The sequence below is a fragment of the Brachypodium distachyon genome, chromosome 1, assembly GCF_000005505.3.
Source record: "Brachypodium distachyon strain Bd21 chromosome 1, Brachypodium_distachyon_v3.0, whole genome shotgun sequence".
NCBI classification, from domain to species: Eukaryota; Viridiplantae; Streptophyta; class Magnoliopsida; order Poales; family Poaceae; genus Brachypodium; species Brachypodium distachyon.
Genome location: NC_016131.3, coordinates 61,240,145 through 61,307,350, shown reverse-complemented (window position 1 = coordinate 61,307,350; position 67,206 = coordinate 61,240,145). Strand labels below are relative to the sequence as shown.

At 44.7% G+C, this 67,206-nt stretch overlaps 8 protein-coding genes and 2 long non-coding RNA genes across 17 annotated transcripts in view; 4 read left to right on the top strand and 6 right to left on the bottom strand.

Annotated features, from left to right (window-relative positions):
• Nucleotides 1-3,726, bottom strand: part of LOC100837298 (sugar transporter ERD6-like 16) — a 5,361-nt gene extending 1,635 nt beyond the window's left edge. The window contains exons 1-13 of the mRNA XM_003557783.4: nt 2,935-3,726; nt 2,033-2,095; nt 1,816-1,905; nt 1,676-1,735; nt 1,531-1,596; nt 1,350-1,415; nt 1,182-1,257; nt 1,032-1,096; nt 640-732; nt 482-562; nt 272-356; nt 149-192; nt 13-75 (exon numbers count right to left, since the gene is read on the bottom strand). Of these exons, the coding sequence (XP_003557831.1) occupies nt 13-75; nt 149-192; nt 272-356; nt 482-562; nt 640-732; nt 1,032-1,096; nt 1,182-1,257; nt 1,350-1,415; nt 1,531-1,596; nt 1,676-1,735; nt 1,816-1,905; nt 2,033-2,095; nt 2,935-3,180 (1,098 nt within the window). The 5' untranslated portion in view covers nt 3,181-3,726. The remainder of the gene's footprint in view (nt 1-12; nt 76-148; nt 193-271; nt 357-481; nt 563-639; nt 733-1,031; nt 1,097-1,181; nt 1,258-1,349; nt 1,416-1,530; nt 1,597-1,675; nt 1,736-1,815; nt 1,906-2,032; nt 2,096-2,934) is intronic.
• A 2,589-nt stretch (nt 3,727-6,315) lies between these two features.
• Nucleotides 6,316-9,256, bottom strand: LOC100845359 (pentatricopeptide repeat-containing protein At5g18950). Of its 2 annotated transcripts, none has more exons than XM_010230290.3 (2): nt 7,154-9,256; nt 6,316-6,804 (listed from the first exon to the last, which is right to left on the bottom strand). In XM_010230290.3, the coding sequence occupies exon 1, from the start codon at nt 9,172-9,174 to the stop codon at nt 7,531-7,533; it is 1,644 nt and encodes a 547-aa protein (XP_010228592.1). In that variant the 5' UTR covers nt 9,175-9,256; the 3' UTR covers nt 6,316-6,804; nt 7,154-7,530. The 2 variants fall into 2 exon arrangements, with proteins under 2 accessions (XP_010228592.1, XP_003561611.1); XM_003561563.4 differs by lacking the exon at nt 6,316-6,804 and adding an exon at nt 6,860-7,065.
• Nucleotides 9,257-9,365: 109 nt separating this feature from the next.
• On the top strand, nt 9,366-13,431 carry LOC100829528 (serine/arginine-rich SC35-like splicing factor SCL28). 2 transcript variants are annotated; one of them, XR_729926.3, is made up of 7 exons: nt 9,366-9,681; nt 10,223-10,300; nt 10,913-11,077; nt 11,177-11,244; nt 11,321-11,360; nt 12,352-12,645; nt 12,862-13,003. XR_729926.3 is itself a non-coding variant. In XM_003557847.4 (7 exons), the coding sequence occupies exons 1-6, from the start codon at nt 9,473-9,475 to the stop codon at nt 13,034-13,036; spliced, it is 735 nt and encodes a 244-aa protein (XP_003557895.1). In that variant the 5' UTR covers nt 9,367-9,472; the 3' UTR covers nt 13,037-13,050; nt 13,128-13,431. The 2 variants fall into 2 exon arrangements, 1 of the variants encoding a protein (XP_003557895.1); XM_003557847.4 differs by lacking the exon at nt 12,352-12,645 and adding an exon at nt 13,128-13,431 and having other exon boundaries at nt 9,367-9,681; nt 12,862-13,050.
• Nucleotides 13,432-18,181: 4,750 nt separating this feature from the next.
• On the top strand, nt 18,182-24,951 carry LOC100845121 (probable protein S-acyltransferase 17). Its single transcript, XM_003557811.4, has 10 exons — nt 18,182-18,487; nt 18,573-18,666; nt 20,025-20,119; nt 20,195-20,362; nt 21,405-21,477; nt 21,555-21,607; nt 23,185-23,276; nt 23,648-23,700; nt 23,783-23,908; nt 24,329-24,951. The coding sequence occupies exons 1-10, from the start codon at nt 18,339-18,341 to the stop codon at nt 24,602-24,604; spliced, it is 1,179 nt and encodes a 392-aa protein (XP_003557859.1). The 5' UTR covers nt 18,182-18,338; the 3' UTR covers nt 24,605-24,951.
• Nucleotides 24,952-26,408: 1,457 nt separating this feature from the next.
• On the bottom strand, nt 26,409-28,250 carry LOC112269892. The gene is made up of 2 exons (XR_002962124.1): nt 27,838-28,250; nt 26,409-26,784 (listed from the first exon to the last, which is right to left on the bottom strand). It is a non-coding gene; the product is annotated as an uncharacterized LOC112269892 (long non-coding RNA).
• A 2,589-nt stretch (nt 28,251-30,839) lies between these two features.
• LOC100844743 (nodulation protein H) lies at nt 30,840-33,784 on the bottom strand. 2 transcript variants are annotated; one of them, XM_014896520.2, is made up of 7 exons: nt 33,367-33,784; nt 32,702-32,863; nt 32,368-32,609; nt 32,025-32,283; nt 31,590-31,769; nt 31,295-31,450; nt 30,840-31,189 (listed from the first exon to the last, which is right to left on the bottom strand). In XM_014896520.2, exons 2-7 carry the CDS (start codon nt 32,717-32,719, stop codon nt 31,013-31,015), a joined length of 1,032 nt encoding a protein of 343 aa, XP_014752006.1. In that variant the 5' UTR covers nt 32,720-32,863; nt 33,367-33,784; the 3' UTR covers nt 30,840-31,012. The 2 variants fall into 2 exon arrangements, with proteins under 2 accessions (XP_014752006.1, XP_014752005.1); XM_014896519.2 differs by having other exon boundaries at nt 32,702-32,815.
• Nucleotides 33,785-35,171: 1,387 nt separating this feature from the next.
• On the bottom strand, nt 35,172-39,315 carry LOC112269904. 3 transcript variants are annotated; one of them, XR_002962146.1, is made up of 3 exons: nt 39,166-39,315; nt 36,350-36,512; nt 35,172-36,152 (listed from the first exon to the last, which is right to left on the bottom strand). It is a non-coding gene; the product is annotated as an uncharacterized LOC112269904 (long non-coding RNA). The 3 variants fall into 3 exon arrangements; XR_002962148.1 differs by having other exon boundaries at nt 35,172-35,955; XR_002962147.1 differs by having other exon boundaries at nt 35,172-35,386.
• A 5,584-nt stretch (nt 39,316-44,899) lies between these two features.
• Nucleotides 44,900-47,058, top strand: LOC100844144 (probable serine/threonine-protein kinase PBL15). The gene is made up of 4 exons (XM_010230286.3): nt 44,900-45,611; nt 45,703-45,838; nt 45,921-46,057; nt 46,153-47,058. The coding sequence occupies exons 1-4, from the start codon at nt 45,159-45,161 to the stop codon at nt 46,768-46,770; spliced, it is 1,344 nt and encodes a 447-aa protein (XP_010228588.1). The 5' UTR covers nt 44,900-45,158; the 3' UTR covers nt 46,771-47,058.
• A 1,306-nt stretch (nt 47,059-48,364) lies between these two features.
• On the bottom strand, nt 48,365-55,824 carry LOC100840551 (stomatal closure-related actin-binding protein 1). Of its 3 annotated transcripts, none has more exons than XM_014897889.2 (13): nt 55,351-55,824; nt 53,888-54,193; nt 53,606-53,734; nt 53,269-53,361; nt 51,862-52,002; nt 51,236-51,304; nt 51,067-51,150; nt 50,451-50,631; nt 49,930-50,046; nt 49,785-49,846; nt 49,285-49,419; nt 48,857-49,006; nt 48,365-48,757 (listed from the first exon to the last, which is right to left on the bottom strand). In XM_014897889.2, the coding sequence occupies exons 2-13, from the start codon at nt 54,173-54,175 to the stop codon at nt 48,719-48,721; spliced, it is 1,488 nt and encodes a 495-aa protein (XP_014753375.1). In that variant the 5' UTR covers nt 54,176-54,193; nt 55,351-55,824; the 3' UTR covers nt 48,365-48,718. The 3 variants fall into 3 exon arrangements, with proteins under 3 accessions (XP_014753375.1, XP_003557842.1, XP_024313436.1); XM_003557794.4 differs by having other exon boundaries at nt 49,785-49,843; nt 55,351-55,815; XM_024457668.1 differs by lacking the exon at nt 55,351-55,824 and adding an exon at nt 54,645-54,797.
• Nucleotides 55,825-65,310: 9,486 nt separating this feature from the next.
• Nucleotides 65,311-66,781, top strand: LOC112270033. The gene is made up of 7 exons (XM_024457669.1): nt 65,311-65,631; nt 65,745-65,813; nt 65,903-65,985; nt 66,118-66,170; nt 66,267-66,388; nt 66,495-66,527; nt 66,629-66,781. The coding sequence occupies exons 1-7, from the start codon at nt 65,311-65,313 to the stop codon at nt 66,686-66,688; spliced, it is 741 nt and encodes a 246-aa protein (XP_024313437.1). The 3' UTR covers nt 66,689-66,781.
• The last annotated feature ends 425 nt before the right edge of the window (nt 66,782-67,206 follow it).

Genomic DNA, 67,206 nt, shown 5'->3' with positions numbered 1-67,206 from the left:
TAGCATTTATACCATTAGAAGAACCCTTCTTCCACTCCGATCCATGAGGATGGCGCCAAACAATGTAATGGGAATCTGAAATGGTCACGGTTATAAACAGAATCTTCTATAGTTAGAATTTACTAACCAAATGCAGCCTATCAAAAACCTGAATAATGCCAATCAAGATGGTTCCAAGTTTTCCAGAAAATCCTGAAATTGACATAAAATCAGCACATCTCATACAGAACTTTTAGAAAAGGATAACACAATGATCACGATATTTGCGTACCCGCAGAAGTAAAGATATAGCTCGCATAGAATCCTACACCATTTATCCCTCCCAGTTGCTGGAAGATCATCAAGCCAACGCCCACCTGTGCATTAAGATCCATAAATGATATGTTTGGTTAACCTTTACGATTTTTGTTTGACGCATTCTGAATTCAGTGGGCAAAAAATAATGACATTTTGGCATGAAGTAGTCAAATTGATTTCTTACAATGACAGCATATATATTTTTGCTCAGAAACAATTCTTGAACCCTGGCCTTTGGGAAGCTCTGCACTGATTCAATATGCTCCTGAATAAACAGATCATATTTTAGTACAGTCTGGCGTTGTATCCTAATGTATGTATGCTATTACGACAGTAACTAACTTTTATCTCAATGGCCTCTTCAGATATGTCAGCTTTCTCTCCACGAAGCTTCTGCAATGAGGTGTGAAATTCTTTCTCCCTTCCAACATTAGCCTGTAACAAGACACAGAGTGAGATCAGTAAAGAAGACCGCATCATGAAGTGACTAAAGTAAAATTTTCATATCAGCTAACGAGTATGACTATGACTATTTACTTTGTGTTTTATTTTAATCCTCATCGTCTATGCTTAATTTTGCTATAAAAGGAGGTTGTATGGTAACTTGTAAATGCCACTAATCTTTGCATTATTTTTAAAGCACTAAAAACCATCAAGCAAATGGATCATTTTCTCCTCCCGATAAATTCAAAAAACCCATGTTGCACAGAATACCAAATTCAAAAATTCCTTACCAGCCATCTCGGTGATTCTGGAATGAAGAAGAGACCTGCTAAGAGGAGAACACATGGCAATATACCTGCACGACAAAATTTTAATTATTTGCCTCCAATGTAAATGTGAAGAATAACCATGTTAATCACATGGATGTGAAGACAAATTACCAACTAATACCAAATTGCGCCATGCAACCAGCGCCCCTGTTATGTAAGTAGCTGAACTCCCAGAACAGATCAACAACTGCACATGCAGAAAAACATGTTGTAGAAGCTTATTAAAACTTAACAAAGTTAAGCGAGCTTTATGGGGATTTCTTCCTCTAGTTTACAAACCTGGTTTGAAGTTGCAAGGCCTCCTCTGAGATTCTTTGGTGCTATCTCAGCTATGAACACAGGCACCTGCCAACATCCAGCGCGACATGAGCACACCAGAACAAGAAGTTGACCAAGGGTGGGGAGATGTGAGACAGGATCACAGGAGTCGACAAAATATTTTGAACTAAGTGGTACATACCACATAAGAAAGAACTCCAGTGCTATAGCCCAGCAAGGTTCTTCCAAAGTAGAGCATAGTAGCACCCTTCACATCAGAAAATCAAGGTAAGACAGGGGAGGAAATGCATAATACTACAGGTGTCTTTACAAAATAATTAACAAACCTTAGCAAAATATATAGACAGCCAACCAAAAATGCAAATAGTAGCTGATATCCGCATGGTCTTTGACAAATGAAACAAGACATGATTAGAATATGAATGTGAAGTAAAAATGAAAAAATTATATAATGGAGTCAATCTACCATTTTACGTCCAACAAAGTCCGCTAAACGCCCACTAGTAACAGCACCAATCATTGCCCCAATCGTCAATACAGATCCAAAGATAGCGAACTGTAGGGTTTAAGTGGATTAGCACATATCACAGTTACAGAGAAGATTAGGGCCGAAAAAACAGTACTGCACAATTCAATTTTGAAATTTATGTCGCTTCAAAAGAAAGCTTATTCATGTTGCAAACCTCAGAGATGGACAGTCCGACTTCATCCACTATTCCTGACTGAGTTGGTGCAGAATAACCAACCTGCAAATAAGATGGCATATCTTTCACAAAAATTGTAGATAAATATACCACATGGCAGAATAATCAGTCTTGGAAAGGGAATCTTGTAATGTAGCTAAAAACAAATGTTGAGATACATCCACATCCAATGTGATGAGATGTGATGAACTATCCATATCACCATCCTTCCTGTTTTGTAAATCAATCCTCCCAGTTTTAGAAAGAAGAATAATCTTGAACACAAAACATACGACAGTTTTGCAATTTTTAATACTTGTACATGTCTAAACTAAACCAAATGATGACAAGAAAAGGCAGGATTGTTGGTGCCTACTGAAGCCATATACTACTACAAAATAGTGAAAAGTGCATGAGACATATTATTCCAAAAATAACAAAATAATACATACAAAAGTTATGTAAACATGCAATATTTCAGTTCCAAATTCGCCCCTGGTCGCCCCTTGATTCTGAATACCAGAATACAGAAATGAACTTGAATTTTTCCATGTTTAGGTAGCTTCATGTGTACCACATTCATGAATTTCGTGGAATTCTTTTAGCAGGACATTATGATCTTTTGTGGAATTTTGCAAATGGGAACGTCGACCATGCACGGCAGGAAATTCCTCACATGCATATTCATCTCTAGCTCAACGGTCATCACCTTTCAGGCACATTTGCCTCCTTTTCTTTGGAAACCTTTAGTTGACCAAAAGTAGCGCATCGTGAGCCAAACATACCATAGGCGCCGCTCGTGCGCGTCCAGTTGAGTACACTCTCGTCATTCATCTCAGCGCAACGCCTAGCCACACAATACAACAGAGAGGAGAGGAAGGGTTAATTTGGCGGCGGCTTACACAGGTTCCGAACTCGAAGGAGCCGCACACGGCCACCGCGGTGCTGAGCAGAACCATCCAGATGGACCCTTCCGGGCCGCCTCCGCACGAATCCACCTTCTCGTCCACCTGGATCTTGGCATCCTCCACCGCCGCCGCATCATCCTTGTGATCCCGGAGTAGGAGCGGCGCCGTCACCTCGCCGCCGCCGCCCCCGGCACCCACCACCCCGCTTTCCACATCATCCGCAGGCCTCACTATCCCCATCCTAACCTCTACGACCGACGCGGACAAACGGCCGGAAGAAGAGCAATGGCCGAGATTGGTCGGGGTGGAAGAGGAGTGTTCTTCGGGTCGGGGAGGCGATGCCAAGTTTTTCTCGGGTATTTATACACGCGCCGCTCCGAGATTACCCATGTGGGGAAGCGGTCGCGGAAGCGGTTGGATGCAGTCAGTGCCCGCCAGAGCAGCGCTAGCTAGCGATCCGAGAAAAAAAGAAAGAAATGCTCCTCCGAGCTCGAGCCTTGCATTTTGCGTGGGCGATTCGCCTCTGAGTGGGACGAGTATTTTAAAATTCTGGAGATTGGAAAGAGGCGACGCCCGCCCGATCCGTGGATGCGATCTGCACGAATTAAGGAAAGAATCTGAGTTGGTAATTTGCTGGTTAATGGGTGAGGTGGCCACAGGCGTCTGATCTGACAGCAAATGCGGCATGGGTAGCGAGATCGAATCGATAAACATGCTGACTCATGTTGATAATCGACTCGCTATTTATAGCAACATATGAATCCGGAATCCAGAAAGTTTACAGTCGATCGAATTTAGCAGTTGATGTGCATTTAGATATTTCTTCGTGCCGCTTTGGGATGAGCTTATTACCGGCCTTCGGTCAGGTTAACGGTCAGATAGGTGTGCCATTGGATTATGGTTTTTTGTTTCAGTACTAGACTTATTTTATGATCTATATATGCTGTAAAAGAATATTCATAAAGTTAAAAAAATTTGGTTATCCATGTAGTAAAATAGACAAGGATGTCATAGAAGCTAGATTGTGATGATCCATCACAATGCCAAAGAGGATTTAAAACATGAAGAGATGTCCAACGCGACATAAAGAAATGATCGGTTTCTGGTTGGGAGGAAGAGAAATTGTGAAGGTATTATGCATGATGGCAATCCCATTGTAATTTTCATGAACCATGGAGGCACAAAAGAAGGTGGGTTTGTAGGAATCACTTGGGCATCTGCAAAGATCCATTTTTATTTGAAAATTGATGATGTGAAGGGTGGGAGGAGAGAGAAGAAGTCTTCGAGTTCTCCGTTCGGTATTAAGTGTGACATCTTTGCATGTATCTACACGGTAAAATGCGTCTAGATACATGTGTATCTAGATAAAGTTGTGACACGTAATACCAGGCGGAGGGAGCAGTGGTTTAAGAGTGACTTAAGAATCGACCACTTTATCAATGTACACCAATAAATCTAATTCTAGCAAATTATGTACAGTTAGCTTACAACATGGTACATGTGTTATTTCATCGTTGATTCTAAGACACATGAAGAGTCAATATTGAATCTACCATTGGGATACCCCTTATTTCCGTGCTTCTCATTTGAAGTGCATTTAGTATAAAAATGGAGAAATGTTTGTGGTAAACGCCGTCAACAAGTGTGTGTTTGTCGTGTTTGTGAACATAGTCTTGAGAGTGGTCCTGCTTGCTTTGGTAGGATGGGCCAACGGGCAAAGGGGTGCAGAGGTAGCCGGTCTTCGGAGTCTGGGCTACAAGAACTAAGGGTGACTCAAAGTTGTCTGTTTTGGTCATGGGTGGTGACTCGGACACCCCAGAAGACCTTGTCCGGCTTGTGCCGTGCCCCCCACCCACCCACCCCTCGACGCGATCACCTATTTGATATGTTTGTTTATTTAGTTTAGTCAAAAACAGATGGCTCCGGGGGAGGACAAGGGAGGATAAAGGAGAACAAGTGCACTGTCCGCCCAGACGTAAATCTGGCCCAGATTTGTGCCGGAAATGGGTCAAGCCGGACAGAAAAGCGAACAACCGCCGTAATGGTTCATTGCATTGGGGTGTGTGTTTTGTCCGCACGGACACAAACGAACACTTCTGGACGAAATGGGTCGCCGCATTTTTTTTTGTAAACCAGAAAATTTATTCCTTAACAACAAAGTACAGAGGGAAGCCTGAACGAGTCGAGGCTTTGAATATTACAAAGTTGCGCCAAGGGCAAGCAGCTGCTTTGTGATCTTTGTTAGTACAAGTGAAGGTGTTGCTGCATCTCTGAAATTTTAGAGCTCTTTTGGCTAGATAGTGCGCTACAGAGTTGTTGTCTCTAAGAGTGAATATCATCCTGCACTTGAGCTTGTCCAGAGTAGAGGAGATTTGGAGGATTTGCTGCATGATGGTCCAGTGTCCAGGGTGATTGATGACATCATTGTGCTGACAGGCCAAAGCAATGGTTTGGTTGTCTGTGATCTGTTTAGCTTCCTGTTGGTTGAGATAAGAAATGATAGAAGCAGCAAGCAAAGCTCCCATGGCTTCGGCTTGATTAGCTGAAGAGACCGGGGGAGAAGCGGCTTGAATTTGAGCTGTCCACCTGAGACCTGTGATGTGTGAGTCAATGAAGATTCCTAGTCCAACTTGAGTCGATCTGTCTATTTGCGACGCCGAGGGCTTCCAAGCCGCATCAGAATAGATGTTGAAGCCATTTAAGTGTGAGACCTGTCAGATTGAACCTGCAATTAAACTCACAGCATATGGATCCACCTGAAGAGGAGATGATATTTTCCTGTTGAAGAGAAATTTGTTCCGAGATTTCCAAATGCACCACAAGAAGGTGAGAATATTAGGGTCACCACATTGGAATCGCCCTAACCATTCCAAAGTTACTGTTCCAAGAGCCCAAGAGGGTCGACCAGAAAGATGAGGGACTATGGTGTCTCATGTAGCTATTGCGGATCCAATGACAATCCTGCCATTGGCATGTCCTATTTCGTTGTGCGCTTTCGGGCACTCAGAAGTTTAACGTATTCCTAATGAACCGAGCCGAACAAGAGTTTCAGCTCGTTATCTTTATGAGCTTAACGAGCTGAACAGCTCATTGGTCCGGCCCTACAAGGGCATGAGGAAGGATGAACTCATATCTAAAATGCACCAAGATTTTAAATTAGCAAAGGTTCCGGTTAGAGAAATCTCAGAACCTCCCAAAACATCTAAAGTTCAACCATGGCAGGTTTTCCTATACTTATGAAAAGCGGAAGGAATTTGCTTTCAACTGCAATTTTCAGAGACTCGACCCAGATCAAAGGAACTTTGGTTTCACCCCTCTTAATATCACGGTGATCATGTACTCAAAGATAAAACTATTACTTCCTCTCCCGTGGAGTTGATCACAGCTAAGAACAGTGCCATTGCAACCACATTTGGGTGATAAAGAAGGTGATACAAATTAGAAAAGACATGTAGCAACAAACTAGAAATCGAGAAGGTGAAAAAAAAAAGCGTTACATTACCAGGTCGGTTGGATACTAGTACTATAAAGTACTGTATAAATAACTATAAATCCTGATTCTCATAAATAACTATACATCATGCTGCAACATCATTGCCAAAAATTCAAACAGGTGGAAACATACAGTAATGGAGAAATAAATTGGCCTTGGTCCTCTGCGCATGTCACAAGCAGATACATGATGAACAACATATCTGTTGCAGATTTCCAGCCTAGAAGAGCCAGCAAAGACCTATACATTCAGATGTATATATGTCTGTAGATTGTTGGATTCACAGCATTACACCGTGAAACACTGTTGTGTACTAGTTTTCTATAATTGATTGCTCTTTATTACTGTTCCAAAAAACTATCAAGCCGAATCTGCACAGTGAATAAAGCAATCAGCTACGTGAAACAACTATGATTAGGCAACACAAAACAAGGAAAAAATGGATATTCATAAAACCCCAGTCAGGGGTTAATTAATATGGACATACAAAACTATATAAAACGAGAAGAAAATAAGCCATCCAACAGTCCTATTTAGGTTTGTACATATGGACCATCATAAATCTCTTAACAAAAACAAAACCTAGTTGAACCGATCTGCTCAAATGGGATATAGGACAGCCAAGATGCAGCCTGCAGGTTGATGATGTAGGCTATTGTAAGATTTGAAAATAGACAGAAAAGAAAAGGGAGGGCCAGAGGGCCAAAGCAGAATACATACCCCGGGATGGAGATGCAGAGAACAGCCAGGTGGAGGCCGCAGCCCTTACTGTTCAGAGAAATCTCAGGTTATCTTGAAGAGCCCTTTGCAGCTCCTGAAGAAGGTGGCTACAGAGCTGCTCATCAGATCTCCACTGTTACTATCATCCTGATCAAGCTGCTAGTGTCATGGAAGATGACACACTGATATTCGTCAAGGAAGCTATCACCGCAGAGGCGCAGACCAACAAGCTGTCGTCATTTCTCGGAGCTCTGTTACTTTCTACGCAAGTCCTTCGAGTACTCAAACAATACTAACAAAAAATTGTCTTGGTAAAGACATCAATCCAGGAGAAAACAAATGAACAATTCTATGTTTGGGAAAACATCTGAATGCTATTAGCTGCTCACCAAAATATCCTCCAACTTATGAGAGTAAGGTACATTTCCTGTGCATAGCTTATCAACAAGTATCGTACAGGGCAAACTGTCTAATCCAAATCCAGATTTGAGCATTGTATTTAGGATCAGCAGTGCATCATCCACTCGCTCGGAAGTGCTCAGCAACTCCAGCAAAGAATTGAATGTCTGTTTCTGAGGTTTCAGATTGCTCTTCAACATGCCTGCCAACCATGCCATAGCATCATCAGCTCTCCTGGCCTTACAGAACCCATTTATGACACTATCATTGCTACGCACCAACGGTTCGAAGCCCTTAGCCTGCATCAACCTAAACAATTCGACAGCATGATCCACCTGGCCTTCCTCACACATGGTGTCAATGAGTGGCGTGAAGGTTGACACAGTTGGCTCCAAACCAGACGACAATAGCCGCTGATACATCCGAATCGCCTCAGCCAATCTCCCAACTTTACATAGGCCCTGAATCAATGTGTTGTAAGTGAACACATCATGCTCAATACCCTCTGTAACCATTCCCTCAAACACAGAAATCGCTTCATCCACCCTCATATGGACACAAAACCCTGCGAGAATAATGTTACAGCTGACTGTACTCTCCTTGAATCCCTTCCCAAGCATTTCACCGTACACCTTGTAAGCCATATCAAAATCACCAGCTTTACAGTAGTAACCGAGAAAAGAGCAATATGCATACTCATTGGGCTCCATACCTTTGTGCACCATCTCATCCCACATTTTCCGTGCATCCACAATGTTGCCCACTTTACATAAACCATCGATCACTGTTGTGTAAGTGACTGCGTCAATGTCATAACCACGCAGCTTGATCTCATTGAAGACACGAAGGGCTTCACCGCCCATCTTGTGTGCGAATAGTCCGTGTATGATGCATTGGTAGACAACCGTATCTGGAGGATATCCCGCAGAGATCATGAGGTGGAGCGTATCAGATACCTTGGGGAAGTTGCCAGAGGCTGCGAAGGCTTTGACGAGGTCAGCGGCGGCAGCAGATGACGGAGGGGAGCCACGTCGAGCGGCATCGCGGAGGAGGCGGAGGCCGTCAAGTGGGCGGCGGTCAGCGGCGCAGGCGCGCGCGAGGCAGGAGACGGTGTCGGCGTCGCCTGGGAAGTCGGGGGAGGAGGAAAAGGTGGAGAAGAGGTTGAAGACGAGGTCGGGGCGCGCGGCTCGGAGGGCAGCGCGGGAAGCAGCGTTGAGTGCAGGGATGGACGGGTGAAGGCCGAGGTGGGAGGCGAGTAGCGCGGCGGCATCTGCGGCGAGATGTGGCGGGAGGCGGAGGAGGAAGGCGTCGACCCCGGGGAGCTGAGGCGAGGGTGCCGGGGCAGCCTCGGGGGCGGGGACGAGGGAGGAGAGGAAGAGGAGGAAGTGGAGTGAGGGTTCAGGGGAGGGAAGGAGGTGGGAGAGGGTGAGGCGAACGCAGCTCGGGTCGAAGAGGAGTGCGCGCGGGATGAGCTTCAGGAGGTTGGATTCGAAGCGCGGGCCACGGAGCACGGTGTCTGCCGCGAGAGAGGCGGCGGTCGATACGGCGGTCGGCACCGAGGCGAGCTCGGAGGCGGAGCTGGAGCAGATGTGTCTGATGAAGCGGCGCGGATGCAGGGACATGGCGGTGATCTGCGGCGACCGGCGGCGGCGGTGGGAGGAGAATGTAGGCGCACCCCAAAGGGACGGGAGGGTGGTTAGATTTCGTGGCGATGCGACTCGCGCGGTTTGGACTTGGATCGGCCCATGGGCCATGGCCCACGAGGCCTGCGTGTTCTCAAGTTGAATGCCATCTGTTAAGGCTGCTTGTGTTCTTCTCTCTACCTTCGAAAAATTATCCAAACCTCAGAGAAACCCTAAAACAACAAGAGCGGTTCCCCCCCCTCTCTCTCTCTCAGGCGCGCCCCCTCCGCTCTGTTCGATGGCCGGGTACCGCAGCCGCAGCCGAAGCCGGAGCTACAGCCCACGCAGGAGGTACAGCCGAAGCCCTCCCCGCTACAAGCACTACGATGACCCGCGCGACCGCTACCGATACCAGGGCGGGGGCGGCGGCGGCGGGCCACGCCGCGGATATGACCAACCGCCGGCGCCGACCGGGCTTCTGGTCCGTAACATATCCCTCACCGCCAGGTGCGTTCTCTTGCTTCCCCAGCCGTAAGACCGGGTTTTGTCTCATCTGACCTAGTATTCGTAGTTGTTTGATTGATGCGTTGAACCGTTAATCGTAATCTACCAGATGAGACGGAGTATGTTTCTGAATATGTGTAATTTCTATTGCAAATACATAATGCTGGTCCATTGTTTGTACTCCGTATCATTTTATCACTGTTGTTAACATCAGAGTTGCGCCTTCAGAGATCCTTGCGTTCAGTAGGCTTTATCTTGCATGGAAAACAGGATTATCATGGCAAATCAAAGCGAGTTCAGAATAACCATTGTCACGTTAATCAGAATCTTTAAAAGCCAGCTCAAAGTGATGCCCTGGCATAACGAGCTAATCATGTTTTCACCTTTTGCTATCAAACCAATGAATTGCAGCGGTAGTTTAGCAGTCATTATAAATTGTCATTTTCTGTCACCTAAACATGGTGATGTCTGCCTTTTTCTGTACATGGATGACTACACGGTAGCAAACTGATTATGTTTCCTTGTCCTTTTTTCTCTCTTGCAGGCTAGAAGACATTCGGGGTCCATTTGAGCAGTTTGGTCCTATAAAGGATGTGTACCTTCCAAGGAATTTTCACACAAAGTAATCATAGCTTAGCTTAAGTTTATTTGCATTTTTATGCATTTGAGCTATGTCTCGTGCTCTCATGTCATGCGCATGGAAAATGAGTTATGATGTGAGCTAAAATGAAGGATAAATAATAAGATGCTAAATAATGCTAGAAAGCTGATGTGCTATGCAGCTTGAGTGATAATTTACAAACTGCACTCTTAGATCTTATACTGGTGTGATTCATGTGGGTCTAAAGGATGATGTAATCACAACAGACTCGAACTTTTTCACTAAAATATAATAATTCCCTTAGCAACTCCTTTGTGATGTCATGCCATATCGTTATTAGCTCTCTGATTTTGTTTTTTTACATTATATGCATGTGTGCATCAGTGACTTCCATATGCTTGCAGTTAATATTAGGATCATGTAATTCTTCTTGAAAATAATGTCGGTGAGTGCTTGTTGTGTATCCTCTGCTATTGCCAAACAATGCTTACACGTATTTAGTATTTGCCAACTGCACATTTTAAAATGGTGAATGAAAGCTAACTGTCAGAAAATGGATTTCTCTGAGCTGTTGATTTTTTGTTGATCCGCAATAGGTTTTCATCATTGGTTGGGTTGATATATATTTTACAGGGAACTACGTGGTTTTGGGTTTGTGAAATTCCGCTACTCTGAGGACGCTGCATATGCCAAGCAAGAATTGAATCATCAAGTTATATGTGGTCGAGAGATTTCAATAGTTTTTGCTGAGGAGAATAGAAAAACCCCACAAGAGATGCGCTTCAGAACAAGAACAGGGTACATTATTCTTTGTTCAGTCTTCTTACTTTGCATTACGAATATGGTAATCTCAAAATATGGAGGATCCAAAATAAATGTGTGCTTCTGTTGATGTAGTGGAAGGCATGATGGAAACTACAGAAGAAGGCGATCACTATCAAGATCCCCGAGATCGCGCTACCCCTGTAAGTATAAAGCTGATAGTTTAATGCATATCTTATAGTCTTGCATTTATCTATAAATATATCTCTTTCCTCACAGCTTATTCACCTGAACCTTCTCCAGTTAGGCGTCACTCCAGGTTTGATCTTGAACTCTCTGTGAAAATAGACATGATTAATGTTTTGTCCTTGACTCATATTGATAGTTTTAACCTATTTCTGCTTGAATACCTCTAGATCAATATTTGTATTTGCACTTTTGGCATACCAACGCACAATTGGCATTTACTCCGTACACTATAGTTTGTTGTGATGACCAATTCTGCAAGTATATGGTGCAATAGCTACAGGAATCCAGAATGCTGTAACATTTTGTTCATTTTGAAAATTTCCATCATCAGCCCAACAATTCTGATGCAAGATGAAAGTTCAGTAAGGAAACAATTATACTCAACTTTATCTTGCCTTCAGTTTTGTTGATGCACAGAGAATGGGGAACACTATTAAACCCATTAGCCACCTTTTTTAATTGTTATATCTTTATAATGTGGGTAAAGTAAAAAAGAAAGAAGCAGAATCAGTTAGAATTGATTACAATTATAATGTCCTAATCATATTGATTGGTTTTTCTCACCCTGTCCATGATGTAGAAATATAATCGTGGTAAAATCGACCACTTCTCATATTTTTTACTTTATTGATGAAATAAATTACAAACATTTAAATTTTTCAAAAAATCCGTTTCCTAAATACTTGAAGTGTTCTCGAAATCGTCCTCTTGATTTGTTGGCTAAACAGCATAATAGGTGGTTGTTTCCATTTTCATCTTCATTAGCTCGTAAGTCAGGCTTGGAAAAAAAAGTAACTTCAAGAGGATTACAATTTTTTATTGTGTATCTCATGTAGATAGGCAAATTCATTTTTACCATGCAAAGCATAATAAAGATCAACAAGGAAATGACCAAATAAACTTTTCTGTTAATTTGTATGTGCATGAATCTAACGTTAGCAAAATGGTTCTGTTTGACTATTTCTTAATTGATGATGAATTGCTATTGTCTATTTGCTTTTGAAGTAAGGCTTTTAAGCTGTGCTCTAAGTTCTGCTGCCTTGCTTTTCTATATTATCCAGTCAACAAAGAATCTAGAGTTTAAAAGCCCAAAAGAGTATCATGACGTTTGGCGAATAAAGACCAAAGTGAAAGTATTATGTCCTCCACAGTTGGAGCATGTGAAAGGCATTACTGTTAAAGATAAAGTGGGTACTAGCACTCAAGAGTCTAAAGATAATCTTGGCTAAGAAACATGCAGAAAACAGTTGTTTTTCAAGTGAATTGATGCTGTTGAGCCAACAGTTGCAACACCTTAGTGCATTGCACGTTACATTTTGGGATCAAAGTGGGTAACCTTTTTTTGACAGGAACAGGTAACATTGATATCTCACATTTCAATTCAATTGGCTTGGCAGTACGCATGCCCAGCCATGCTGTGCTGTGCTGCATTAGCTGTTCTAAATAAGTTTACAATTATCTAAAATTACGTTTGCTGGTGATGATGCTTTGTTGTTCTTATATGTTTTACAATGCTGCTCCCTGCATCCTATCAGTCTGTCATACTCAGTTAAATCCATGATTGTTTGCAGGGACAGGGGTGACCGTGAAAAATATTCTCCTGGGGGGTCACACTCTCCACATGCCCGGGACAAGGGCCACTACAGGTCAAATGGTCGATCTCCTAGCCCAGATGGACAAGAGCGTCAGATATCACCATCCCATAATGGACATGGTCTACCAGTTGATAGGAGGAGCCCAACTTGATCCCAGTCTTAAAGGTTGCTAACTTGATTTGTCGTGCTTATACTTCTCTTCTGCTATATTATATTGATGTGCTGTTTCCCGTCATATGCAGCCTGAGATAAAATTTCAGTTTGACAGCTTTGGACAACGGGGCGGTGAAGGCAGAAAACTACAGCGCATAACGCATTGTGGCAATGCTTTCTTTTCAACATTGTTCTCTAATCAGTAGGTTCCGTATTGAGCAGATGTTTGTGTTCTGGACGCGTTGGACGTTAGTTCAGCTCCGTTGGTGACATCTTGTGGGCTCTATGCTTGCTTTTGCTTATGTTGTATTATTGGTTCTGTTCTTGTCAAGTGCGCACTTTTTTTAGGTGGTTGAGAAAGTAACTCATCTACCCCGTACTTTTTATGTCTTAGATGAGTGCTGGCTTCCTCTCGTCTTTCAAGGTGTGTTTGGTTCAGGGGTTGGGGCCAACCTCTGCGGTTTCAAATGGCCCAAAATGGTTTTGGGGACCAAGCAACCCACCAGAGAAAAAGAGGAATGGTGTTTCTCGTGAGCCCACCAAATCGGTCGACTCACTGGCTCCTCTGTCCTCGCTGACAACGTGTTCATGCTGCCATTGGTGATGATGAGCCAGCCACCATTGCCGGCGAGCACCCCTGGTCCACTGCTGTTGACGTCTCCTTGTTGTTAAACGACGTGCAGGAGGTTTTTGCCTTGTTAAACACACATTTTTCATCTGATATTAAGGATGATCGAGATTAAACGAGGAAGTAGAAGGCAAAATCGTCGGGCGATGAGAATAATTTGAATGCTTCGATTTGACAAAAAACATACTAAGTGAGGGAACCACAGGCGAGATCAAGTGACTATGGTGGAGGGTTTTTTTTTTTTGAGGAGAAAGTATGGTGGAGGTTGGGCTAATGGAGTCTATGTGTTTGAGGAGAAGAGTCACGGAAAAAAAAATAGAGAACCAAATATGAACCTGGGCTAACCCATTAAGTTCGACCAAGGCAACCAAAAGTGAAACTGGGTTCGCCCCACGGCATTAAACTGCGTGGGAGGCCCTCCAGAGTGCATTTTGTTAATATAAAAAAACAAACTCTACAAAAGATTTACAAGGGGATATATACAACTTACCTACTCAACTAAACTAGCTGTACAAGAGAAACAAAACTAACATAGATTATCAAGCCAAGATGAAATAGCATCAGCAATAGAAGGCTTAACCCCGAAGGGGAGCCTTGGCGCAGCGGTACAGCTGTTGCCTTGTGACCATGAGGTCACGGGTTCGAGTCCTGGAAACAGCCTCTTGCAGAAATGCAGGGAAAGGCTGCGTACAAAAAACCCAAAGTGGTCGGACCCTTCCCCGGACCCCGCGCAAGCGGGAGCTACATGCACCGGGCTGCCCTTTTTTTAATAGGCTTAACCCTATGCATAAGCCGGGTCATATCAGCAACAAAGCAAAAATGCCAAGCTCTAAAAGAAGGACGCTTCGCCTCAAAGTTGAAATCATTTCGCTGCTTCCAAATGTTCCAGCAGCAGATAATTGCCACCTCAACAAAGAAAGGCCGGCCAAAGTCCCTCCTCATCGCTGGCGGCTCATCCTCTAAGTTAGCAATTGCCGGCCAATGAATTTGAAGATAATTCCAGCAGCGTGAGCTAAATTGGCAGGTGAAGAACAGATGATGCCAAGTCTCCAAATCACCATGAGCATAGAGAGCACGAGAATAAACGTCTGTTACACGCCAGTGACGTCATGCAGCAGCAACCGAGCGAACACCTTCATCCTCAGAATAATTTTACTCTTCCAAACCCAAATACAGTCCCTTCGAGGAGTAAGATGCTCATAATTCTTCCTGTATAAACGCTGCGATGAAAACTTAGACCCCCAAGGGAACACCCAAGAGTCAGACTCATTGCCAATCACCCCAGCAAATATATGGGAGGCAGACAAATGAATAAGTTCCGCATAAGCCTCCAAAGAAAGTGGTAACTGAAGCAAAGTGGTCAGGTTCTCCACATTAAGCACCTCAGCAACAAAAAGATCCTCCTTTTCCACAAAATAAAATAAACGAGGGTAAGAAAACCGAAGAGGCTGGCCAGCCCGAGAGTCCTTCCAAAAACTTACAGAGTCTCCAGTGCCCACATTGCAGGAAACAAATGCAAGATACAAATCAGACAGCTTCATGACATCCTTCTATCAGAAAGAACATTTTAGGTTAGCCAAAAGAGGCACCTCATCAGCATAATGTCTTTGCCAAACAAGCTAGAGACACCCAAGGGACAAGGGCCTTGTCGTAGAACTTGTGCAAGTGCTTCAGCAGAAGGGCCTCATTTTGCAAATTTAGATTAATGATCCCAAGGCCACCCCTGTCCTCCGGCTTACAGACCATATCCCATGTTGCTAGAGATAGTCTATGCTTGTTACGAGATGAACCACTCCAAAGGCAGTGCCTGCGTGCTCTATCAATGTTAGCAATCACCCCTAAAGGCCATTGAAGTGAGCACATATAATTAGGTAAAGAGGACATCACAGAATTGACTAACTGAAGTTTTCCCCTTTGAGATAAAAGGCAAGCACAGGCTATCAACCTCCTCTCCACTCTATCCATCAAAGGAGTGAAGTCCTGAATCCTTGGCTTAGTAGTCCCCAGAGGCAAACCAAGATAAGTAAATGGGAGGGAACCCACCACATAGCCAAAGGAATCAGCAAGAGCAATCACATCTGTCTCAGAGACGTTGATAGGGATCATAGAAGATTTGTGATAATTCACTTTCAATCCAGTAGAGGCAGCAAGATCCTCTAACAGATTTTTCAAACAATCCAGCTGAACAGAACAAGCCTTCGTTATAAGAAGAGTATTATCTGCGTATTGGATTATAGGGAAATCTTTCAAAGGGAAGCCAGCAACATGTAAACTCAGGTTTCCCTCCCCAAAAGTAGAATTCACGGCACCTTGAAGCAAATAAGCTCCAAGAACAAAAAGGAGGGGGGAGAGAGGATCCCCCTGCCTCACTCCTTTCTCGCAAACAAACTGCTCGCCAGGTGTACCATTTAACAAAACCGAAGAAGAGCCAGAGGATAGAATCTCAGTAACCCAACCCAGTCATTTGTCATCAAAACCTTTATGTCTCATGACATCAAGAATGGCTGAATGCTCAATGGTGTCAAAAGCTTTCTCAAAATCCAATTTCAGAATGACACTAGGCTCACGAGCTGCTGACATAGGTGCAAATATTCAAAGGTCCAAGCAATGCAATCTTGGATTGTGCGTGACTTGATAAAGCCATACTGATTGTCATGCACACATCTCAAAATCTCAGATTGTAATCTGTTAGCAGCCAACTTAGTCAGAAACTTCAAACATGAATTTGTCAATGAAATTGGGCGAAAATCATTAACAGTTTCAGGTGAAGTCTTCTTCGGGACAAGCGTGATGAAGGATCCATTGATGCACTACAAACTGACATTGCCCGGATAAAATTCATCACACAGTCTATAGAAGTCTTGTTTGATAATACTCCAGCATTTCTTCATAAAGAGGCCATTAAACCCATCCGGCCCTGGAGCTTTACCAGAGGGCATCTTCTAGACAACTGCATCAATCTCCTCCCTTGTAAAAGGAATAAAGAGAGATTCAAGCCCATCGACCCTACTAATCAAATGCTGCAAATCAAACCTCATCACATGCTGAAGAGAAAGCCCCATCCTCTATTTATAACATGTCCAAATCGCAGCAGCCTTATCATGGTGATCAATCATCAGTTCACCACCCTGCCATCGTCTAAAACAAGCTGAGCAATTGAATTATTGCGATAACGTCCAGTGGCCATTGCATGGAAGAAACGAGTATTCTCATCTCCCAACTTGACCCACCGAACTATACACCTTTTCTTCCAGTACTCTTGCCTAATTCGAAGGAGTTTGTCCAAATGAGTCTGAACAATCCAACGAAAATTGTGTTCCAGAATGCTGAGCTGACGAGATTCCTCAACATAAACAACAAAAAGATAACTCTGTTGCAAGCTTCAATAAGAAGATTAATCCTGGATATCTTTCTGCCCCACCCCTTCAAAGAATACCTAAGGCGTTTGAGCTTTTCAAACAGAATTCCCGAGATAACAGTACATCGAGTAGGAGCCTCCCAAGAAGCACGGACCACCTCAAGAAAACCAGGATGATCCACCCAAAAGTTTTCAAAATGAAAAAAAATTGGGATTTCGGGATATTAGTGTTAATCACCACAACACAAGGCACATGATTCGAAGCAGGTTTAGCCAAAGGGAGCACCACTGTATCAAGATACCCCGAAACCCAATTACCTCTGGTAATTAAAAACACTCGGGTGGTTGGTCCCAACCCATCCAAAATGGCCGCCCAACCAAACACACGGTCCACAAGAGGAAGCCTTTTTAAGTCAAACTAACCAAGTGTTGGCTTCCTCTTGTTTTAGGCAAGAAAAAAAATCCAGCCCAAAGCACCTAAATAGAGACGTGTTTGGCGTATAAACCAAAAGTCAAAAACACAAACAAAGTGCAACCAAACAGAACCTCAGTCTATTCATCTATTTTTGCCGCTTCCTCTCATCTCAGCGTGTCTTTTTTTGCTCATAGCTCCCTCTGGTCTGGTGCAGGTGCGACGTGATGTTCTTGTGTGGTCGTTGTGACTAGGGTGTGGCTGATGCGGCCAACATCAGGTGATAGACGATGGTCAACTTTTTGGAGAAGCGTCTCTCCAGATTTGATTAGACTTCAACAAATTTGGAGGGTCTAAATAAACATAAAACACCTTTAACGAATTTAGAAGTTCTATTCATTAGGTGCCGAAATATTACATGTATCTAAACGTATTTTAGTATATAAATACGTCCATTTTTAGACAAATTCGAGTCACTTAATATGGGACGGATGGAGTATTTAGATGAGTGTATTGATTTGTGAAAAAAATTATTTTCAAAATATAATACGGAATATTTTTTTTTAAAACTACTCCCTCTGTTTCATAATTCCTGTCTCAAATTATCTATTCCTAAAAACGTCTAGATACATGAAATATTTTGACAAGAATTATGAAAAGGAGCGAGTAGTGTTCAGCAATTTATTCATGCCAAAATGAAGTCCCCCCACAAAATCCCAAGGATCTGAGGGAAAAAAACCTTCAAAAAGCCACGATTCAGAATCTGAGGAACATCTGTTTTGGCCTTGTTTCCTCCGGACGAACTCCGAAGCGTTCCTTTGACTCGATCAATCCAAATCAGTCCTCAGAGGGGTCGGAGCGGCGAGCCGACGCGGAGGCGCGGAGGGTTCGCCGGAACCGGGATGGACGTGCCGTGGCTGCTGGTGGTCCACGGGTCCGTGACGGCGCTGGTGGTGGTGTCGTTCCTCTGCGGGCAGTGGCCCATCTTCGAAGGCACCTTCGTCCAGAGCATCAACCACTTTCTCACCTCCGGCGCCTACCGACACTTCCTGTGCGTGTCCCAGGCCTCCTCCCTTCCATTCTCGCCGCCTCTGCCGCTCCTCTTGCTCATACTTACTGAGGAATCGTTTGTGCAGGCGGCTCGTGCAGGCGACGTGCGGCACAGGAGCCAGGGATCTCGTGCTGGGTGTCGAGCAGTATTGCTGCGACCGCCCAAACCCGATCCTGCAGGTACATGGTGCTGAATACTTATGGGTGTTTGTAATCGGAGCTGATATCATGAGAAGTTATGGGGTTTGATTTGATGCTACGTCTACGTGATGCGAGATGGGGGCAAATTGTTGCTCTGGATTGGTCGATAGGGAATTGCTCTCTGATGCTGAGTTGAATCCGCAAATGTAGAAACTTCAGTAAATTGGAATGTGCTCGACTGCATTTATCAGGGAGTTCTGGGACTGTTGATGAATGATTTGGTGGTTAGCTGTCTACAGATGTTTTTTATTTATTTCTGAAACTCGGTCTACAGATGGTTACTTATACTGCGTTGCATAACTCTACTTCTTTTTTTTTTCTGAACAATTGGATATGAAGATAAAAGTTGCCAATTGAGAGGGGAGTATTAAGTTGTGCCCAATCGTGTAAAATGTTAAGGGCCTCTGTGCTAGCTATTTCTTTGCTGGTGCACCTCGACATTGTATGGTGTGGTGTTTTCAATATTCGGTTTGGTTTGGAGTGAACATAACATAATTGAAGAATGTTATAAGACCATACCTGTTTCGGTTTATCATCTGATGCATGTAAGTGCATGGTCGGCGTGAAACCTCATGAGTCATGTTGGTCCAATTATACTGCATGGAATTTGCTTTGGTCTCGTAGTTGAATGAGTGCGAATTATGGAGAAGTGGCGTGAGGGAAGAAAAGATGTGGAATTAGACATAGATGGAAAACAGAGTGATGGGGTCTATGGACGAATCTTGTGGCATAGTTGTTGATCTGACTTTTGGATCTCTCCGTTGATTGAACAGTGCATATTAGAGTTACTGCTATAAATTATGACGCAGACATATAATGCATGTGTCCTAGTGGTGCCTCTTACAGTTATATTTTCCTGTGTTTGATAACGAAGTATTTGCTAGATAAGTAAATAGCTATTTGTCTAATACCCTTCAAGGTATATGCCTGCATAAAACAATTGCCACCCTGCATGGCAAGCCAATAAACCACATGTCAAATATGGAGCTTACTGTTGCTGTGGAAGTTCTAATCTGTTAACAGCTATAAGTTCATGTTAGCTCACTGTTCCAAAAAGTTAGATGTGCCATTTATTTGTGCTGATATTTTTTTTCATTAGGACCCTGCCCTATTCTAGATCACTCTGTCAAGCTCTTTATTTGTTTTTGCTTTTTGCGCAGAAGCTCTTTATTTGTCCTGTACCTGTTTTATGTTCTGTTATTTATTTTTTACTTTGTTTGCTGTGTAATCACTTTGGAGTCTGATAGCAGGATAGCCATTAGGTTTTTAGTTAGATGTTGTCTTATTTATCCAACACAGGTTCTTGTTTGTGATTTTACTTTTTCTCCCAACTGCAGGTTTTTTATGTTGCCATAATTGGGGGAACATATATTATAATAGTGCAGACATCTTTCAAGTACATTCCTGGGTATTATGTGAGTGTATTGCACAGGTATCTTATTACCATTAAACATTGTGGGGACATTCTTTTATCCATTTTTGGCAATGAGAGATCTTGCTCTTGCAGGTACCTGAGCATTGTCGCTGTTGCTATTGGCGCTGTACTCTTTGTCCTCACTAGCTTTTCTGATCCTGGGACTGTTACTTCTGAGAACGTTTCTCAATATCTATCTGCCTATCCTTTTGACAACATTATTTTTGTAGAGAAAGAATGTTCAACATGCAAGTTTACCAGGTTTGTGTTACTAGTAATTAGTCGTTACATGTGTAAAATTTTGAAAGTGTAAACAATTAGAGTTATTCCATGCTTTGCTACAAGAAGTATGTTTATTAATGATTGAAGAAAATAGTTTTTATGGTTGTACTTAGTCTAACTGAATGGAGGTAAACCGCACCTGTTTATTATGGTTAATTTCTGGAGAGTAATTATCTTGGTATTGCTGGATAGAAATCAAGGTACTATATATTTGGAGATCATAATTGCATGGAAATTTAAAATCTGTTGTTTTTCCTCAGTTATGCACTTGATAATGTTGACATGGGATCAATGTTTTGGAGCGTGCAAATGTGATCCTTAGATGCGAAATCTAATTTCTCCTAGAATTTAAAATGACGCGGAGCTTCATAGAGCTTCTTTAGTACTCCCTCCGTTCCATAATTCTTGTCGAAATATTACATGTATCTAGACGCTTTTTAGGAATAGATACATCCATTTTTGGGCAAATTTGAGACAAGAATTATGGAATGGAGGGAGTATTAGTTTTCAGTCGAAAATATAGACTCAGGAATCATACCAAAATGAAAATTTACATATCTATTACTTTATCCTCAATTCTGCACTTATATTGTTCTAGAATACCGTGACCTCGTGGGATCTTTTTTTTTCCTTTTCCAAATGCTCAATTACTTTGTAATGTTCTATAATGTTGTAGTGGGATCAAGGTTCGGAAGGAATTGGCAATATGACTTTTACAGTCTAAATCTAATGTATCCTGGAATTTAAGATGGCACAGAGCTTTCCTAGAGCTCGCTTTGTCCTTGTCCTCAGTTTTAGTATAAGTACTATTTGATGGTAACTGTGCAAGTATAAATATGGAGTAGTTAACTATGGTAATCCAGCATAAGTGCAACGGATAGTCATAAACTATTATTTTGAAGTTCCTATGATTCTTTGCTAGTACTAAGACTGTTATAAATATGTACTGTTCTCTTTACCGAGTAGTCTTCATACCAGTGAGCTTTATTTCATATCCTAAAGATATCTCCTTGATGTGCAGACCAGCCCGGGCAAAGCACTGTAGAATATGTGATAGATGTGTTGCTCGATTTGATCACCACTGTGGATGGATGGTACGTTTTCTTGTTACTTATTGCCTGATCGTATTACTTTTGCTTTGTTTAAACTGGAATCTTCTGTGTTGACACAGAATAATTGCATTGGGGAGAAGAATACTCGCTATTTTGTGGCCTTTTTAGTTTGGTGAGTTCTCGGGTTTCTTTTTTCTTTTCTTTACTTCTTCCATGTTTCTTTTTCGTTTGGCTAAATAGATAGTCCCAAGGGCCCGTGACTCCTTCCAGCTTTCATAGACAAATCTCCCTGTTTTATTCGATGCTTCTTTTGTCTCTCTGTTTTTCATCACTATTACACAACAGACTCCTAAGTTTTCATTATCTCTTAGTACCCAATCTGTATCCCATTTATGGACACAAACCATGGAGACATTGATATATGTACACAACTTATTGGGAGCTGAAATCAAAGCAGAAAACATTCTGAAGATGTGATTTGCCTTATAGACTACTAGCACATTGCCTGTGCGGTGCTACGGACTAAATATACTACTCCCTCCGATCCTAAATTCTTGTCGTTATTTTAGTACAAATTTGAACTAAAATAACGACAAGAATTTAGGATCGGAGGGAGTACTTTCTAAAAGAGAATACTGTATTATCATATACTCCCTCCGTCTCATATTAAGTGACTCAAATTTGCCCAAATATGGATGTATCTATACCAAAAAAGCGTCTAGATACATGTAATATTTCGTCACTTAATATGGGACGGAGGGAGTACTATCTTTGGTCGTATACTTCATATTCCCTCCGTCCAACAAAAGATGTCTCAAGTTTGTCAAAATTTGCATGTATCTAGACATGACTTAGTGTATAGATGCATTCAAATTTAGTCAAAGTTGAGACATCCTTTGTTGGACGGAGGGAGTATTTGTTTTCATTTGATTGATTTGTGCCAAATGAACAAGTGATGCAGTCTGAAGGTGTGATGGACCGCCGCCACTGATTCAGTCTTTTACAGGAGTAAAGATCCATTAACAATTTCAGAGATACTTTGTGATGTGCTGTCCAAGCGCATTTGTTTAAATATAGCAATGCTGGATTATGCTCCAATGGTGCTGTGTGTCCAGGCACCTGAAACGATGCAGCACCTCCTTGTGGAGTGCCTGCTTGTGCGGATCACTTGGCACGAAATCCTCTCTTGGGTGAGATCCACCGCATCCATTCCGGCTGCCGGGCAACTGTTCATGGACTGGTGGGCGGCTTCCCAGAGGAGCACGCCGTGCGCTCTCTACAAGGGAACCTCTTCGTTGATCCAGCTGACTGCGTGGTGGATTTGGAAGCACCACAATGGCTGCACATTCGATGCCAAACTTCCAAACGCTAGCCAGCTGGTTGAGGTGATTAAGGTTGATGCTCGGGATTGGATCACTGCCGGGGCAGTGGATCTCAATCTGCCTGTTCTGGGGGCGCTAGTTGTTGCGAGGGTTGTTTTTTAGTTGCTGCTGGCCTGTTCATCCGTCAAGGAAGATTGACCGGCCACTTGATTTTAACACCTAGTCTAGTTGTAGCCTTTTGTCATATTATATCACTCTGTCTGGAATCATAAGTAGAAAAATTATGAATGTGCGGTAGCTACTGGCTAGCTCACAGATCCAAAGGGGATTTGATTTTGTTATGCTATACTTCCATTTACATTGTCTCCTTGTTTTTTTTAGCCTTGACGTCACATTATTTATGTTTGTCCTTCCTTGTCCATAATAGGCATTTTCTTTTATGTGCGTATGGAGCATTTATCCTTGGCTTGATTGTTGCTGGTGAACTAAAAGACAAGAAAGTCGTCTACATACTGACAGGTTCTTCTCTGTCCAATTTAAGAGCTCGCCCTCTTGTCCAACAGGAATATCTTGATATGCTATGTTAAACCCTAACCGTATACGGGGAGTATTTAATCATTATGTTCCATTGTTCTATGAGATAATCAAATTCTTCTAATATAACTACTCGTGAAATTTATTACCATGTTACCGTTGTTTGTTTTCGTACATGAATATGAGTGGATTGAATACACTTCTGATAAGTCACCTGAACAATGCCACAAAAACAATAGAGCAGCTTTATATGTTTTTTCCATTTCATTTTAAGCACTATATAATCATATATGTCTCCCTTCATGATTTGACTTGTATTTTCCAATCCCTGATGAATTGTCCTTTGATTTTGACAGTTTATTATGGCATTGAGAATTCATTCTCTGGCCTATTTCCCCATGTCGCACAGGTATGGTAGAGGAAGGTGCTGAGTCTTCAAATCAATCAGCACCCTATCCATTATCTAACTTAGTTCTTGGTCTCTTTTGCAGTGGTTGCTTGCTGTGCATAACACACAGATACTTTTGACTGTATTTTTGGGTATAATAGCATTGCTTCTTGGCGGGTTTTGTGCTTACCATATACATCTTTGCTTAGCAAATACGACAACCAATGAGGTAAGTCTTTACCACACGCTTTATTTGTAATTTTCCCAATATTTGTTGGGCATATTTATGTTTTTGTCCCCTAGTGACGATATTTTTCATTTAAATAGTGGTCCTGTTTGTTGGAAGTTTTATTCTTGCGCTCATAATTCGCCAAATGTATTGTTCAAAGTACCATCTCCTATTAGTATCAGCAAACGTATCTTTTTGCCGATAAAAGAAATAAGAAAGATTTGCTGTAGATGAATCATCTTAACCAGGTTGATTTCACTATGCCTCTCTCAAATAGAAACAAAGTGTTAGACTATGTTGGGTAAGAAATCAGTAATCCCAACAAAGATAAACCATGTTTCAATCATATGACTGGTACAAAAATGTCCTTTTGGATTTATTTATTTTTCTTCCGAATCTCACCTTGCTTAAATCCGGCAGACATTCAAATGGCAAGACTACATCTTCTGGATGAAAAAGGAGAACGCGGCAAAAGCTAGCGCAGCCGCACTGAAGGCGAGCGTGAGCACAGTTAGTGGTGAAGAGCGGAAATCACCGGCAAGCAAATGGAATACGTTCTTCTCTAGGCCCCGAACACCAGCCGAGGAGCCAGTCGTGAAGAATAACATATATGACATGGGCATGATCAGGAACCTGTGTGAGGTGATCGTTCCTTTATCAGAGCGGAGGTCGTTCTCCCGCAAGAAGTCAGATTGAAATGAACACTGCTGAAATTGTTGTATAACTTCATTGTTGTATGTCCCGTTTTAGAATATTGGAATCAATTTTGCCCTGATGCTACAGAATGACATGGTGGTAGGATCATCGTGATCAGGGTTAATGCATTTAACTGTAGGTCAGAGACTCTGAACTCGTTTGCTTCAGGAAACAATAGTTTTATGCTTGTCAGTTTCTATATCTATCTGTGCCCTCGGGTGGTTCCCTTCAATGTATTTTAAAGGTACTATTAAGAGTTTACTACAGTCATGTGAAATGTAAAGTGATTTGTAGACCAAAAAAGAAAGGAGGGTTGGGAATTAAAAACTTGAGATATCTTACTATCAGCCTGTTGTGTAAATGGTGGTGGAAATTAGAGAATGAGCAGGGTGTTTGGCAACAAGTTATCACAAGCAAATATGGGGACAATTTCTGCATTCGACATGCTATACCCAGAGCCTCAGACTCACCTTTTTGGAAAACCATGTTGACACTTAAAGAGCTGTACATGCAGGGGAGAAGGATGATAGTTGGGAATGGTTGTAGAACTGACTGCTGATTGGTGGATTGGCAAGGGCCCATTAAAGGAAAAAATTTCCCTGAACTGTTTGCTGTGTGCAAAAATTCAGAGATAACTGTCCATGAGATGTGCTGTCAAAAAAAAACTGTCCATGAGATGTTCCAAAGGAACTGGCAGGGCAGTTTCAGTTTAGGAGGTGGCTGTCCCTTGACTTGCTCATTCAGAAAGATATGCTTGAAGACTTTGTGGGTAATTGTGTTCCTAATCATGAAGTGGACAAATCCCACTGGCTGTTGAACAAAACTGGTAAATTCATTGTGAAGAGTATGTATTCTCACTTATCTGGGTGGGAGCCTGATAGATCTTTTAAACACTTATGGAAAGCAAAACTGCCTCTAAAAATTAAAATTTGGATTGGTTAATTTGGCACAATATTTGCAACCAAAGATAATACTCCCTCCGTCCAATAAAAAAATGTCTCAAGATTGTCAAAATTTGGATGTATCTAGACATTGCTTAGTGTATAGATGCATTCTAATTTAGTCAAAGTTGATACATCTTTGTTGGACGGAGAAAGTATGAAAAAAAGAAACTGGGTTGGAAGTTTTACATGCCAGTTCTGTCCTCCCAATGAAAATATTGGGCATCTTTTCTTTTGATTGTGCTGCGGCAGGTTATGTGTGGAGGTGCTGCGGCAGGTTATGTGTGGAGTGTTATTAGTAAGTTGCTGGGGGCTGAGATGAGACCCAACTGTTTTCCCCATTATTTTCGTTGGTTGCCGGATTTGGTATTATCTATGAATGTGCAGATTGTAGGTCTAGCTGATGTTTGCTGGGCCATTTGGAAAACCCAAACGCTGACCCAACTGTTTTCCCCGTTATTTTCGTTGGTTGCCGGATTTGGTATTATCTATGAATGTGCATATTGTAGGTCTAGCTGATGTTTGCTGGGCCATTTGGAAAACCCAAACACTGCTTGTTTTGAACACAAACTGATCGAGGTTCCGTGGAATTAATTTGTCGTGCTTGTGCTTTCCTGCGATATTGGGCAGAACTACAAAAGGACCAGGAGAAGGAGATTCTGATTGACCGGGGCGTCAGGCTTGCAGACGGCGGCGTTGGAGCTTCGGGACACACCAAGTGGAAAGAAGCGCAAGCTGATGATCGAAGATGCGTTGCTAACTTTAGTCACTAGGTTTAAGGTTAGTGAAAAAAAAACCTTGTAACGTTCTAAAAACCCTTACATCAATCACCCTTGACATTTGAAGCCATTTTTCAATACTTGTATTGAAACTCATTTTCTAACTTATTACATCCTGTAGCAGAAGTTCAATTTTATTTACATCCAGTAGCAAAACATGATTGCTCTGCCTATACGGTCCTCGAAACTAAGACCAGTGTAGCAGTAAACTACTCCACAGAATAAACATTGAAGTTTCTCAAGATAAGTGTATGCCTATGCCTTAAAGAAAACTTTTAAATTTACTGTAATGTTTGTACGGATATATATTGCGAACGCAGACGCTCACAACACGCGCGTACACTCACTCCTATGAACACACATAGGTACACCCTACGCTCACGAGCACCTCCGAAAGACCGAGCCGGCAGGTCTTGAAAGATTGACGAAGCCTCGCCGTCGATGGGTACATCACCTACAACTGAAAGAATAGCGCCGGTTAAATTCTGGAATAATCCAAGGAAATATGATACCCACGTCAAATCTGTGACTTGAATCTGGATGGGCTGGTTCCACCACAAGAAAACAGACCACCTGGTATATGCTCAGTTCACATATATAGTGCAATTTAGAAACTTGCCTGTCTAATTGACGGTAATTGACTTACTGATTCCAATTCATAAAAAATGTCGTCCATTTTCTACTAAGTTAGTACAAATTTCGTATTAAGTGGGTGACATTTTTTATGAATTGGAGGGAGTACCGACTAAGCAAAGCGTGTTTAGCTTATCCAGCAACCACATCCACAGTTCCACACATGTACACCTGCTTCACGTTGCTCGCTAAACTACTTGCCTCGTGTATGTCCATTCTGTCCATGCATGTTGCTGGTACGACAACAATATTGCTGCATACCCAAGTTCCTACCATGAAGGGTCCAATGACCATAATATATCAATATGTGTTTCTCTCAGCTTTGTCATATTAATGAATAATGCTTACTAATTATCTAAATTTGAGGCGGGCAGTTTTGCCCCGGCATGCTTGGTCCATATCCAGGAAATTTGACAAAGTGTCACACTTTTTTTGGTACCTTGTCTCAAATGCACATCTTTTTTCTTTTTACAGAATAGCACATATTTCCTTGGCAAGTTGGCGAAATAGCATTTTATTTATTTTTCAAGCCACTTTTTGACGTGGCCCCACATGTCATTTGTTTTTTTTGGACCGATTTGCCCTCGGGTGTGGATTGGGATTGGCATTCGATCGCGTTGCAGATGCGTTCGAAGAGCTCCCCGCCGGAGGCGTACTCCATGACGATGGCGAGGTGCGTTGGGGTGAGGATGACCTCCTTGAAGGGGATGATGTTGGGGTGGCGAAGGGACCGGTGGTTGATGATCTCGCGCTGCACGTTCTCGTCAATCTTCAGGCAACACACGCGTTCTACTAAATTCTAATTCCACAGAGGAGGAAGATGAAACACTGGAACAAGTAGGGGAGAGGGCTCGAGCTAGTGTTCCAGTAGTACTTGTACCTTCTATCCTCGCTCGATGTACTTGACCGCGACGAGCTGCCCGTCGGAGCGGTTGCGCATGAGGCTCGCGACGCCGAAGTTGCCGGAGCTGATGTCCTTGACGAGCTCGTAGCAGTCGCCGTCGTAAATTATTGGTATGTCCAACCCCGGCCCAGCAGTCAGCGCCGCCCGGTCCATCCCTTCAATTCCCACACCCCTCGCTGGCCGGCGCGCGTCCCGGCGAAGAAAGCTTCCCCTGGCTCGGCCCGACCGCCCGATCAAGATTAGTGCGCTGCCCCCCACACACCGCGCGCCTCCCGTGATCTCCCGATCCAACGAGTGCTATCGTTCAGCTAAGTCCAAGAGGGTGGATTCGGTTTGGTCGGGATTGACCATCTCGATCGGGTGTACAACTGAGAGAACGAGATGATCCATCTCGATGGAATCCCAATTATCAACCGAGGGCAAATCGGTCAAAAAACAAATGACATGTGGGGCTATGTTGAAAAAGTGGACTGAAAAATGAAAAAAAAAATGTTATTTTGTCAACTTGCCAAGGAAAGTTGTGCTATTTTGTCTAAAAAAATGAAAGATGTGCATTTGAACCAAGATACCAGAAATGTGTGGCATTTTGTCAAATTTCGTCGGTCCTCGTGGGCGCCGTGCTATCTTTGTCGGGTCTTGATCAGCAGCTAGCCGCAACCAACACTAATTATGGTATAGGGTCTTGACGGCGGTGGACTTCGGCATCCACGGGCTCTGGCCCAACTACGCCGCGTGCCGGCCCGAGGCCAACAGCACCAGGACCAAGTGCTGGCCGGAGTTCTGCAACTCTACGGACACCCTCAACGTCACGTCGTGGCTGACCGGGGCTCTGGAGCGAAATGGACGTCGTGCCGTCGGAGGAGAGGAGGTACAGCGTGAGCAGCATCAGGGACGCCGTGAGGGAGGCGACCGGGTCGGCGCCGGGGATAATGGAGTGCAACCGTGGTGGGGGGGATAACGAGACGCAGCAGCTGTACCAGGTGTACCAGTGCGTGGGCCTTGACGGCGCGAGCCCGGTCCCGTGCCCGCCGCTGCCGACCCCGGGCGGCCGCTGCGCTGAGGACCAGCTCGTCAAGTTCCCCGTGTTTTGATAGTCAGCTTGCCAAATGCCAACGCGCTGCTCTGTCTCCTCCTTGCCGGCCGGGCCGGCGCTGCGCAATGTGTCAATGTCGTGTGGACTTCCTCTCCGGTTTGTTCACGGCATTCGGGCGGAAGATGTACGTAAAATAAATACGGTTGTCTGTCTTGAACTCTTTGACAGTTTGACTGATTGATTAGACGCCGTGGAATACAAAAAACTCTCGCTGTTTGTCGAGTACTAGTATTCCCCCGTCCCGTTAACTGACGTGGGACGGAGGGAGTATGTGATTTTGAATTCTGGCTGGGCTGATTTATTGGCTCTTGATGTCTTCCACAATAGTTGAAGGAGAACGATCTGTATCACTTGGCGGATCCGTCGGGTGCCTTGGCACGCAGCATGCACACGCAACGATTGGATTGGGTTTTTGTATTTTCGATGTTGCAAAATGGCGTGTATTTTTTTGGGATACGTACACGGGACGTTATGTTACAACGATTTTGGGTGTGCTGCGCGGTGTTTAATTTGTTTCAATGATACAAACATTGCATACGGAATTTTTGATGTTGCGTGAGTTTGTGATTTGCTGCATATGGGATGATGAGTTTCGACGGACAAATGTTGCAATGAATTTTCAATTTTTGAAACTTTACAGAAAGAATGTCGTCGAGTGGAATTTGACGTTGTGATGAGCGAACTGACGAGATTTGGTTTTTAAAGTGTATCCAAGGACAAGGAGGGTGGTGGATGGGATTCTTCTATCATCTGGCTGACGCCTAGCCTCACCCAATTTCTGATTTCTTTCTTCAATTTCAGATTCGACATCTCATTTATAGTTTGTGCAAAAAAAAAGCATCTCATATATAGCACTGATCATTTTGAGGCTATATTCAAAAGTGCCTTAAACAAACTGACGCAATATTGAGAAGTGCCTACATTTGCATTCTGAGGCTATATTCACAATTACCTTAGATTTTAAAATGATGACATTATTTGAATTGTCTCACATTGTAATGTTTTGGCAATTTTTACAAGTACCTTAATTTTTTCTTCTTCTACGCAACTAAATGCACCGATTGTTTGTCTTCAATTTCAAATGCCTTTAAATCTCATAGGTGACACAATGAGTACTGACTTGGTGGGTGGGTGGGTTCCGCTGGTAAATCAGTGCCAGCTTACTTGGAGCCAACGAGAGTATTAACATGTTTGGAAACATGGACGGACGCACCGGTACTGCAAAGGTGTGACAGCCGCCACGCCTAAAATTCGACACAGAGTTACAATGTATAGTGAGCCTGGCTAGTTAGCCTATTAGGCGTCATGACTGGGGTGGACCGCTTGACTCCCTAGTCTCAAACTGCTCTGTATCCCTCAAGCTCGAGCATAACTGAACGCTAGTGTTGATGTACTTTGAGTGTCAGTACTTTACTTTTGAATTTTTACTATACCCGTTGAACACAGAGTAATATATATTATTATTCTAATGAGCTTTTGCATAGTTGTATTGTGCATGATTTTCTGTAGTGTAAATTCTGCCACATCTCAAAATTGCCCCCGTTCTCGGCATGACAACTTAACTTCTCCTGTTCCAAAAACTGAAGTCATGTTTTGATTTATTCAAATATATAGTCCCCTTCTTTTCAGCTGAAATGTTTTGAAAAGAAGGCATAAAGCCTTTCAGAGGACCTTCTAGGGTCAGGTTTTTTGCTCCAGCACGAGAGCATCCTTTTCGGATCTTTGGTGCGGTGCCTACGTATTTTCTTCTTCCAGAAACTGCACCGGCTACCGGCTACGTGCCAACTTCTTACAAATATTCCATCCTACTCTCCTCTGATCCATAATAAGTGTTTCAGACTTATTTTAATTTTATACTAAGTTAGTACAAAATCTGAGATACTTGTTACGGGAACTCTTATTATGGATAGGAGGGAGTACATATCAACCGGAACTCTTATTTTCTCTTCCTCCTTTATTAAGCTCCTGTTTTTTCAAGAGGAAAAAAATATTAAAGAAACAACTTTCAAACCCTCTTTGTCCAATGCCAACAACAACAGAGAGAAAAACAAAAACAGGTCACTTGACATAGTCTTCGCCGTCTAGAAAATGAGCAAACTCCGTCCCCTTGAGTGTCTCGCTCACATCCTCCCAGTTCTCCACCAAGTCCGGGAGTGGCCTTGTGTGGATCTTCACGTGCCTGCTGGACAGCCTCCTCACCGGGACTCCCAGGAATTCTTGCACCCGAGACAACGCCTGCAACGCAAAAATAAAATAAAATACTGCCAGATATATAGAATTTGGGGGTGAATTTCAATCTTTCAGAGAGTTCGCGCGCGGGATATAAATACAAGACAATACATTGTCGTCGCGGACGATGTCCTCGTAGTAGAGGATCATGTGGCGCGTGCTGCGGAAGCGGACGAGGCAAGATTCCATGGACTGCTCGGCGTCTCTGATGCTTAGAACCAGAGATGAGACGTCAAGCTCCGGTCTGAATCTTGCTAGTATCTCAGCCTGCATCCGAACAGAAAATATTTGAACAAAATGCCAGTACTTAAAAGGCATGATGAGCATGGAGTCCAACGGTAAAAGGCCAAGGCTTTATAGTTTGATTTGCATGTGAGAATGAGAATGAGAATGAGAGAAGACCGGCCTCCTCATGTGAGTGAACATGCGCTTTGTGGGTGCCATTCAGCTGCTTCACATTTCTGTCGTAGTCATTAGCTAATACTGAGACAAGCCTCCTTAATGTATTTTTCCTGAAGAGAAATATCACCATGACGCCCTTTTCGTTTAGATAATTAGCAATGTCCTGATGATAATCCGTAAGTCCCTGCAAAACATGGGACAGACCACTTTCATAAAGTCCATCTTTTTATACTCTGAACCTAAACTTTGTCAGTTCAATAGCAAGCAAGAATAACATAATACTAAAAATATCATCATAGCTGTTGTAATTAAGCGAAGTGTGTAGTGAGATTTGAATTACTTGAGTATGAATCTGAATGTGTGCATAAGTCCTCACACAAATGCATTTACAAAAAGTTAGTTCGTCAGCAGTCTGAAGTGTTTAGCAATGCTAGCGTACCTGATTTAGCATCCACTTCAATCCAAATGCAGCCGTGCATTCATTTTTCGCTGCACTGGTGCGCCAATCCAGATCATACAGCTTATCAAGCGTCCTCAAGATGGACGCGATATCCTCTCTTCTCTCCCTTACCGAGAAGATCTCGCCATTTGAGCTGACATTGGGGTGGCTGTTCAGCAACGTCTCAAACCACCCGCTACCTGACCGTTGCATAGACACAATGACAAAGAAACGAACTGGAGTACATGCGCATTCGCCCCTACGACATAATGGTACAAGAGTTCAGAAACATGAAAAGGTTAATTAACAGAAGAGAACTTATCTTTTTAATTATTATTTTTACCTGTCGTAGGTCATAGGTCTTGGAAAGTGTACATACTGCATCTGCTCATATGGAATTACTGAAGGTCTTCTGCAGACAACTTTTGTCTGTTCTTCGGCGTCGGTCATTTCTTCTTCATTTTCAAAATCTACTTGAGTAAAGGAGAAGTAGCAGACATAAAAACCAAATAATGCAATGAAGAAGACAAGCATTGATCGCAGAGGAAACAGTGTCCCTTTTGAGCTTTTCGACGAGTACACGGTCTGCAAACACGTACGGTATTCAATGATTAGATGATGTACAAAATGAACAGGTGCAACTAAGGAATGATATTTTGTATTCCCCATCATATTACCATCTTCTCTTGCGACATTATGTAGTTTATGCTACATCAAGTGACTGTTCGTTCCCCAATTATCGCATGAAGAAGTCAGCATCTTCATAATCATCGAAAACACGGCTAACCCCACTGCATTGTGGTTCATTTGCAGAATTAGCAAGTTAGGTATTCAGCAACCTACAGAGACAATTGTAGTTTGACTTATCGAGATAAAAAACATTGCAGTTTCAAAAGTTCTTATTTCTAGCAAATACAAGAATGCTTTATTTGTCCTATTCCATTACAGGTTCAGAAGAACATGTTCTGCTCAAAATATTCAGAAAAGAAAACCTATATATGATTCAGTGAAAATTCAAAGAGCACGGCAATTATGATTGTAAAGGACCTCACTATACATATTGGAAAGAACAAATCATTTCTGGTTTGCTTGCGCAAGGAACAATCTATACAGGAACGTCATCTCCAAGTCCAAGCTGCTCAGCTTGACCGCAACAATAGCAGCAGCAGCAGCAACAACAGCAGCAACAGCAGCAGCAGGCAGCTAGCCGGGCTAGGCGGGACGGATGGGAAGAACAGCTGAATCTTCGTGCCAAGAACCGGACACAATCCTCGAGCAATGACGACAGAAATAAGAACCTCATCGATCAAGCGCTAGATAGTTCATTTAATTCCTCTTTTACCTGAAGCCCGATGATGATGACGATGAATCCGCTCCAGTGCCGTACCCCCCCTACTATAGGTTGTTGCTTCTCGGTTTCCACTTAAAAACGGAGGCGGAAGCTGGAAATTCGGAGAGAAAGACTGTGACCGAGCTTAGCGGGATGGTGGCGTCCCGGAGTTTGTTTGTTTGTTTGGAACAACCGAACAAGAGAGAAGGAGCAGGAGGAAAGCGAGAGATCGATCAGTGGAGCAGCAGAAATGACATGAGATGGATTGTGTTTTGCTGCCTAGCTGGTGCCGTGCTCCGCCGATTGATTCATGGATTGGAATTGGATTGGTGTGTTTCGAGGAGACAACCAGCCGCGGCTGTGTGAGAGACCCGGGACGCATGCCCTCCTAATTTGTGTGAGGTACCAACCACTCAAAACATCCCAAAAGTATGCTTATATGGGCGCCGGCTTTTACTCATCCTGTATGAAATTAATGATCCTCTCTAAAACTGGAATCCCCATTTAACACCTATATGTCGCTCCTTGCTTTATGAAGTAAAAGCAGGACCAAGAGCTCTCTTGTCATTTTCAGTAGAAAACGAGATGTTGCATTTTTAACCCAAAACTCTAAGCTGATAGAGAGGAATCGGACATTATGATTGAATTGCATGCACTGAACCAGTTAACCCAAAAGTCTAAGCTGAGAGACAGGGATTAGACATACATTATACTCCAAAACTCCCTTCACTTCTATGCTCCTTGGGATTATTTGTTGGGTTAACTAGGTTTTGAAATTGAAACCTCTAGGTTGCAGGTCTTGTGTATTTGATCATTTCGCCCAAAGGCCTAGGCTGACGCAGGAAAGAGTGTTTAGTCACAATACTTTGGGTGGCTGCATGTAGGCTAGCTTCTTATGGAACCCACATGTCAGCCACCTCAATGTCCATCTATGGGTGGCTACATATGGGTCACCTTGTTGTGAGATCTAAGACTAACCATGCTAACTCAAGCTTGCAGAAAGCTACCGAGATCCCTCCCTGACGCTCATTCACCAATTCAATCCGTCTCTAAGAGGACCGAAGGGGCCTCTTCCCTCTCCTCCCCCGGCGGTTGCCTCCCATTCCCACCTCCTCCTCGCGCTCCGCTCTCATGGCCCGGCGCGGCTCCCCCTTCCGGCCCCCCCCCCCCACCCCACTCCCGCCCCCACCTCGCGTGGTCGGATCTAGCTATGCTGCCGACCCCAGGCCGTACCTTTTTTCTTTTTTTCTTCTCGAAAATTAAAAGATCAAAATATAAAGATAAAATGAGAATTAAAAATATTAAATTCAAAATTAAAACCTTTGAATAAAAAGTAAAAGTTCAAAAAATTAAAAGCCAGGGAACAAAAAATAAAAAGTTGCCAAAATGGCAAAAAATAATAATCCAACAGCCCAAAACTGGGATATCGGAATTCATCCGCCGGTTCGCTTCTTGGAGGACGTCCACCAATTAGAGATCCCCAAAAGCTATAGCTCGACCTTGGATGAAAACAATCCAAGACTAAACTCCCATGTTTCAATAGTCCTCTTGCACAATGGATTAATGATAATGAAGTGGATAATTGACCTAAGAAACAAGGACCACTCTACTAGTCATAGAGCCTGGTGATTCAGCATAACAGCCAAGCTCCAGTAACAGCAAACAATTATTACTATCTGAAAAATAGCATGGTTATCGCATTATGTACACCAAAAAAAAATATTCATCTCACCCTGATCCCCCTACGTAAAATAATCAGGTGTGTTTAGTGGGATCATAAGCACGAAATTGTTAAGAGATATGCAACCGCTGATCGGTAAGGCAGTCAAATCGACTTAATGCAATGCATAATCGTTGCCCAACATCCTTAACAACAGTCTGCACAAATCCAGTAACCTACACGGTCACAAAGTAAAAGAAACAAGACCTTACAGGCATCATAAGATAATACAGAAGCAAAAGCGTATGCATCATGAGGGCAATGTGAAGTCTTCTGGCCTTGCAATGAAAACATCCTCGAACTGATTGTTCTCTGATGAAAGAACAGATAAACGGTCAGGCTCTTTTCCAGATATTGCAACAGCTCTTGACAGGGGCAGCTAGGATATGTAGAACCCGGTTGAAAGGCTTATTCTTATTCACCAATCTTTAGACAGAAGCACAGACACATGGAACTTCCATGGTTATGAATGGGGGAATATAACACTTGCAAGATGCACTAAATAATCCATTCTGTTTGTACAGTCCCTGGTACATTATAAGCTAGACATTAAAGGCAATCATCAAGATATGTGCTTGGCCGTGGCCTGATCCTATCATTGTATTTGTGGGTGGAGAAGATGAAATTTAGCTACCACTTGCATTTATACCTGATTTTGTTCCAAAGCATCAAGACTCTTTTGCAAGTAGTGAGCACGAGTAAAAGTAACAAAATGTACTTCTCGTGCAGTGCAGATTCATGGATCATGATATCAGAGTAAAAGAAAGTTACCCAGATAAACTTCAAAGTCACCAAGAAATGAAACACTGCTAGGAAATTGAAGCACCTTTACAAATTAGGCAGTTGATGACAATACTCGTTGCCATATTAGATTTCATGCTCTACAAAAATAGATATTTCCTCAACAGTTACAACTAAGAAGCCTGGATAGCAACCACAAACAATCTATCGCGTATAGTTAAAGAGCATAATATCAAACTAAATCTGAGCTCAAAACTAAACTAGTAATGCTGTTAAGCAGTAAGAATAGAACAAAACATTTTCTTAGTGTTAATGCAACAATGGCATCATTTTCAACCTGCAACAGAAACAGATAACACTGACTAAGTTGTAGAACAGGAAGGACATTCAGAAATAATAAATCTGCAATAACACAAAATATTCACATCCAATAATATAATCACAAAAGTTGTTGGTGAGTCCACAATTATCACACCTTTTGCTTATAGCAAGACATATACAATCCAATATATGCTTATGTCAGTGCAATGATACCTTCTGATTTGCCAATGACTGTGAATCATCCAATACATCATTGTTGCCAACAAGATCAGTCGTTGATTACTGGGAGACTGGTCGATTAATGAATACAACTTTTGTTTAATGTTTAAAGATGTCTCTGTTGGATCTTGTTTCGCTTCACTCTGATATACATAGCCTGCATAGGGAAGATGTCTTTCCGATGTCAGTGAGCAATTTTTTTGAGTAAATTTCACAGAACCACAGGTTTTGAGGCAGTCTTCTCACGGAGCACTGGTAGATACTAATTTGTTCACAGAACCACAACTTTTGTGTTTAATTGTCTCAGTCTACCCAAAACACGTGTTTAAGCTCCTTTGACACTATTTCTTACAGGTGGGGCCCGCACGTCAGGCATCACATCTTTTTCATCAGACCCCTCGTCTTTTTCTTTTTTTTCCTCATTACTCTTCTTCTTGAACTGGCCATGGAAATTGACCCAGGCGGTGGTGCGGGCGGCGAGGCAGCAGGCCGACCAACCCCGGGCGATGCAGCAGGCCGGCGAGGCGGGCGGCGGGGGGGCGGGCAGCAAGGAAGCACGGCGGGCGGCCGGGCGAAGCAGCAGGCGGCGCGCGCCCGCAGACGGCGGGTGGCGGGGAGCAGGCCGTCGGGACGGGCGGCGGTAGGGGCGGGCGCGCGGCGGGCAGCAGGGCGGCGAGGCGGGCCGCAGGGACGGCGGGGCGGGCGGCGGGGCGAGGCAGGCAGCAGGGCGGTGTGGCGGGCGGCGGGGCGAGGCGGGCAGCTGGCCGGCGGGCACGTGGCGGGCAGCAGGGGAGCGGCTGGGCAATGAGGAAAAAAAGAAAAAGACGAGGGGTCTGATGAAAAAGATGTGACGCCTGACGTGCGGGCCCCACCTGTAAGAAATAGTGTCAAAGAAGATTAAACACGTGTTTTGGGTAGACTAAGACAATTAGACAAACAAATTGTGATTCTATGGACAAATTAACATCTACTAGTGCTCCGTGAGAAGGGTGATTCTGTTAAATTTACTCAATTTTTTTTAATGATAAATTAAGTTGAAATGTCCTTTACTCATCCAGCTGTGTCCTTCGGTACAAACAAATAAGATGGGAGCCTTAATCTAATGTTAACACATCGAATCTACAAGAAATATATCTTTCCTTTGGGGACAGGCTCCACAAAGACAGAAAAGACGACGGAACTAGTACCACCAGCAGGCACACTTATAAGATATTACTACTAAATTGCTTGCATACCAATTTGGAAATTGATTCTCGAAAGAGTTTAATACAGAAAAAATATAAGGAATAACAGATCTAGGGTTGGGAACAACAAAAAAACATAGATTAGAAATCATCTCTTTTCAGCTTTTCAAGCAAACATTCTGTGGAGCAATCAGCAATGCCAACTTGCCAAAGCTTGCTTTGTTGGAATTTTGGGTTAGGCCCGATCTGAAATTAATTCCTGAAAAATCTCAAAAGCCCATTCATGAAGTGGGATGAGGAAGTGGGAATAGTCCCACTTTGCTAGTTTAGGGGGAGTTGGATCAATATATAAGGTATGTTGGTTCTCACCTCTTGAGCAAGTGAGCAACAGAAATCCCCACACGCGCTCCTCCTCCTCCGCTCGCCTCGTCACGACGCGCCGCGTTTCGTGGATCGAGTTCAAGCCGTGCTTATCTTTTTGGCAGTCGGGATCCGTTGCGGACGCGTAACAAATCCCGATAATTGCGGAGTCTGTTATGGTTTCGTAAACCGAACCGAAGTCCGCCTGCGTGCCTATATAATAAGACGACCGCGGCCTCCGGACGGACCACGCCACAACCCTAGCCATCACGCCCACGACCCAATCTCGCCGTTCGCCACCAAATGCTACTCCATCCCGTCGACTGCGTGCACAGATCGTCGGGAGAGCAGGCCTCCAGAACCCCGACCTTCGAGATCCTGCCCGGGAGACGGTCGATAAGGTTTTTGGGGAGCGTTCTCACGCGACTGCTCGCTTCTTCACGTCCCTGTTTCGTCGGCATCTTCATCACCAATGGCCGACGACCTCGGAGATCCCGCGGCTCAGGCTGCCGCTCTAACTCAACAGCAACTCCAAGCCCAGGCAACTGCTGCTGCACAGGCGCAAGCGTAGGCGTTGGCCGCTGCCCAGGAGGTAGTCAAGGCTGCTGCTGCTGCCGGCATGAACATCGACGCCGCCGGACTCGTCACCGACCTCAACAAACAAACACAAGAAAAGAGTACAACACCGTACGTAATCTGCTCTTTCTTGTTGATTTTGATTAATAGTTCTATTATTCATGCTGTGAAATTAGATGAGTTTTATTGATATGCATTGCTATTTAATTTGGCTAGTTTGCATGATATAATATGCTACATGTTTTACACATTGTTTTTCTAGATTAAATATTCATCGAAATTACCTAATTACTCAGCATGCTTATGGTGTATTGTCACCTAAGAACTGTATTAGGATTTCTGATAATTCATAGTGTTTATGCCAATTGGGGATCGTCCAAACTGTATCCAAACAAGTAGTACAGTAGTACAAGCAACGCCTAGCCCCCAGCCCCCCCGCCCCCCCTAACCCCGCGGTATATGGAATAATCCTCCTGCGCTAGCGATACCGTTTGCTCCCCAAGCCTTCAGACCTCACAGAACCAGGCCACCTGCCGCTGTATTTTCTTCAACAAAGGCAAAGCTCAGCTCCCATATCAGAGAACGAACCCGAACCCTAGGGATTACATCAGCATAAGGGCTAGCAAGCTGCAACTGAAGGCAATGGTTGGACCGCACGAAGAAAAGTGCAATTATTCGATCAAGGCTCACCGAATCTTCCTCGGAAGCGGCAGCGGTGACGGAGGCGATCGCCGGAGGAAGAGGAGCAGGCCTCGCTGCCGGCAGAGTGGCCTTCTCTTGTTCTGTCTCCCCCGGAATCCCCGGATTGGGATGGGTTATATGGAGTCAACAATCGACAGAAACCCGACCACGTTTTCTTTTAGGCGACCCGATCACCGGTTAGAACGTTGCATCCCGTTCGGAGGCATTTGGATCGCTTGAAAACGGGCCCGATTTTGGTATATGGGGCCTGCACTAACGTACCTTCGGTGGTCTAAGATCCAAATGCTTCGAACCGGAAAAGCCCAGGAGCCCACTGTAATTTGCACGGCCGACGCTCTTCTTTCGAGGTTTGAGCAGCAATCCAGCAAAGCATACAGTCGTGCAGTGGGATCCCAGCGTATTGTCTGGCTTGAGAATCCTCAGAATTTTATTTATAACCTACTTGTGAACGATGTAAACTTATTATCTAATCAATAAAATTGTCATGGTGACTTTCCCTAAAAAAGCCATGTAGCACGCCATCTAAAAAAAATGGAGTTCGCAGCAACCTCGTCCTCCGTCTTCCCCATCTATTTCTACCATTAGGGCAACAAATTGATGAATGATTTGTTTCTTCCTTCGTTTCATAAAGGTGGCACGGCTTTGAACTAAGCTTAGTTAAAATCCGTGCCAAACTTTATGAAATGGAGTGAGCGGTATTTGGTTGTTCAGATCTTGAGAGAACAGAAAGTTCGGCAATCCCTACGCTGCAACAGCAATGACAGAGGGAGGCGTCCAGACAAAGCACTGGTGCTGGTGGTCTAGAGCGGCCCCACTCCCTCCCATTCGACGAAGCCATCACAGATAGCAGTTGATGATGTCCTCATCATCCACAGTGTAGTTTACACTACTATCCTCAAATGCTTCTGGTAGCCGTTTCATGGCCGATGTGGACAGTCAGCCGAAGACCGAGGATGACCCGGCCAGTGAGGAAGAGCTCCTTTGCCGAGCTCATGGTCATGGTGATGCTGACTTTGGTGATGGTTGCTGCTTAGGTGCGCTTGTCTTTCGGAGACTTAGCACAGCGACTATCCCACCGTCTACTACTACATCCTCTCTTTCAAAAGCTCCGCCCCGCTCTGGTGATGAAGGGGCAAGGACGTTGGCCCGTCTTTAGCTCATTTTAGGAGGTGTTTGGTCAAGTGCACCGCATTTGGCCCGCACCCGCAATGCAACTTTCAGGAGTTTTGGTTGCCTGGGCCTTAGTTTGCACCTGCAGCCCATCTGCAAAAAGAGGCCTCTCATCCTGCATCCGGGCTACGGCTGATTTGGCCATTTTTCTCGTGGAGCGCTCTTTCAGTCGTTCCCCATCTAACTCTCTCGTCGTTCTCCTCTGCCTCCTCCGTATCCTGCCCGCCGCTGCCTTCCCTGCCCCAGTCCTGCCCGTCGCCGCCTCCACATCCTGCCCCAACGTTGCCCACCGTCGGCAAGGTCCGCTCTCCGTCGACGGCCGCAGCGACGACAAGGGCGCCGGCGACATAGGGCTCGGCGAGGCTGCTCCCCTCTTCATTCTCCATCGCCGCCAGCGACGACGGCCCCGACCTCCGTGCCTCCCTCTCCGTCCTCCTCGGCGAGGGCGCCCCCTTCTTCCTCGTGCCCTCCATTGCCGCCAGCGACGGCGGCCCCGACCTCCGCGCCTCCCTTTCTGTCCTCCTCGACGCTCTGCTCATCGGCTGCTCCCGCCCCGGATGCAGCGAAGCCAAACACGCTGCTGCAATGCTGGCTCGCACCCCCGGTGCATGCATCCCCGTGCTGTAGCCTGGCTGCGATGCAGCCTGTGTCCGTCTTCGAAACCAAACACGCCCTTAGTGCTTGTTTCCATCTCTAACTGGTCCAAGGACTTATTTATAATTTTTATTATTTGTAGGATTCTTTGTACTGTTGTTGATGATTATTAATAGATCCACTGGCGGAGCTACATTGGGTCAAACTGGGCCATGGCCCGCCCTGGTTTTTTGCACACAAAAAAAATGTAATGCTACTAAAGGCCCAGCCTGCTAAGAAATCAGCCCAGCCTTGCCTTTGACGCTGCCTCTGCCTTGCTGCTCCTGGTCGCCACTCGTCGTCTCGCCCGCAACCAGGGGCGCGGCCTCGCTGTTCGTGAGGACCAGATGTCGCTGCGACGGACTGAAGCCAGCCAGAGCCAGCCCGGGCGGCCCCACACGCCGCCGTTGCTCGCCCCCTGCATGCCCTGCACCCGTGCGCTGCCTCGCCGCGCCCGCAGCGGCGCAACCCCTCCTGCTCCGCTGCCACTGCTGGCTGCTCCGTCGCAGCTGCTGCTTCTCCGCCGCGCGCGCCGCTGCCGCTCACGGCTCACCCCCGTAGGCTGCCCTGCGCCCGCTGTTCCTTCTCTTCCCCAATTTCTCTATCCAGTTAGTTTCCCCAAATCCCTAGTTTGCACTTTCAGAATGTGGTTGGCGGATTGTTCCCTGAATATGTTCTCAATTTTAGAAATTGCAACAGCCATGGGAAGCCCACTCAGAGAAGAATTGTTGTTGTCTTGAAAATAAAACAAGATGATGTAAGTGGAGATGAAGAAGATCGTATAGCTTTTTTTCTTTTTTACTCCGTAGTAATATTATGCTGTGAACAAAGATTTGAGGAACGACAATTATGCTGTGAAGTGGTAGGATTGAGAGTAAAATTTTGTGTTCTCTTTTAGCTTGGCCCTCCCATGATCTTTTTCGTAGCTCCGCCGCTGAATAGATCGGTGGTCATTCGAAAAAAGACGATGACGCGGACTCCGACTCATATTGAACAGTGCTGAGACAATGCTGGGCAGGACATCAGCGTGATGTGGAGCTCCACGGCGAGGCGGTGTCATGATGCTGGCCCAGCCTCCCGGTTGAGAGCGCACACTAGAAAATGGAGATTAATGGTGTGTTGTTGAAGTTCGGGACATGGGTCCTGTCACAATTTAGATACCGGTTCGCTTCTCTTTCTTCCTTAATTACTCTGTCAACTCATCTTTGGCGTGGGCATGATACGATCTAACAAGGAGCGTTGGGAGCACCCTGATACCGCCGCGCTGGAAATGGCTGATGAGCTGACATGTCAATTGAAATGTGATGAAAGGATAATCCAGCAATTTTCATCCTATAAATTGTTTTAAAACTTTATCTGGATTTAATGATAGACCCTTTTTGGTGAGTGACTAACATCAGTGTGTAGTTTCGTAACGCGCGCGGTGAGCAAAAAGAAAATGAACCAACTTTTGTGAATGGGCTCACTAACATCGGGGTGTAGGTTCGTAAAGCGCACGGTGAAAACGAACCAGGGGAATTCCAACGCGCTCGGCGAGCAAAAAGAAAATGAACCAACTTCTGTGAATTGGCTAAATTCCAGAGAAATTTCCTTAAGATTCCGAGGTTTTGAACAAGCCGCAATCGATGTCCTGGCCTCCGTGGTTGCAGAACAAGTTCGTTTTTTTCGAAAAAGGGAGAAAGCCCCGACGCCATTTTTTTTGCACAGTCACAGTAGACAGGTCTTACAAATCACGGATTGAATAAGTAGATACAAAAATAACCAGCGGAAGTGATCTACAATACGACTCTATGTATGAAGCAACCGATTAACAGACCGCCAGCCAGCCAGCCCGGCCAGCGAGTCTATGCACAACAAGTTCGTATATATCCACGCAGCTGATCGGTCATCTGGTGACAGCAGTGTACCGGAATTACACCACACCGTGCGGGCTGACAATCCCCAGTGGACAGCGGCAAACTCAGATACTTTCCTTGGCAAGGTTGTTGCAGTTGGTTCCACTTGCCTTGCTAGCCAAAGTGTGTAGAAATGCGTAGTGTTTTCCTCGATGCTGGCGTGAGCCGTGAGCATGCATGTAGCAAGTAGCAAGAGGAGCAGGTGTCCATCGGCATTCTGCATCCAGCCGTGCAACCAGGCGTGATATCCATTGCTGATTGCTCCCGTGTCATCATGCATCTCCACACCAATCACTCCGAAGGCAAATATGCAGACAGAGGAGGCCCAGCCAGGGGCTGTCTAGCTCCTAAACAGAAGAAGATAAAACTTATGTAGGTATATATGCTTACTAATATTCCTACTATATATATGTACATGCAGTTAGACAAAGATGCTATGTGTAGAGTGCAGTGGTTGGCATATGCATACGTACGTACGTGGACTTGGGAGCACTAATAGTTGGGATGGATGATGCGATCCTGCACTTGCTCTAGCTTACAAAGAAACTGGCCTTTTTTCCTTCTGATAATCAAGCTTCTCCTTTTTTGTGGGTCTATAATTATACATGAATTCTAATGGACGAATGTGATGCGCCCGATGCAAGTGGGAGACATGGAGAAAGAAGGGAGGAGAGAAGAATTTTTTAGTGTGGTGATGAAGTTGTGGGTGCATGAGGTGCTCACAATTATGCCGAATGAGTTTCCCTTGCAGTTTTTCCATTAAAAAAAGAGAGGAGGAAAGGCAAAACGAAAAAGACTAGGATAGGATCCTTGGTTGTCCCCTTATTAACATACCGGTTAAAACTAAAACATCGTCATACTCCTCTCCAACCCAAATAGAAACTTCGATCCAGGATACAACCATTCTGGTTGCCTTTTTCTATGAGAGAATTATGTTTTTAGTGGAGTAAATTTGAAGAAATCACAGTTCTTGTGGCAGGCTTCTCACGGAGCCACATTTTTTGGTAATTTGATCGGAAAACCACACTCCTCTCCGAGCGTGCAGACTGTGGTTTTGCGAACAACTTAGCCGGTCCCACATGGCAGGAATTCAACCCAGTAAACAGTAAAGAGGTTTGACTAGACCGAACACTCCATGTGGACATTCACAAGGCTGATATGGGCAGCTGAGTGGTGAAACTGATCAGCATGCATGCAACGTTGTGGGGAAAACTGAGCAGTGCTAAGAGGGGGAGCAATCCAATAAAACCTTTATTGTTGGACTAGGCTTGGGCCTTAGCCCATTACCAAAAATTCCAACAGAAGTACGTAATAAGTGATTAGTTCGTGCAGAAAGTTTATTGGTGCAGGATGCAGATTCTGTGCATGGAGGAGATAGGTACAAGTCATCGGAATTAAAGATTGCTGCATCGCGGCTCAAACAACCTGCAAGGCTGCAACCGATGGATCAGTTGCCACGACCATGCAGTGCAGGACCAGTCTTGTAATTTCCTAGTCGGGGCACGTACTACTTGTCGCACTGATAACAGCACGTGTGGCTAAACAAGTATAGCCGCTGTACTTAATTTTATACGTATACTAACGGTCAGTCAGTCAACCAAGACCGGCGACGTCGACACTACTGGTCCATGGATCGAATCCATGTGCCACTACGCTACTGCCGTACGATACGAATCTTTAGCAAGCACACATATGCACATTTTCACACGAATACTGCGTGCATATAACAGCAAGCAAAGAGTAATTAAGACTAGTTGCTCGTAATAAAATTAGGCGACAACTCCGATCCCTTGGACTTGGATGATTCCTGATACTGTACCTACTAGAAATTCCGTACGACGCATCACATACAACTTTGAGGTGCGATGCGATCGATCCATGATCACTTTTTTGTTTTGTTTTTTTTTGGGAGAAAAAAGGTTTTAATGGAAGGTTTTTTTAAAGTGGACAAAAGACAAGCGGGGGCATGCAAAAGGCGCTGCTGGCGCTGCCATAAGCTTATAAGCTGATGATACTGATAAGAGGGAGTGGTTCGGGGCAGTTGGGTTGTGTGTTGGAACGGTTGGCCCTCGCCTTTCCCTTTTTCGCGCGCGCGCGCGCCATCTCAGAGCTTCCCCCCTCCCTTCTTCGACGATTGCTATATCATCCCTGCCACGCCGTTCCTTCCCCACCACACTCACAAGCCACAACCACTACCACCACGCCCTGCTCTCCATCTTACTATTCCTCCTCTTCTTTCGCCCTCGCGCTCGCAAAGCCTAGCAATTAGCTGAGAGGTCGAGGATGCCGAGGCCGTGGAGACCGGTGCTTGCTTCGGCGACCAAGTGCTGCGCGGCCGAGGACGCCGTGGTGACGGCTGGCGCGGGGCAGGGGCTCGCGCGGTGCCGCCCGGCGCGCTCCGAGTTCTCGCGCCGGCTCGCGTCGTTCCGGCGCCTGTCTTCCATGGCCAACAGCCCCGCCACGCCCATGGATGGCAAGGATGTCGACGACGACGACGACGCCGACGGGGAGGCGGGGCAGATGGGCGTGGGCGCGCTGCAGCTGCACTCGTTTAGCCTCAGCGAGCTCCGCGGCGTCACGCACGACTTCTCCAGCGGCTACCTCCTCGGCGAGGGCGGGTTCGGCACCGTCCACAAGGGCTTCGTCGACGCCGGCATGAGGCCCGGGCTCGAACCCCAGCCCGTCGCCGTCAAGCAGCTCGACATCGCAGGACACCAGGGACACAGGGAGTGGATGGTAACTACTTACAACTACTGGTTGCCTAATTCCTAGCTATTGCAAAGTTGCTAAGCCTACTCCGGCCAACTGAATTAACGATTGGTTGCAGGCGGAGGTGATCTTCCTTGGGCAGTTCCGGCACCAGCACCTGGTGAAGCTCCTGGGCTACTGCTGCGAGGACGAGGAGCGCCTCTTGGTCTACGAGTTCATGCCGCGCGGCAGCCTCGAGAACCATCTCTTCAAGAGTACGTGACCATCCCATCCCGTCCAGATCGAGATTCATGATCCACTGAGTTAACTGATGGATCGGTTTCGTGGACGCTGCAGGGATATCTGCGACGCTGCCGTGGGGCACGAGGCTGAAGGTGGCTATCGGCGCCGCCAAGGGGCTCGCCTTCCTCCACGGCGCCCACAAGCCCGTCATCTACCGCGACTTCAAGGCCTCCAACATCCTCCTCGACTCGGTACGCTCCAGCTGCTTCATTCATTCAACTAACAAGTACTACCAATTGGACAATGGATAAATTGATGGACGTACGTTAAATCATCGATCGAACAGGAATTCACGGCGAAGCTGTCGGACTTCGGGCTTGCCAAGATGGGCCCCGAGGGCGAGGACACGCACGTGACGACCCGCGTGATGGGCACCCACGGGTACGCGGCGCCGGAGTACGTCCAGACGGGCCACCTGACGATGAAGAGCGACGTGTACAGCTTCGGCGTGGTGCTTCTGGAGCTCCTCACGGGCCGCCGCGCCATGGAGAACGTCCGGGGCCGGACGGCGCACGCGGAGCAGACCATCAAGCTCGTGGAGTGGACCCGGCCTTACCTGGCCAGCAGCCGCCGCCTCCGGTGCATCATGGACCCCAGGCTCGCGGGCCACTACTCCGTCAAGGGCGCCCGCGCCGTGGCGCACCTGGCATGCGAGTGCACGGCCCTGCAGCCGCGGGACCGGCCGCGGATGGCCGCCGTCGTCGAGTCACTCGAGCGGCTGCAGGGGTTCAAGGACATGGCCGTCAGCGTCGGGCTCTGGCCCACCGCGCCCGTGGTGGCCGGGCGGAACGCGCTCTCCGCAAAGTTCCGCGCCGAGATGAAGGGCGCAGGCGCAGGCGCCGGCGCCGGCGTCGGCGTCGGCGCCGTCTCAAGGCGGAGGAGCGCGTCCGCCAAGCTGCCATGATGGATGGGTCCATCGCGTGCCAGGTCTTAATTATATCAGAAGCGGACGCATTGTATGTTGTTGTTGTTGTGTATTGTGTATAGCGTAAAAAAGATCGATCTACGTGCGTTACGTGCGTGGGGATCGAGCATTTACATTTGGAGGTTTGATTGTTTAGCACTAGATCGATCGATGCATGCCATGAGTCGGCCGGCTTGATCATGCATACATGTATCATCAACTGTACGAACGATTTCTTGTGCATTTTCGCGCATCCCATGAGATGAATGAAGTTTTATTAGTTTTGCTTCTCGTGTCTTCCTAGTCGAGGACTTTTGCACTAACTTTTTGGCGCAGACAAGTATGTTGTTCAAAGCCCCTCAAGGGGATGAGGCGTTTGTTCCATTGTTTTGTTGCGGGCCCATCGTTTTCAGTTTTGGGAGCTTCGACGCAAATGGCACCACGAGCTATCAGACGCTCCGGTGCCAGTCACGAAGGCGACACTCGCGATATTACACGTACGACGATTCCTTCCGTGCACACAAGCATCGGCAAGACGATTCTTCACTCGTGTACTAGCTCATAATCTTCTTTACGTGTACTTGTTTCTGGTCCCCGCGCCTGAATCATGAGCCGTGTCAAAACCGTACGTCAAACACCGAAAAATAGCACATTCGAAAAGGTAAAAGGGAATTTAGACCGTTAATTGTCGCGCGCCACATAAACCCGTCGATTATCTGTGACGCGCACGCACGCGACAAAGTAAAGCTGATCTAGCTTCCACGGATCTTTGCGCGCATACATAATAAGCATCGACAAAGTCAAGCCCTCCTTCCGGAATGGGTCCCGGCCGGAGGATCCACGACGACGACGTACGGCGCTGCGCGCACACGGTCGTGCAGGTGGAGGCGTCGTAAGCAACGTACGTAGACTCTAGAAGCATCCCTCCCCAGGATGGGGCACCGGGCAACTGGCGGCCGGAGGCTCCCATCGCCCGTAGGCGAGTCGGCATCAGACTACGCCCGGAGCAATGCCGTTCTACGGCAGGTGTGCGCGCGGTGGAAAAGGAAACGGAGATAAGATGCGCGCGCGACCGAGCTGGGAGGAGACAAACCAGTAGGAGCAAACAACACGACGCCCCCGCGGCCCGCACCGCACCGCACGCATCCATCAAAATCTCACTCAGTCCGCGTCCGCAAGCGATCCATTCCTGCGGTGCGGCACGGCTGCACCGGGAGACGCGACAGGGCTAAGCTTGACTCGATCCCTGCGGTCACCCCGCTCGACTGACTGACTGCCGGCTTTTGGTCGTCGTCCTTTGCGCTTGCGCCGAGTCACCCGCCGGTATGTCTCTATCGCCTTCATTCGTGGGCTCCGTCTGCCTGGATGCGATAGCTACGTGCTGGAAAAACCATGCCGTCAGTCCCGTACCCTTCCAAAAGCTGGTTGTATTGGCAGAATTTGAAACGGAACTGGTTTGTTGATCGAAAATAGGGACACCAAAGCAGAGGCATTTTGTTTTCTTTGTGAGATTTTCTAGCACAACGCTTTTTTTTTTCTATTAATCCAGCATATGTGTGTGTATAAGATTATCAACCCTTCGGTCGAAAAAGAATAGAAAGAATTAACACGATTAGACAGGTAGCACATTAAACTTAAGCTTAATGTCGTGGGCATGTGCTATCAAACAGAGAGAAGAGAAATGCGTAGCAACAACAGACCACAACGCCTGTGAATAACAGCATGGACGGCGAGAAGAGAAGGTTGTCAGAACAACACCGAGGCGGCTAAAACGATGCCCACGGTGCCGCCTCTCACAGGGGCCGGAGGGGGGGACACAACTACCCAAACAACATCACCAAGCACGCCTGTACGCACGGAAAATATACAACATCACGTACTTACGGTCTACAGTCAGACCGGAGTTTGGAGGAGCAAGTGTCCGTTGCCACCGGTTGTGCGCTGTCCTTCACCAGGGAGTTTTGTCGCCTGGACCAGCGAGGATGATCTGCACAACAGAACCATGGAGAAGAAAGTCATGTAACGGCGTGTGGCATCATGCTCAGAGCAGGGCAGATAACCTTCCCCAGCTAATGTGGCAACGTACATTGCAATCTATGGCGAACCGCCGCGCCAGCATGATCGCCGTGTTCCGTTCTCTGGCTGTTTCAAAGGCAAGGCCCAAGCTGAGGTCGCTCCGGGGCTGCCAAAACATCGCCTGCGAGGCTGCTTCGCCGCCACCTCGAACACCACATAACTGAAACAGAATAGCAAGGCTGTGAGAGGTAGACTACTGATAACAAGGGTCACACTTCTATACCAACTAATAATCATACAGCTACAAAACTGTCACGAAACATAGCAAGCGCTGGTAACAAACACAATGCGGAAAATTTTGTTGTAATCCTAGGAAACAAGTATGTTAATTGATGTAAAATGAGATCAGAACAGCTGCTTGGATAAGGAACAAATGTTATTTGTCTGCAGATGCTGTCTAACAAGAAAAGGAGAAGACTCAGGGTTGCTGCACCCTACCTGCATTGACGAGGAGTAAAACTCCTTGGCAACCACTGTCTTTCCTTTACAAAGTCTCATCCGCAATCTCCCAACGTTCAGAACATGAACAGACTCTTTTGGCTGATCAATTCCATTCAACTGAAGCACAACAACCTGCAATGACACGCGAAACACATTGGAACTTAGGAAACAATAGTTCAAGATGACCACTTAGCGCTGCTGCTGCTGCTAAAATACAAATCCCTCGGCAGTCTACATTTTATGCCTTCATGATGACTTGAGATATGGCCAGGTGCTTTCGCGATCTAATTTTGAACTAAGAGCAATGGATGGCACATCGATCATTGAAGGCGTGCATAGACTAGTCAGCTTTAAACTGGTATACTGCCAAACTGGTCATGCAAACTCCTTATTTGGTAGAAATAAAACACAACAAAGGTTTCTGCAAACTGCAACCCCTAAATTGCATATAACTCCAAAGAAATGACAAAAGGTGCGAAAGGATGGTATGGTCATACATTGAACTCAGTTTCAGGTTTTCTTACGAGTGTCTCTACGTAATCTAGCAATCCAGCATCTGCTAAGAATACCAAGCTTATGTTAGTGAGGAACAAACACAAGATGCAGATACTTTTGCCTAACAGATGTTTCAGTTAAACAAACCAGGGTCAAGTAGCCCAGCTGTCTTTGCTATTGCAATTTCACCACCAAAATTGATTTCAGCTTGCACATAACGCCCAACATCATGTGGCTCTGGAGCATATACTGGTCTTGTAGCACCTTCAGATGTTCCATAACAACAAATATCAGAAGCATTGGGGACTGAATTTAGGTTGAAGATTAAAATGGTTGGCCGATATAGTAGATCTAAAAAGGAGTAGCCAAGACTTAACTACTCCCTCCAGCCGGAATTACTTGTGGAAATATTACATGTATTTAGACGCTTTTTAAACATAGATACATCCATATTTGGACAAATTTGAGACAAGTAATATGGGTTCGGAGGGAGTATTATAATTCACAAGGTAATACTGCTCTTTTCCTTCTTGATAGCTTATAGGTACAAAAAAAGAAACGAAAAATGAAACAACAATTTCTAATTTGTTGAACAACTCTGCTTAAGAGGACAATAATCTGAAAAATAATAATAATGAGAGAGAGAGAGAGAGAGAGAGAGACTCCACCTGAAATGATCTCTTTGTTGCTTTCTTTTGGGTGTATCCGGAACCACTGGATTGAAATATCCGAAAAATCCATGGGAGCACCATTCTGAGAAACTATGCGTAGTATCGAACCTAAGCATTGAAGACCCTCTAAATCGAACACAGGATTGCTGTTTCCTTTCAGTCTTTTGTGCAGTTCCAACTGGTAAAAAGACCCTCAGAAATTAGCAATATATTTGTGTGTTTTCTGTAATACTCTACAGAACTAACAGAAGTTCTCTAACCACTGGAAATATTTCAGATGCTGAAAACATAAAATAGAAGAGTTTTGAGACTGCTAGCCAGTAGCCACATAGAAATAATAGCAGAGCTAGCTCGATCTCTGGGTCTCTGTTTAGACACACTGTTCCTTTTTCTGTGATTGGTCCAAGCAGTAGCATAAGAGTCTCATATTCAAACATTAAATTTTCAGCGAACTTATATATCCATACTTATGCACGAACAATTTTCAGTGAACTACTTACAGCTCATGACAATATGTTGTACAGTGTGTCACCTATGAATCTGAGGATATTTTAACCAGCCTAGCTGTGTAGAACAAGTACAACAATATTAGGCCAGCATCTGTAACACGTACCTCTTTCAAAAGATTAAAACAATCTGCCGACTTCTCAGTGAATGTCTTACGTAAAGTTTTGATTTCATTTTCCAGATCCATTGCCTGGAGAAGTACTAAACATGTAAATGGAACTGACAGACAACAAGTTATGTATTGAGCTATCATATAGTTTTATAATCAATTCTACCTTGCTAGGGCAATGCAGCATTTTTATTCTTCGGGCCACTCTAACTTCTTTCTTTAGTTCATCCATGTCCTTCCAAACAGCAAACATATGTTACTCTCAGACATTGATGAATTTAAAGCAAAGAAACAGGATTTGTAAGTTAGAAATGATATCAACCTCTGAACCTCTCGGTATATAAAAAGAACATATAGCAGGGGACTAGACTCTAGAGAACGTGTATTGAAATAAATGGAACTGAAGGCTTACAAAGCTAACCAAGATAAATAAAGGAGCAACAAATTAAAATACGGTGTACAAAGGGTACTATGTTGATAGAACCTTACAGATTATCAGAAACTGCACAGGTGCACAAAAGGTAACTTTAATGTAATTCAAATTAAAGGATGATGTATGTATTTTTACAGAGAAATGAGCATGTCTTCAGAATGGCAATTGTGGATTATGTTGTTTAACCAATTGAGCTAGGGAAAATAGCTTGCTAGAATAAAACAACACAAAACGAAAAAATAACAAGTAAAATAATGATTAAAGTAAACTTCCCTGCAGGACCTAGCTTGTACTAGTAGCTAGTAGTATGCAATAACTATTAAAGGCGGGAAACTTTTAAATAAGTAATTTCTACGTACTTGCTTCCCAGTTCTTTGGGATATCTTTTCATGCTCCTGAAGTGCTTGTTGAACTCTTTGCACAGCAGATCTAGCACTCTCTACCTCTGTATGAGCATTAACTCTTTCTTCTTCAACAATTCTCTTGGCATCTTCAGAAGCCTATGTACAAGATACATAAGATACAAAGTTATAAACCCTAAACTATAAACAAATGAGAATGTGCAAGAGGTGCAGAGAGTGAGCATGGATATCAGGCAGCACTTCCATGCTTTGATCGTTGTTAACATGATGTGATATGTTTGTTCCCTCAGATTGGCCCTTCTTTGGGAGTGTACTAACCTTCGTTTTCTATCAATACATCGACATGCACGGCTTTTGCGTTTTGTCAAAAAAGGTATAGAGGGCAGTTCAACTGGTAGGGAACATAGGAGCATTTACGGTTGGAATATTTCTTTTGAAATTTGAATCAAGAAAATTCAATCCTGCTTGAGATAATTAATGCGCTATGCTCACATGAGCAATTGCGTGTTTTTGTCTCAGTCACATTTGGAAAATCAGGTAAAAATCTTGAAACATGTTTACATATCCATTAGACATTTAAACAAGCCACCATAGACTATGAAGGGCTGGAATTACATAGCCCAACTTTTAAAGGAATACACACCAGTCACACAAATCCATGGCATATATTAGTGATTCTTTGCTTCATCTACAGTAACCAGGTCTCCTCGACACGTACTTTGTTATACATTCTGTTGCAAGATAAAACTAACATTACTCTGATATAGACAGGTGTATGTCGTTCCCTGCTAAAATAAACGTTTCTTTGTTAATGAATATCCTACTCCCTCCGGCCAGAATTACTTGTCGAAATATTACATGTATCTAGACGCTTTTTACACATAGATACATCCGTATTTGGGAAAATTTGAGACAAGTAATACCGGTCGGAGGGAGTATTACTTTATGTGATGGGCATACTGAATATGCTATCCTTCTCTGTTTTCCATCCACCACCAAAATTACGGAATTTTTTTTCTTCTAAAGAACATGTTAAGAGCTTCTTTGGATAGCAGAAATCCAAAAACACAGGAATAGAAAAAACCTAGGATTGAAATCCATGGCAATTAAGCAAGAGAAGCTACTATGGGTTATTTTCCTGAAGCTTTTCTGTATCCCTTTGTAGATATTTCATTGATTGCTAGATCTTCTCTAGTATTGTAATAACATACTTAGAAATCAAATAAGCATGGATGTTGGCAGTAGGTTATATATATATTTAATAGTACAAACTACGTAATGAATGATAAATGATACTAGAACTTTAGCATTTTTAAGTTAATAGATTATGATTTCTGTACATATAAAACCTTGCTTTAGTAAAATTTATTTTTAAGCAACGCAAACAAACAAATTGGAACCTACCAGCTTTAGTGATGTTGCTAATTTTGTGACCTCTTCTTTCTGTTGAAGCAACTCAGCTTCTCTTTTGGAGAGCTGAACTCCAAGAATCTCCACCTGCAGAAAAAAGAAAATAGATGACTCTAATTAAATGCAAATATCAGAAAGGAGTGCCAACTTGGAAGGTAGCTGGAACTTTTAAGAAAATAAATGATACATCAACTCTAAGAGTTAGCTTAGTCTGTTTGAACATTGTAGTATATATTTTATGAACCTATGCTATACCGGCATAAATACATGTCAAAAGGAAAGATGAACCTAAAGCAAAAATGCCTGATGTTACAGCATATGAACAACCAACCATAGAAATAGACTCTTCGATTTCGTCCTTAGTCTTGCCTGTAACCTGACCTCTCAGCGACTCCAATACACTTTTTAGATTCTTCAGAAGGATATCTCGCTCCAACAAAGCCACTTGTCTCCATTTAACCTGAGGGTTTGAGAAAGTCAAACAAAACATTTTTTTGATGATTGGTATTGCATAATGCATAAGATAGAAAATACAGCCGGCCTATTCAAACAAAACATAACTTCATTAACTAAACTAATCAGCTTGGAGGCAATCATGCGCTAGATGTAAGACCTCTTTAGACAACAAAGTGGCAGTGTTGAGGCCTTTCTCAAACTTCATTGCAAGCTCACGGACTGAGAGACGCTGACGGCGATCAAGCAGATCTGCAGTCTCCTTGGCAACAACCTCCTTGAGAGGTGAAATTTCTGAGCCATCAGCCAGTTTGATTACTATACCGTTTGAACCATTCTTGTAAGTAGGAAATTTATTTCTCATGATATTTGCTGGACGCAATGGCCCTGGCCGTATGGGCTCATTCTTTGTCTTGCCCCCATAAGCAAGAGTTGCTGCCCAGGTCATCTATGAAATACAAATACCCTGCAATTTTGCACAAAAAAATAATTAATGTTTGCACAATGCAACACATGTACAGATGTACTGCATTAAATATGGCATGTGCATAACCTATTGGCATCGGACAATTTGTTTCATCTAAAAAATCTAAAAACCATGAAAAATTCCCCTTAAAAAAAACCCATGCAAAAACAAAGAATGACGCACAGCAAACTTGCAATTGGGAATCTAAGAATGCAAAGGTGGAAACAGGCTGGATGAGCAATAAAATATGACTTAATTTATTTATTTCTGACACCTAGAGCTTTCCGTAAAGCAACTGATAAGCATAAGACAGTCTTATCAAGTACTGACAACCAACCAAGAAAATGAAGGGGGTGCAAACATCTTTTAGTAGACAACAAAAATCAGAACACATGCAAGAAAATTACAAAAGACTAGACCCTCATAAAGAATCAAGAGGTTGATCACGCACCAAAAAAAAATTAGAGAACACATGATTGCAGGTGGTTGACAAAATTATGCATTGTCATTCATGAACTTCCCGTTACTCTCATATTGTGGACAGAACCCTCAACAGCAAATTTACATTAGAAATGGAATTAAGATCAAAGCTCAAAGCGCAACCAACTGCTTTTCACATCACTGTCTTGAATACCAAAAAAAGGACAGTTAGAGGACGATAGGAACGCAACTTTATCAGCGAATAAAGCAAAGCATTTCTGCTTTACAGCTAATGTGGTCCAGCAGTGTTGGTTAGGCAAATAAAAAGCTTCAAGAAGCAGTACAGCATCTAGTTCCGGTTAATTCACGTTGAAGATAAGAATTTTACCACGAGGCAAGTGACACAACTAAAATGGCAAAGCTAAGCTACACGGTACTCCACATATAGAAAGTCAAACAAAATACAGAATACCTGATTTTTAGAAAGAAAAAAAAAGTGAAACTCTGGAAAAATGAAAAACTGTGTTATTTTTGCTTAAAGAACACCCGGTGTGCTGTTAGTTTTTATTAGAAAAATGAAAAACTATGTTAATTAAAAAAGCCTGTAATAGTGCTCATAGAAAACATTGCGGTATCTAGGATTGTAATGAGTACTGACTTCGACCCCCTGTGCGCAAGATTGAGAATTTCACCATGCATCAAGTAACTCACGAGAGCATTCCCTCCCGCTAACGTACCTCTTCCCTCTCTGTCTCCCTCCTGTGCAGCTTGCCTCCCGTCGCCGCCCAGAACAATCCCGCCGCCGCCAAGATCAGTAGCTCGATCCGGACGGGGGCGCTGTCGGGGGAGGTTGGTGCTCGATCCGGAATTCGGGGAAGGAGTCGGGGACTCGGAGGTGGTTGAAGGAGGTTAGCTGCCCGTGCAGCCGTGCCCTTCTCTCCGCCGGGGGAGGCGAATGCAGGCGGCGGTGTGGGAGTGGGCGTGGGCTTGCAGGCGGAGGCGACGGCCGAAGCTGGCGTGGGCGCTCTTCTCGAGTGAGAGGTTGCAGAGAAATCGGTCAATGGGGGAAGAAGATGCTCTCGCCTCTCGGTGGTGGTCTAGTAAAGCTTTTGCCTCATTGAAAAAGGAGAAGAAAAAAAGAGAGAAACCGCGAAGATGAGTAGGGACAGGGAAGAGAGAGAACAAGGAGAAAGAGAAGGCAAGAACACTCGGCGTAACCGGGTCCACCGTCATGCGGCGTTTATCCTGACGGGACGAACAGAACAGAAGAGAGAACGTTTTCTTCGTGACAGAAAGGACGTTCCTGTAAACTCCGTAGCACGAAATACCGTTATTTGTTCTGTTCGTGGGTAAAATGGTTTGGGACGCGAAGGCTCGCTGCTCTTTGCAAAAAGCAAAGGCGACTGGGCGACCAGCTACTGTATCGGCTCGGCTCTCACCCACAGATCCACTGCCATCTATCGCTCCGCGCCCGTCGTGTGCTCCAGTAAAAACCCGAGAGATCATTTTACTACTCCCGCAGAAGATCCCCGGTGCCGCGCTCGAGGAGCTAGCAAAGCAAAAAGCGTGGGCTCCGGACAGCTGCGGCCGGTGCCGCAAATCTCGGGGCAGCCAGGCCCCGCTCCCAGCTCGTTGGCGTTCGTTTGCGTCATTTGAGCATAAACCCCCCGGTAGTATTACTGATGCCTACTGATGAATGGCTGAGTCGGGAATCGGGAATCGGGCATATATTCGAAAGAGCGGCGAGCTTTTAACAATACTACGCCGTGCATTGAAGCCACGTCGCGGTCGGGGGGGCGGATGGACTATGGATTGTGATGGATTGGTGGTTAGACGCTTGCCCTGCCGCGCGCGGCACCATGTGTCTGATCCAGTGAATTCAGCTCTTCATGTTATCTGTCGGGTTCGTTAAGAAAAGAAGCGCTGATGGCGCTGTCTCGACATGTTCGCCCATGCTAATAGGATTAAGGGCGTACAGTACGATGATGTTAATCCCGTCACTTTTTCCCAGTGATGTCTGTGTCAGAGGACCAGACCACCTTTTGGAAAGATCTTGTTAGCCTTAATTAGCGGTTTTAAGATTTTGCCATGTGTTCTCAACTGTGACTCTGCGAGGGCACATCGATCGACCGTCGTGAACAGTGAATTATTCACAGATCGATTTCCACAGCATTTGTGATCCCACGATCGAAAAGAGCTAGTAGATCAAAAGAACACACCGCAAACCAGAAAAAATAAATTAAGATGCGATGCGGTTTACCTTTAATTGCAGCATCAACTAACAGGCTAAAACTAGCTGACTAGTGCGTGCTCATGCTAGCTAGGACGGCAAGGATGCGTCAGTGCGTGGTTAGCTAGTCTTACCGTAAAGCTGTCTGTCCTCTGAGATGAAATTAACAAATTCGCCGTCCGACCCATGCAGCACTCGCCATCATTGCTGGCGTGCTGCAGTGCAGATGATATCTTGACAACAAAGGCACAATTATGCACGCCCTAATTCATCAACGACACTCGAGAATAAGTTAAGTTACTTGCTCCAAATTAAGTCCGAATTTGTTCTTGTCTTTTTCAGAGAAAAAGAATGATTGAATCACGCGACAAGCACCAGCTGCCATGGCCCCCAGACGGAAGTCGACATCATAGCGAGGAACCGGCGCACGCATTTAGGGGATCAACGAATTACTGCCCGAGCTCACCTATGTCTGCGCGGGGTTTTCGTTACCGTTTTATTTTGGTTACTGCATAGTAACCGTATTTTCTTGGTATTCCGTAAAGTTTATCGGGCAAAAATATATGTCTTCCTTTTATAATTCTAGAAGTATATGTATGAACAATGTTGAAAGTGCGAGATTAGGAAAGATAGCTCTGCCTACTGCACACAGTTGCATTTACAAAATCACATAGCTACGTTCAATACATAATTATTTTTAAAAATTAATTCATAATTTGATAAGGAATCATGTGCAGTAAATAGTCGGTATTTAAATAATATTCTCAATATGGATGGGAGGGAGTACATATCTTCTATATCTAAACAGATATTCCCACTATCTATTTCTCTTAACATGCAGGCTCACATTCACCGTCTATTTCTCCATCATGCAAGCATGCGACATTATCAGGCCCCACTTTCACTACATATTTCTCTCAATATGCAAAGCTGTTATCTCAGCACCGTGACAGATCCAGGATTTGGGTGTGACCATGGCTAAATTTCAATGATCTAAACAAATATCCAAAGCTAAGCTGCTAGATCTTAGTGTTTTTAGTGATTTACAAGCTAGTGAAATTACCAATGATTGTTAGACCAAGACCAGGGCTATAGCCCAGACTGCCCTTGTGGAGATCATGCAAAACATGCCACCTCATCTAGTAATGCTGGGGTTTTTTCATGCCATGCACGTATTCATTTTTTTTGGAACACGGTACAAACGCAGACACTCACACACGCGCATACACTCACCCTATGAACGGACACACGCACACCCTACCCCTATATATGAGCACCTCCGAAAGACTGAGCCGGCATATCTTGAGAGATTGACGAAGTCACTGCAGGCGTCTCGCTGTTGACGAGTACGTCACCTACCACTGAAAGAATGGTGCCGATTAAATCCTGGAAATGCTTTCTTCTTTTTTCTGGAAATGCTTTTTCTCTTTTTACACATCATTTTGTCACATACTTCTTAGGTTTCATTGTTTTTAAATGTAAAACAAGAACACTTTTAGAAAGTACACACTTGGCTTTATGTCTTTTCCTTGCCACTTGGCCGACACTCAAAAATATAAGAAAACTTATAAATTTTTAGTACTAATAATTTAAGAACACTTTTGTTGGATACATGAAAACCAACTCAGGTGACTTTTCTTCCCCGACACATCGCTCCTGCGATTTTTTGCCACCGCCACCGCATCCCCGCCGCCGGTTGTTGTTCCGCATATCCCCGCCGCCGCCAACGCATCTATGCAGTATTGCCCACTGCCCCGTGAACTTCCGCTGCTAGTTTTCCCGAGCTAGGATCACCATAACCGCAGCCGCCGTCTAGGAGCTTTGGTGGGATCCTAAACCACCGTCGTCTAGCCAGAGGAGGCCTAGTTCACCGGATCTAGAAGCAAATCTTTCCCCACCTGCCGGACGAGGTAAATTTCTCATCGATTTTATGTATCTCGGGTTTGGGAGTCTCGTGAATTAGGGTTTTGTTCATGTTGTGAATTGCCGATTTCAGATGCAGTCATCAAATATTGTCCTTTTCCGCGCTGCAATATTCGTCCTCTTCTTCGTCCGATGAAGATGTGAGCTACCGGTGATCTCGAGAACATTTTGATGACTCTCGCCATGAAAGAGGTGGAAGACAAGGGGAAGCGACAGAAGAGGCGAGGATCAAATGTTGGTCGTTATTGCATTCCCTGCAATCGCAGCCTTGGCCATTCCATGTTGATGAACGATTACTTCGTGGAGGTATGCACCTACCCAGCACACCTATTCCGTAGGCGCTTCCATATGCGTAGGCCTCTGTTCGTGAAAATTGTCGAGGCATGCGAAGCAAACTGCCGCTACTTCACTCGCCGAAGGAAAACACGGCCGGCCTTCTTGTGTTTAGTGCATACCAGAAGATTTCCGCAGCCATGCGGGTGATTGCTTATGGCGTCCCGACGGATTACACCGACGAGTATCTTCACATTGGCAAAGATACGACGCTAAAATCTGTCCGCATCTTTGCGAATGTGTGTTGATCCGGGTGTTCGGCGAGCAATATCTCCGAGTACCTAATGAGGATGACACGAAGCGGCTGATGGTGATGAATGAAGCAAGGGGATGGCCGAGAATGCTTGGGAGCATCGATTGCATGCACTGGACGTGGAAGAACTGCCCAATGGTTTGGCCCAGCCAGTATACAGGCCATCACCGCGAGCCAACTATTGTGCTCGAGGCAGTTGCTTCGCAGGATTTGTGGATCTTCTTTGGTTTGTCGGGTTCCCTAAATGATGTCAACGTGCTGCAAAGATCTCATCTCTTTTCTAGGCTTGCAAAAGGAGAAGCTCCGGCTTGCAATTATACCGTCAATGGCCATGAAGATAACATGGGATACTATCTAGCTGACGGTATTTAGCCGAATTGGTCTACATTTGTCAAAACAATCCAAAACCCTGTCGGCAAGAAGCAAATTGTTTTTGCCAAAGCACAAGAAGCAGCCTAGAAGGACATTGAACGAGCTTTCGGTGTCTTGCAAGCATGTTTCGCAATTGTGCGAGGTCCTGCTCGTTTTTGGGATAAGAAGTCTCTCTCAAACATTATGACTGCTTGTGTGATTCTGCACAATATGATCATCGAGGATGAGATGGGAATGGATTTAGAGCTTTTCTTTGACAATGTTGGCAAACGGGTCAAACCTAAAAGAAACGCCGACAGGATCCAAGCATTTCTTTAGACCTACCGGGACATTGAGAACAGAACGACGCACATGCAGCTTCAACAGGATCTCATCGAACATCAGTGGCAATTGTATGGGAGATAGGATCCCAAAATTTCCTTGTTTTATTTGAATTAGTACATTGTATTTGTCTGTCGGACCATTCTTTATTTGTTTGATCGTCACATTTGAACAATTCTATGTAATTTGGATTATTGTTTTATTCCTGTGATGTTTGCATATTTAAATTTGATTCAATTTGCTTTCATATTGTTTGAAATGTATGAACTGAAGAACTGTCGATTTTTAACTGTCGGACTGTCGATTTCTATTTGCAGTATCAGTTTGCGCAACCGGCAGAAGAGAATCCAAAAACTGACCCGAATAAGGATTTTGTTCGGCACGGATCCATTTCGATCCGAAAAACACTGATTCGATAGACCGAATACACGTTTTTTCAGGTCAATTTTTTCTGTAGCCGCTAGAGTTGCTCTTAACCAATTCATTGGCAAGAAAAACCATTGTTAATTTTCTGACAAGCCAGATTGCTGGTGTAGAGCAAACTTAGGTTCAAACCAATGTACCCATAGAGCCTAGAGGTAGAGGGAGAATGGTAAGCATGGATGAATAAAGCATGAATAATTGAGTAGTCCTGGCTTCTCGCGTCAATCGCATGCAGAAGTGCAGCACCCCACGATCATGGTGCACCGTCCAATATCAGGACAGTGGGCGGGTATATAGCTGCCTGCAGGATACTATGGAACATGCGCATGAACTAACTAGCTTAGCCCGACCATTTGTTGTACATCAAGCGATGTCCACACGCACCATTTTACACATGCAAATGCTACGCTGCGGAAGAAATACAGCCTGAGGCACCGCTTGCCTGATGGAAAGCGAGGAGCTTCATGCGCTAGCCAAGCTGCAATTTAATTGCGTCAGCCGGATCTCGAACTTGAAGAGCTTAATGATGGAGGGGCACAACGCACGATCAAATTTTTTTAGGATAAATTGCGAAAGCCAAGACTCATGCGCTAGCCAACCTAATTAAAAGACCGATGTGATGAAAATGATAGTCCACTTATACTTCTTCAACAGGAAACTTGAATTTCTGGCCGAGCCAAGGGGGCTGGCTCCGATATTTACGGGACCGCAAATGTGGCCATGCAGGCAGTGTTCCTGCCGTCGTTGCTACTGAAAAAAGTTCCCATTATTTCCTCTGACGGGATCTTGCCGTGGGGACATCGTTAGAGATCTGGAATCGTGACTCTGCGATCTGTGTCATCACCGGCCTGTTATTGGGGAAGTTCGAAGGTGCATGGAAAAGGTAACCCTACAAGTGTGTACATGCATGTTACATTTGCAGATAATGGTCACCCGCATCTGCATTCTTTGGAGCTACTTAATGCGACCTTAATTTTGCGCTCAGTAACTAGCCTCCTTGTCCTAGTTAGGCCCACATGGCGGCCATTGATGTGCGACAATCACGGCGTGGTGATAATACATATTCCTCTTCTGTTTCCGGACAAATTCACCTGACAACGACTACGAGCTTTATAATTCACTTGAGCTGCACTAAGACTCACTCCAGCCGATTCGGTATAGATCTCACCATCGAGCTGCGGCGATTAATACTGTATTCAACCGATCGGGTATAATGCATCCTGCAAAGCCTTTGAAGATTGAATTGCATGGAATTGATGGTCGTTTATTATCTTTATCACACGGCATGCAGCTAGCTCGTTTTATGTTTGCAAATGCAGGGGGATTAATTCACCGATCCGCCGGTCCTCCCAGCATTTATCAGGTACATGCATATGCATACAGCTAACTGAGCCAGCTGTTAATTCGTTCACATCCATTTTGTCTAGCTGGACGTCGATCATCCAAGATCTTTTGCCGATCATTATTTTCAATCATTAGTCGGATCACCATTAAATATTTCATCAACATCCAGTGATCGATCACAACACTTGAGCGCTTTCTGCAAGCACGCCACAGTTAGTCAGTTACCTACTCCATACCACGTTGACATGGACACATAGTCGCCAAATGCTGGCAATGATCTGAAGTTAGCCGCATCATGTCAGGACTCCAGCCGGTGATCTTCCGTCCAAACAAATGAGAGTGTGGAATGTGGATAAACAGTTCAGCAGATTTCATATATAGGCTTAGAGCATGTTCTGTTCATGGCCGATCCTTACAACAGGTCACATGTTTTTCTTTTTGAGTGAAGTCGGGAGGGGAGGCCCTTACCTGAATTTAAATTGAAACGGAGCCGAAGGCTCAGAGTTTTACAAAGTTACAAAGAGCCGGCGAAACACAAAATTTACAAACCGAGAAGGCACTCAGACTGGCCAACACAGAACAAAAGAAAAAAGAAAGGGACAAATTTATTAATTTGTCCAGTCTTCAATCCAACGACCGGCGCCTGTCTTTCCTTGTTTTTTTAGAAGGACCAAAGCTTTAGCGTCTCGCAACCACAATGGGGGGAATATTGCGATCATCAAACACTTTGCGATTTCTGGCTAACCAAATATTCCACGGGATGACTACCATGACCACCTCCCAAGCATCCTTCTTGTCAGGTGGAAAATCAATCATGCCCAAAGTGAAAAGGTCCCTCTGCTCTCGAACATTTGAGATATCCAACAGGTCACAGGTGTAATAGCTCAATTAGGATACTGTTTGTGTGACATTTGTTTGACTGCCACAACAGTGGTATGCCACACTTTCGCAGCAGTCTTCCCGGCTTCCCCACCTGTCAAAAGTTTGTCTTTTCGAAAAAAAAACCCTGTCAAATGTTCGTTCAGATCTCAACAGAATCCTCCTTTGTGATTTCCTGCCGCCGTAGAGAAAATTCGGCCGAAATCTTCTCTTCAGCGATATTCTACTGAACTTCTGCCAATTCCTTGCCGCAGTAGCATTACGACAGAGAAACAATGAACAGAAACAAGATCGATCAATACTTGTGGGATTTTTATTCTGCCGACATAGTGACTTGCCCTGCGTTTTCCTGAAGCAGAAAATTGAGTCCCGAGCTACACGTAGCTCTGAATAGCGGACGCTGGATGGATCCGCGGGATTTTAGAAAATGGGCCACGGCGGTGGTTTCGTCAGCCCTTCCGAAATAATTTGGTGAATACGTTGGTGGGTGGCCCATAACCCATATCCGGCATAGTATTGAAAGTACTGGGCTAGAGCAAGTAAAACTTGGGCCAAACACAGTGTGCTTTGCTGAATTATTATTATTTCGCATGAATTACTTAAATGCCTTTATGTACAGTATGGGATAATTGTTATTCTACACCATTTTTCTAAGCACACAAGCAAAAACGCTTTAAAGCAGAATACCGTAACAGAGCACATGCATTAAGATAGAGTTAAAGTACATGTACACCAATTTTATGCAAAATAATAACAATTCTCTGTACACCAAATTTCCATGGTCCATTGGGAGGTTCCCTGTCCTGGAGAGAAGGTGGAGTTGGCCGCCTGAGTTGTTGCAAGGCGGAGGTGCCAGTTCTGACGAAGCGGAAAGTGAGGAGCCGGTTTCAACGCGATTCCAGTCATCTTTCGGTGCACGATATAAGATAGTTCATGGCTGGTTGCGTGCAAGCTGGGCCAGCCCAGCTTGCATAGCTAACCATAGTTGTTCCCAAACCAGTGCTCACATGGGCCAAAAACTTAGTGCGGTAGGGCCAAAAAAGGTCCAAGATGGGTCGCTCAGTAAAAGAAGTACTCTTTGTCTAAAAAAAAAAAGTAAAAGAAGTACTCCCTCCAACCGATATTAATTGTCTCAAATTTGATCAAATCTGGATGTATATATGCTTAAGAAACGTCTAGATACATGTAATATTTCGACAACTAACATGTGCAGGAGGGAGTATATATTTCAGCCTAAACTGTATCCTATTGGACCAATTTCAACCCGAACTACTATTTGTATAATTTCCACCTAATATTTGTCAAAATACCAGGTTATCCCTCGAAGCGGTATTATCTCTTAATCAGTCAATTTGAGCCAGTTTTGAGTCAGCACGTCGTTATGTTGGTGCTGGCGTTGCAGATTGATGTGGCAGGTGTGTGTGTGGTAGAATCGACATGACTATCGAACGGCTTCATCTCCCTGCCGTCGTTCTGCCGTGCTAGGGCTGCGCAAGTGAGTCACCGTCTCGCCCGGATACGTAACCTTGTTGAGGCGGCCTGTTGGATGTTGGTGAGGTGTCTGCTAATCTCTCTTGTTTCCTCCCAACGTAGTTTGATTTCAATCAGTGTGTGTTTGTGTGATGCGGTTGTTCTGTCTTGGCTTGGCTTGTCTGGCCGTCGGGTGGCAATTAGGCCATTAGCAGAACTGGTCGCGTGGAGTTCTTTTTCCCCTCTCCGGCTTAACTGGACCGGACCTGGGGGTTAACAGGCCCCAGGGCGTACTCTAAAAGTGGTCCCGATCAGCGCCTATGGACGAAAACAAAACAATTACTCCCTCCGTCCAACAACAAGAACAAGTTTGTCAAAATTTAGATGTATTTAGACATGACTTAGGATATAGATGCATTCAAATTTAGTCAAAGTTGAGACATCCTTTATTGAACGGAAAGAGTACATACTATTCAATTCGAAAAAATCTCGTCAAATACACCAACTTTTATAAAATGGAGGAAATATTATATGTTTTGGGCTGAGTCGGTAGAAACCAGTAACTCAAAAACCCGCTGATGAACAGGCAGGCATGCAATGGCAGTTTTACGTTTCACATCTTTCCTTTGCTGACATCCGCGATCCGCGTCCTCCTCGTGACATCACACCGCATCAGAATCCAGATTGGATTTGGAAGGCGGCATTATTCCCATTTCCCAGTCTCTCCCGCCCAGCCCCGCACGCCTGGCAGTCTCGTCCCCGCCCGAGCGAAACGCAATTGCTAAAAGAAACGGAGGTTAATTTTTTTTGGAGCAAAAACGGAGGTTAATTAGATGCCACGTACGCGCCGCAATGGCTAATTTAAAAGAAAACCGCGGTGGCATCTAAAAGAAGAAGGAAAACCAAATAGGGCCGGCACCGAGTGATGAAGTGAAATCTGTCCGCCTCTCCGTCTGCTGTTATCTCTAGTAGTACGTAATTTCTTTACTTTTTTGGAACGGCTAGATCAGGCCATAAAAGGGTTTCGAAAGCGAGCAACGGGTTGATTGGAATTGAGTTTTTGAGAAGAAGAAAAAAGAGAAGGGGATCATTTGATTCGAATTTGACTCTCTTCGCTTTCATCCCTCGTTGGCATTTCCACCCAAAGATATGGCGCCGCCGCCGCAGTCCCTGGAGTACTGGCGCGTGTTCTTCAACAGCTCGCGAGCCAGCATCTTCGACGCCATCGACGCCGCTATCCGAGTCGCCGCCGCCGACAACCCCGACGGCCTCCGCGCGCGGCGTGACGCCATTGCCCAGCGCCTCTACACCGTCCTTCCTCGGGCTACTGAGGAGGCAGTTTTGGCGGCCGACATCTCTCCGCCGCTCCTCCCCGAGGGCCCCGCCGTCGCCCCTCACCGCGACAGCGACGACCCAGTCGTCGCCGAGGCCATTCGCGTCAAGGTCGCCCTTTCCAGGAACAAACAGAAGGTTCTCTCTCACTTTGCTATACTACCTATCACTGCGTCTGTCCATGGTGTCGGCATTTACGAAGAACCAACAAAAGGTACTGATTGTATTGCTTCGGTTTTCTTTTCTTGCAGTCGGAGGACGAACTGCTCGACCTGCTCCGGAGGCTGCAGCTTCTGAAATTCACGGTGGACACCATCAAGGTAAGCGCGCCTTGCTGAAATTGTGCTTACGCTTGGTTCATTACTTCGTCAATTGCTCTTGTTCATACATATGGACTGGTCATATATAGGTTACAGACATCGTAAAGGCCGTGCAACCTCTGCGTAATCATGTCTCGAAGAAGATTCGGGAACTCGCTCGATCGCTCATTGAGTAAGTATTTGATATCTTCACACGAACTTGACAGTTTTTACTTAATTTTCACGCAGTCATCTGTTTCGTATTTTTTTCACCCCTTATTTTCTAGTATTAAAATCTTTGCACTATGCTTGACACACATTCTAGAGGTTGGCAGGCGGAAGTTAATGAGTCGACGAACAATGAAGCTGCCACTATAGGTAGGAATGCAGATTCGATGATCTTCTTTTAGAACTTGAATTGATGTTTATTATAGATGGGGCGCCCTAACATGATCTTGCTAAACCAATTCACAGATCATACTCCACGGTCAATGGATCCTTCTTGCTTGGAACAGGAAGAAGGAGGGTTGCCTTGCCCTCCCATGGATGAGGCTGCCCTTTTTGTCAAACCGTGTACCTTCGTAGACCTATCCGAGGTACTGGCTGCAATCAGCTTGTTACTCTGTCTAGGGTTATTTGAATTTCACACCTTCTACAAGCGATCTGACACTTGCTCTTGAAAACTTTGGTTCGGTTTCAAAGTTCTTCGATGGAATAGATGATGATGGAAGAGAAGTAAGTAACTGCGCTTCCTTGATCTCATGCATGTTGTTATTGTTTTTGTTATCAGCTGTATTGACATAGTTGCTTCAATTCCCTTGTAAATTTCTCTGCAGACATTATACCCAATGCCAAAGAGGATGGCGGTCAACAGTATCCTACAAACAAAGAGTTAGTCAAGAGGCAGCCTCCAATGGGCCAACAGGTTGATCGAAAACAGAATTGTAGGATGCTTGATCATTCTGTAGTGAGGCAGTCACAGCTGCCCGGCTGGCGAAGCCGTCATCAATCCACGGCGGAGGCACAAAGGACGCCTTCAAATGCAGCATTTGGGCCTGGAAGACCGCCTAGGTTGCATTCTGAGCCGCTAGGTTCCATTGTCAGTCCTAAGCAGCGGGAAGGTATCTCGGTGGGTCAAACTCAAAGAAGACCAAAATCAATTATGCCCAATGTAAGCATACTAAATATTGTGTTGCTGAATTAACATGCATGCTTATGGGATATCTGTACTATTATTCGAAAAAAATTCAATGGTTACACAGCACTCATCGACTCAGTGTGACCAAAACTCAGTCAAGGCAAAGCTAGATTTTGCAAACAACACCAAGCTTGAGGGTACTAAGCGAAAGCTTCAAGACGCTTATCAAGAAGACAATGATGGTGCGTATATGTCTTTTGTTTTAATTTTTGCAGG

Coding starts and splice junctions, on each gene's coding strand:
- LOC112270033 (XM_024457669.1), top strand. CDS start 65,311: ATGGCGCCGCCGCCGCAGTCCCTGGAGTACTGGCGCGTGTTCTTCAAC. Junction 66,389..66,494: donor CCTTCGTAGACCTATCCGAG/GTACTGGCTGCA, acceptor TCGGTTTCAAAG/TTCTTCGATGGAATAGATGA. Junction 66,528..66,628: donor TAGATGATGATGGAAGAGAA/GTAAGTAACTGC, acceptor ATTTCTCTGCAG/ACATTATACCCAATGCCAAA.
- LOC100844743 (XM_014896520.2), bottom strand. Junction 31,451..31,589: donor ATGTTCACTCACATGAGGAG/GCCGGTCTTCTC, acceptor GTTCGGATGCAG/GCTGAGATACTAGCAAGATT. Junction 31,190..31,294: donor ACATCGTCCGCGACGACAAT/GTATTGTCTTGT, acceptor TTTGCGTTGCAG/GCGTTGTCTCGGGTGCAAGA.
- LOC100845359 (XM_010230290.3), bottom strand. CDS start 9,174: ATGTCCCTGCATCCGCGCCGCTTCATCAGACACATCTGCTCCAGCTCC.
- LOC100829528 (XM_003557847.4), top strand. CDS start 9,473: ATGGCCGGGTACCGCAGCCGCAGCCGAAGCCGGAGCTACAGCCCACGC. Junction 10,301..10,912: donor CCAAGGAATTTTCACACAAA/GTAATCATAGCT, acceptor TATATTTTACAG/GGAACTACGTGGTTTTGGGT. Junction 11,361..12,861: donor CCAGTTAGGCGTCACTCCAG/GTTTGATCTTGA, acceptor GATTGTTTGCAG/GGACAGGGGTGACCGTGAAA.
- LOC100844144 (XM_010230286.3), top strand. CDS start 45,159: ATGCCGAGGCCGTGGAGACCGGTGCTTGCTTCGGCGACCAAGTGCTGC. Junction 45,839..45,920: donor CGAGAACCATCTCTTCAAGA/GTACGTGACCAT, acceptor TGGACGCTGCAG/GGATATCTGCGACGCTGCCG. Junction 46,058..46,152: donor CCAACATCCTCCTCGACTCG/GTACGCTCCAGC, acceptor TCGATCGAACAG/GAATTCACGGCGAAGCTGTC.
- LOC100845121 (XM_003557811.4), top strand. CDS start 18,339: ATGGACGTGCCGTGGCTGCTGGTGGTCCACGGGTCCGTGACGGCGCTG. Junction 18,488..18,572: donor GGCGCCTACCGACACTTCCT/GTGCGTGTCCCA, acceptor TCGTTTGTGCAG/GCGGCTCGTGCAGGCGACGT. Junction 20,120..20,194: donor TATGTGAGTGTATTGCACAG/GTATCTTATTAC, acceptor TTGCTCTTGCAG/GTACCTGAGCATTGTCGCTG.
- LOC100840551 (XM_014897889.2), bottom strand. CDS start 54,175: ATGACCTGGGCAGCAACTCTTGCTTATGGGGGCAAGACAAAGAATGAG. Junction 53,362..53,605: donor TCGAAGAGTCTATTTCTATG/GTTGGTTGTTCA, acceptor TTTTTTCTGCAG/GTGGAGATTCTTGGAGTTCA. Junction 49,847..49,929: donor AGCTGGGCTACTTGACCCTG/GTTTGTTTAACT, acceptor TGGTATTCTTAG/CAGATGCTGGATTGCTAGAT.